The following is a 72,089-nucleotide window of genomic DNA, read 5'->3' as shown; positions in this document are numbered from 1 at the left end:
TGGTGATGGAGGAATGGTAGTGGGGGGACTGGGGATGCTGAGAGAGAGGGAAGCACCGAGGGACATCGGGCAGCGTAATGCGGGGATTCGGAGCCAGACTGCCTGTCTCCACTGTCTGTCAGCTGTGGGACCTGGGCAGTTCCCTCAGCTCAGTTAGCAAATAAACGTAATAGTCACCAGTTATCATTACATGGAAGCGTTAGGACAATTGAATGGATTTACATGTGAAGTGCTTAGAACAATACCTGGCGCCCTGTTAAGTGCAGGGGATGTGCTGGCTATTGTTTTTATAAGACTTGCCTGTACTTCCTCCTGTTCTTATTTTCACTCTTCCTGGCATTGCCTCATTTTTTAAAAAACAATTTCTCAGATGGATATAAGGGAAGGTGCTATGTAGATTATAGGTTCTTACCAACACTGTGTTTTAAGTAGAATAATGTTCAATTTTAGGAAATATCAGGGAAGTAGAAAAAGATTCCGAGGACTAGGAATGAAAGGAAAATACCAGTAGACTGTTTAAAAGGTATAGCTCAGTGGTAGAATGTTAGCTTAGTGTGCACAAGGTCCTGGGTTCAATCCCCAGCACTTCTGGTAAAAATGAATGAATGAATATAAAATAATCAAACAAACAAACCTGATTACCTCCCCCAACCAAAAAAAAAAAAAAAGAAAAAAGGAAATCAAGAAAGCTGTGCAGGCCGAATACCATTTATTCATATGAATTTAATCTAGGTGGGAAATTTAGATCGTTTCTATTTAAGTGGCCACTAAAAACATGATGATTCCAATATAATTTAATTAGTAGTGTTATTTACCTCTTTCATATATGTTTTCTCATCTCTTTGCATCATGCTCCAAATTCCCAAAGGGCAGGGGCGCTTTTTCATATTGGTCTTGCTTCACCTGTAGTATCTAGCAGAGGGCAAACAGACATCCAACAAGTACTTGTTGATTTGTTGATTAGGTTGATGGCTCTAAGTAGATACAGTAAAAGTGCTCCCTCTCATCTTCTTCTCTTAATTCTATCTATCTTATTTCAGTGATGCGTTCATACACACAAGAAATATTTAAGCCCCTTCAGGGCTTCAAGCAATGTGGTAACACCAGGGATTCAATAATGTGCAAGTGCCTTGTGGAGCTCACAGTTGTTTTATTTGTGGGGTGGTGTTAGACATTAGATAAGAACCACACAGTTAAATGCAAGAAGGGAAAAAAAAGATGATGTGGGAGAACATTCTAGGCCGGTTAAGGCTGGGAGCCACTAGACAGCCAGGCAGGAGGGTGGGAAAGGAGGCTGGGGAGTCAGGGAGTGCCCAGACCACGCCAGTCGCCCAGGCCGGGTCAAGGTTGTGTCTTTGTGTGTAGCCTCTGCCATCAGTTGAAAGAGAAGGCAGCTAATTCCTTGGGAAGGTCTACCTGCATAGCTGGTCCCTCTACTCAGAGAAGACTAAGGAACTTTCTACATATTAGTCTATAGGATGACAAGTCAGAACTTCAAAAAAAGAACACAGAGCTTTATTCCCCCTTATTGTTCATATAGTACATGTTTGTTGTAAAGAAAAGAAAATTCAGAAAATTACAGAGAAGGAAAAAAAATCATAATGCTGTCACCAAAGGAATTGGAATCATGTTGTATATTCAGTACAATGCTTTTTTCGTTTGATAATATATCATAAACCATTCTGATGTAATATTTCTGCTCTAGTTACAACTGAAAAAACCCCAAGTGTCTGTCATTCTCCAGATGGCTGACATGGTAGACAAGGATGTCAGCTCTCCCCACACAGCTTCGGAAGATATCTAACACAATCGTCATGAACTGCTAACTCTTCCTGCTGAAGTTCTATTTAAATTGGTCTGTGGTATTACACTCAAGCATTTCGTTTCTCTATCTCTGCTCTCCAGTTTTTGAAAGGGAAGGAAAGACAAGAGGATCTATCATCTGGGCAAAGGTCTCAAATAGTAAACATGAACTTTCACAAAACTCTCCACCCGCATAACCTTAAATGGAAATCAGATTCTCTGGACACTTCTCATTACCATATTTATGCTCCCTTAACTCCATCCAGGGTTCATTTATTTGTCCTACACATTTTTGTAAGGATCTATTCTGTGCTACCATCTAAGCTACACACTGGAGACACACAGATGAATAAGACGCAGTCCCTGTCCTGAAAGAGCTCAAAGACTAATGAAGAGACGGGCTAGAGGCGTAACTGTAACAACACGGAGGAGACAGTGTATCGTGCGCATGCTCTTGTGTGAGCTGCATGAGAACACACCTAACTCAGTCTGATGGCGGCAGTGGACATGTGGTTGGAAAGGATGCTTAGAGGAGTTGACCCTTGAGCTTGAGTAAACTAAGTCAGATTCTTTTGTGCAAGCTCAGAGGTTGGACATGAATACACAGAAAATACTGTAAACTCAGCAGACGAATTAGGAAGTGGTTTTTGTATTAGAAGTATTTTTGTCCTTCCAAGAGCATATTGTGTCTGGGGCCCTTTGATCACCAGAAGGCTGTGATAACCACAGAAAGGTTATCACCTCCAGTTAAACACTAGAAGTTAAATGGGTGACCTGTGTGTAGATGAACACTGTGGATAGCCTCTTTCAAAGTCGCTGAGGAAGGGAAGCAGAGATATTGTTACATTTATGAGCTACCATTGCAGAGCCCTTATTCTTGAGCCAGACCCTGTGCTAAGCATTTGTATCTCATTTAAATCCTCGCAACAACCTTATGAGTTAGGTTCCATCTGTAGCAGGTGGCTCATCCACTCAGAGATTATTACAATACACATTTCATTAAAAAGGAAATTGTGGCTTGCGGGGTTAAATGTCTCTCGTACCATGACAGAGCTGATAAATGAAAAAGAACGGGATTCAAATCTAAGTCTGGCTGAAATGATACTACGCTAAAATGTGGGGTTTCCATTAAACTCACCAAAGTGCACTATCTGGAAAAAGAAGAGGTCCTGGTGACCCCCTTCCCTTGGTTTTCTGGTGGATATTCTGTGCTTGAGATCTCTGTTAATTAAAGATGAATCTAGAGAAGTGCCCCTCCAGTTAATTCAGCTTTTCGCTTAATTGGGGATTAATTAATTTTTGCAATAAGACCTCTCAGACCAACATCTGTCTGTGTAGCAGCAGCGTCAACAACAATATGTTGAATGTCCGTTACACATAGAACATTGTTCTAGGTCTTGGGACTTCACAAGGCATGAGACTCCGTCTGTGGAATCTATGTGGAAAGCTGCTCTAGGAGCTTTCAGTCTGATTAGAGATATAAGTCAGATGCAAAGAAAGGAGAAATGCCTACATGAGACAGATGAGAGGGCAACCAGGGTTCAGGGAGAGAGGGAGATGGTACCAAAGATACAGAACAGGAGGTGCGTCTTGTGCTTTCTGCCCCAACCCCGCAAGTCTATATGATGTCAGCCTCCCATGGCTCCCCATAGAGCTGTGAATGTTCCCAGACAGCCAATTCTATTACAGTTGACCTTGAACAATGTAGGGGTTGATTTGCATGTAATTTACTGTTGGCCCCCTGGTATCCTGGGTTCCTCCACATCTGGAGATTCGACCAACCACAGACCTTGGTACTATATAGTATTTACTACTGAAAAATATCTGTGTCTAAGTGGACCTTGACAGTTCAAACCCATGTTGTTCAAGGGTCAACTGTATTTAAAATGCCATTATTTTTTAGGTTTTAGAAATTCAACAACTTCACATTAAGCAGAGAGGAATTGTAGGCAGAAATGCATTCTACACTTCCTCCCAACACACATGCACACACACTGCACACTTTTTTTTTTAAAGAGTATTATTTTTAATTGTAATGAGTTTATGAGTCTGGTGAATGTAGAATTTTTCCGTTTTCTTTAATATATTCCCCTATGATAGTATCCTAGATTCAGACTCAAAATGTATGATCTTCTTCAAGACTCTTGCCTTGTACTGGCAGGAAGACTCTGAACCCCATTAAGGGGCCAAGGCCTGGCCAATTTCAGCTAAGGGTTATGTCCCAGGGAACTGAATGACAGAGGCCCTGAGAGGAAAGTGTCAGACAGGAGGGTCTGGGGCCAAATCCTGAAGGAGATCAGAAGTCAGACCCTGGAAGCACAGACAGCATCAGGCTTAAGAGTAGGGGAGGCGGGGCTTTGAAAGGGAGAGGAGACCAAGGGACTGTGGGTGGACAGACTGCAATGCAAGAGGGGAGCCCAGCACCCTCCTTGGTCAGCCTGGCTTACGTTCAGGAAGGTCTGGATGAGTGTCAGAAAAGGAAACACCATCGACTTCATTCTGAAAGGAAAGTTTAGCAAAGGGTTTGGGGAAGGCAAGTGATGCTGGTTTGGCATCAGCAGTCGCTCTTCAGGTACCTGAAGGACTGCTGTGTAGAAGAGGAGCTGTGTTTTCTGCAGAGCCCAAAATGGCAGGCATGGGACAGGCAGATGGCAAAGGCTGCACAGGCAGCTGTCAGGAGAGCTAGGCTGTGGCCTTTTGTCTGGGTGCCAAATACCCTGTTACTGCCTCTGCCAGTTGGGCCTGGACCCCAGTCTCCGCAAGGGTTTCTCCAATTCAAGGACCATGTCTTAGTTGTTTTTATATTCTCTGGCTCTTCGTATACTCACTAAAGACCAATTGAAGTCATATCAGATTCCCTGCATCCGAGAGTCTCTCTCTCTCAGCCAGCCGTCCACTCAGAGCAGTGGTATTTCCTTTACCTGTAAAAACCACTGCTTCTCCGCACCCTGTGGGCACCGGTGCCCTCTCCATGGCTCCTGCTAGCCCATAGAATGTCTTTGCAGTCAGAGCCAAGAACTCATGTCCTCTCCCACCACACAATTCCCCCCTACACAACTTTTCACTTTGACAAAAATACAGAGAATTGAAGACACGCTAGATTTTTTTCTTTTTTTGACAGATAGATTCAGTGATGTATTTTTGCAAATGCTTCCTGAGCAATGTCTCTGCTCTGAAGTTGGGACTAAGAGTTTGCTTCTTACACAGAGGATGCAGATTCCCCAGGCGTGAATAGGACAAAGGCAACTTTAATTGTACCTTCCACTGGCCTGAAGGTCCCTAAGTGAGTCCTGTAAGGATAGGTAATTTTGAACTGTTTCAAAATTATTAACACATATGCTTAAAAATTGCTTCCCTTTCTTGTAATATCTTTGTTATCAAAATGGGTAATTAATTGAAAATACATATAAACTCCCACCGTTGCATTAAACAGTAGATTATAATAAAGAATCGGAAAAACAGGAGCTGTATAAAGTCACTTAGCTGGAAGTAATCAAATCAAGTCCAATTTTTTCATCTTCAAATAATTCTAGGCACCTGGCTCCTGATAAAAGGGAATAGTCTTACTAAGAGGTATAATAGCCTCTTAGGGATTTACTTTCCTTTTAACAATGAAGAAACAGGAAAAGGCATCATTTGAGATTTTAATTTGGGTGACTTGTTTGTACTTAAACTGTGTTTAATAAGTGTTCCTTCTCTTTCTACAGCTAGAGTTTGTTGTTTTATTCTGTTGTTACAATAAAACTATAATTTTTAAGCTCATTTGTCAATGTAATTAAAATAAATTTCCATAGGAAAAACTGTCTTTTGCTAAAATGAAAATATAAAAATAATATATTCTCTTACAGAAGATCCATACCATACAGAAAGTCAAAAAGAAAAATTGACAATCATCCTCTCAGAGACAACCACTGTAAACCTGAAAGGCTTTCAGAACTTTTAAATTCATATATTCAGAAATAAATTTTCAACAAAAATAGATTTAAGTCTTGTTCTTATATTTTGATTTTTAAGCTAAACCCTATATGAAGGACATCTCCTTCAGCCCCACTAAAAGATAATTTCTTAATCAAAACCTGGTTTTTATAGCACATGGGGCATTTTTCCAAGATTCAAAGAGCTCTATCATTTTTTATGATAAAATTAATAAAGTATCCCTTTTAAAAATTACATATCACCAAAAATCATACATAATACAAATTTTTAAGTTGCTTGAACTCCTAGAAAATAGTGGTTAAGAATTTGATATAAAAAGAGTGCGCGCGCGCGCACACACACATATTCCTATGTTTCTCTGTAGAAATGCATGTATAGATTTTAATGAAAACTGAGAGACTAATGCCCTTTGAATGAAAATAAATGCAGTATTATATGATGTAACACTTGATCTTTACTGTATAGCATTTATCCCAGCAGTCATGAAATAAGGATTTATGTTGTCATTGTTAATATCACTAGTAGTTAAGTGCACTTTGGAGCTAAATTCCGTGGACTTTAACCCCAGATCTGTCATCAAGCAGTTATGTAATCCTGGGCAAATGACTCTTGTTCCTCAGCTTCATCATCCATAAAACAGGAAAATAATGTCTATCTCACAGGGTTGGTGTGAGGTTTAAATAAATGTATGTAGAACATATGGAACAATGTCTGTCATGTATTAACCCCAAATGTATTTATTAGCTTTTGTCTTACTTGCTTAATGTTTCTCTTTCCACTGAGCTCCACACATGCAGGGACAGTGTCGGTCTCGTTCCACTTTGTATCCTCAGCCTGGTACCTGGTATGTGTTCAATAGTTGTTGACTATTATTATTAATGGTATTCAAGAAACATCCATTGCATGGAGGAAGGGGTACCCATTTACTGCTAAGGTATTTGATAGTGACAGAATAGTGGGAAAAGGCCACCTTTTTGAATGAGACAAACAGATTTCAAAACCTTACTTCCTCATCCTCAACTATTGACTTTCTTAGTGGAGAGGAGGGGACAACAGGCCAAACTCTTCTGAGTTGATTTCTCATCTATAAACTGGAGATAACAATTCCTTCTTGCAACACTGTTACATAAATTTGAGACAATTGCACTAGTTCAGCAATAAATAGTAACTATTTCTTGTACAAATATTACATTATAGTATCCGAGCTATCATGCTTTGCATAACTCAAAGGGGCAGGATTCACAAGAACACTCAACAGAAATGGTGTCCCCTGGAATAGTCCATGCAGGAGCCTCGAGTGTATCCACAGTATACTTTGCAGTTTATAAAAATTACAAAGTAGCCCTTTATAAGAGTCTCTCAGGGTTGGATGTTTCTTGGGATCCAAAAGAACAATTTAGGGTTGACATTAGCTGGGGAGACCTTCTGCGGTGATATTTTCATTTTAAAGCCGTGGAAAATAAGACGTCACTATAAACTTGAGACCTGGCTCAAACCTTTTAAATTCCAAGTTCACTATTCTGTAAAACCCAATAAATACAATGACAGAGAAAGAAGGGAAAAGCAAACTCTGAAAAAACTACTGTCAACATTTGCGCTATCTGCTTATTTACCATTCACTGCACGTCTGCCAGATGCCCCAGAGCTAAGGATATCAACTCCATCCTGTGCCCCATCTCCCTTCTGCATCCCGGGGTAGATTATGTTCCACTGGTGTCCACAGTCAGGATGGCGTTGCAGATAGAGAACCTCCTCTCCAGCCAGATGAACAGGATATTAGGCAATAACAAGTTGCTTCTGAGGAAAAGTGAGTTTCTTGGCATGTTCCTTATCAGCATTACAAAGCCAAAAGCTAAGTTTATCTTCACTTATAGCAGCACACCCTGTGGCCCAAATGCCTTGTTTGTTTACATCTGCTGTTGTTGCTGTGGATGCGTGAATCAGGACCCTGGCCCACAGGTTTTTCCCAGGCCTTTCTGATGGGCATGACCCAAAAGTGTTTGATGAGTAAGTCATAGGTTAATGCAGGAAAGGGCCAAACTAGGGGCTGCCTAGGCTTTGGCCAGGGAGGCTTGGCAGAGCCTGGGCATTGCATTTCAATGGAACAGGAAGGGGAAGTGGTGGCCTATAACCTTGGATTATTTCCAGATGGCCCACCCCAGTCTCCCTCCTGCTTTGGGGAAGTGGTCTAGACCAGAACAGTACCACCCATGGGAGAAATGCAAACCCTAACCAGGTGAAGCAGACCCTCACCCAGTGGGAATAGTTCAGGACCACCACCAGATTCTATTAAAAATTTTAAAAGCACTCAAGTCTCGGGAAAATAAGTGATCTTGGGTTGACTGTCACTAGAATATTGGCTTTCTCTTTGTGGAAGAATCTGTCAATCACATCTGTCTGCACCATTTCCCACAAAGAACAGAAAAAATACTGAGGTTGCAGCAAGAGGAATTTAAATTAGATGTAAAGAAGAACTTCCCATATACTCAATTACACGTTGGAACTATTTTTTTCAGGGAAGAACTGTGTAGGGTTCCTTCCTGAAGAAGAAAAGCTAAAATGATCTTGTAGTTGACCAAAACTCTGCAGGGTTTGGATCCACGCTGACATTTATGCTGTTATCCCTGTAATGAAATGTCGTCGAATAAGTGAAAATGTTTTGTATTAGTATGTCTTTATTTTTATTTACAAGGAATAAATCAGTGGATTAGGTTTTGATCTTGATTCTGTTCTAACATTTATGAGTGCAGCTGCCAGCAATTCACAGGAGTTAATTATCTGGCCGTAGCCAATATTTCAGGAGTTAATCATCTGGTAGAAGAATCATACACATAAATGAGATACGTGTGACAGACTGTGATCACGTTCACAGAGTGCTGCTGTATTTCCGTAGAGATTACTTCAATTTGGGAATTTAGGGGGAAAAAAATCCCTTTTGTGAGCTTGGTCTTGTAGGTTAGACTAGATTGGGGAAAGTGGAGGCAACCGTTCAAGTAAAGATCTGAAAACAGAAAAGCACAGAGTGAATTCAAGAAAACGCGCCCCACGGTCTAGTGTGTCTAGAGCCTAAGTCAAGGTTCAGAAACGGTGCTGGCCGGACCGCCAGGGTGCAGTGCAGCGGTGAAGAGAAGTCGCGGTGGGTAGAGTGTTAGTTCAGGTTCTCCAAGGAACAGGCGCTTAGATGGGCAGACATTCAAAAACTGGGTTGAACATTAAGTTGTTCTTAATGTTTTCTTTAAAAGAAACACCCATGAAGGGTAACAGGAACAGAGCAACAGTAGATAGGGAGAGCCTTCAGGACGGGGTATAAGCACGGCAGCTATAAAAGGAAAGGGGGTGCAGAAGGAGGAGTGGGTAGGAAGCATCTCAGACGGCCACACAGCCCTGAGACAGCTTCAGCCAGGCCAGTGGGGAAACTATTGAGGCAAAGTTGCCCATTCGAAGGGTCCACACCCACATGATGGGCTTGCAGGACATCACAAATGTTGTCACTCATTGGCTGAGAGCAGCCTGAGGGATGTGTACACTCAGTATGAAACTGGTGGTGGGTCCTGAGGGGTAGCAGCTAGGATTGTCAGTCACCTTGGCTCCCGACACAAGAGATCTGAGTGATGAATTTCACGGTTACCACAGTAGGTCAGCGTCACTGATTTGACCCCCAGTTAAAGAGGAACCACGTCTAACAATTCCCCATTAAGGATGATGTTTGTCATTGTGTTTACTAGGTATCCTTTTTTCGTTAAGGAAATTCCCTCTTCTGGCCTGCTAAAAGCTTTTCTTTTCCTTTTTAAAAACCATGATTTTTTTGTTCGCAATATTAATTGAAATGATTATGTGGTTTTTTATCCTCTAAGCTATTAAGATGGTGATTTATGGTTAGAAATTTTCTGATGTAAATTCTACCCTTGTATTCCAGAAATGAACTTAAATTGAGCATGAGGTTATATTTTTTATTTTGTGCTATGTTTGGCTTGCTAATACTGTGTTTAAGATTTTTCTACATATGTTTGTGAGTGAGATTGGACTGTAATTTCTTTTTCTTAAAAAGTCTTTATCTGGTTTTTAAAATCAAGGTACATTGGTCTCATAGAATAATTGGGGAATAATTCTTCATTTTGTATCTCTAGAAAATATTGAATATATTTGTAAAACATCTTTTTTTTTCAACTGATAGAATTCACCTGTAAAACTATCTGAGCCTGACGTTTACTTTGTAGGAAGTTTTAACTCCAGGATCAAATTCTTTAATGATTATCGGAGACCATTCAGGCTTTCCATTTCTTCAGGAACAAATTTGGCAAGTTCATTTTTTCCAGCAAATTTATTTTGACTATTGCCAAATATATTTTCATTAACTTTTCTTCATATTTAATTAAAGAAAAATCATCTATGATATCTTTAGATGTTATCTTTTTTGTACTAATTTTGCATATTTATACCATTTTTCTTTTTTTCTTGATCAGTTTGTCTACTTCGTGATCCTCTATTGTTCTTTGTTTTTATATGTGAATTTCTGCTCTTAAATCTATTATTTCCCTCTTTTTACTGTCTTATAATTTATTCTATCATTTTTTTCTCTAACTTCTTAAGTTAGATGTTTAATTTTTAGCCTTTGCTTTTCTAAGATAGGCTTTAACGTGAAGCTTCCTTGACTTTTCTTTTGCTGTTCTCCCCAATTACTGATACATAGTATCTTAAATATTACTAAATTATAATAATTCATTTTTTGTGATTTTTTTGACTTAGGAGTTATTTAAATATTTTTAAATTATTAAGCATGCTGGGATTTTTTTTTAATTTATCCTTTTGTTAACTTATAACGAACAGAGGAGGCTCTGATCTGTATGATTCTAGTTCTTTAAAATTTATTGACACTTGCTTTACAGTCTGTTATATGATCTATATCTGTACATGTTCCATGTGTAATACAGTTGGTTAATTGCTGAGTGAAGTATTCTATACACGTCCGTGAAAGCAAACATAAGTGTTTTTGCATGAGGATTGCAGATGAATATACAGTCTGATGACAATGAGGGGTCTGATATCTGTAAAATTGGGCCCTTTAAACGTATTGCAGTGTAAGAACAAGCAGTAGTTTGTAATCTCCGGGCCTGAACTTCTCTGGTTAAGAAGACCTTTATTTTTATCATCCATATATATATATATCTGTATTTTCTCAATTAGTGAGTAGTAAAAATAACTACTACTTTGCAATTTTTTAAACTTTAATGAGTGTCCCTCATAATAGAAAAGTTTGGAAACTACTCCTGTGTGCATATGCTTTCTAAAGAGATACTGATTTCTCTAGAACACTTATACAATGCTTCAGAAGTAATTAGCTCAGTTGTGCATGCCATGTGCACCATCAAACGTGCCTCCTGCCCGTTAACTCTAAATCCACTCAAAACTGACCACACAGTCAAAGGTGGGCCCAATGGACAGGTTCCAAGCACATTGAGGGGAGGCCAGTCTACCTGAGTGTCCTGTCAAAACTGCATCTCGGAAACTAAACTCAGATTGCTTTCATTTAAGAGGTCAGAATTGATTCAAACCCACATCTTTAAGAGCCATTAGTTAGGGCAGTTTTTCCATCCTCAGTCTCCATCATTTGTCTTCATGAACTCAAAGCCATTTTGACATCTCCTTGACTCAATCCTACATTATAAATAAAGGTGATACATTCATGCAGAGGAACTATAACAAAGGAGGGACTTTCCTACAAGATCTTTGAGAAAAAAAAAAAGAATATTTGCATAAACCATTTTTAGCCAGAGTCTTTGTTCTATGTTTTTCCTTTCTGAATGCTTTGTTGCACTCCCTTGCAATCCCCCTCCTTGTCTGTGGACCCCAACTAGTCAAGGACCAAAGCCTTGACAATGCTTCACTTTGGAATCTTCCTGGCCCTGCCCTAAGCATCGTGCCTGAATGGTCACACTTACTGACCAGTCTCCCTGCTTCTGTTTTTCTCCACTCCTAAACCCTCAGACACATTGATCTTCCCAGAATATCACTGTGATCTTTTCCCTCAAATTTTCCTGGCAACTACCAAGTAAATGTCACAAGTGTTAGCCTGGAGGTTAAAGCTATTCTATGCCTTTTTCATTGCTGAATCTTGGCTAAGCCAATAAACCTGTCTGACATCTCTGACTTCAATACTGCTGTCCTAGATATTTAACTCACCTTCTGGTTCCTAATTAGACCTCACCCAGGATCTAATTTTACCTATAAATTCTGCTGCCTTTTGCGAAGGGGCACCTCCCTCCCTTGGACCACAGCATCTCTGAGCTTGCATGCTCCACATGCCATTACACACACTGTGCAGCTAGAGGTGATTTTCCTCCCTCCACCTCCCAATGCTGGGTCCTTCAGGGCAGGACTCGGCCCCAGTATGTCCACAGCCTCTGTTAACATTTCTTACAATAGTGAATTTTTAGTAGATATTTAATTGGTTAGTTGAAAACCACAATCCCATGCCATCAGTCTCTCTTCACACTAAATATACCCATGTAGTGTGTCACTCAGTAACCATTTTGAGCATCAATTGTCCTTTAGATATAGAGGTTAGTTCTAAGGATGTTGCAATCAAGAGACACAGTCTGTTCTCTCAAGATCACTTTCTTGGCTGATTTTGCTGTGAATTAGGAAATGGCCATATTCTTTTGACTTGCCCAAACAGCCCAGCATTAGTTTTTGAAATCGAATCTATTTTGAGTAATTTTTTAATTCTCTTTTCTCTTCAGCATTAGACACACAGCTCTTTTTAATGCCACCTTTCCTTACCTGTTAAACAGATACTTACAATCACATGGACTTAAACAAGTTATTTAATGTCTCTGAGCCTCAGTTTCCTAAAATTTGAAATGGGAATAATAATACCTGTGGCCAAAGATTAATGCTATGAGGAAGGTACCCAGATGTCACGTGGGGTCTCTCTGCCCCTTAAAATCAAGATTTTGTGGATTATTATTAATAGATGGTACAATGAATTAAAATACTGATCATTGTGGAAGCCCCAAACCCTCTCCAAGAGCTCTCAAAATTCCCAGAGAGCTTAATTTTCATGCCCACCATGGTACTGATTTTCTTCTAAATGTTTTGTTTCTGCCAAAATATTTTGTTTGAACTTTGCTTTTTTGTGGCTGTTCCTTCATATCTGCTATTTTCCCAACTAAGGAAGCAGGAACTTCACCTGAAACTCCTCCTTCAAAGCAACCTGAATATAGGTCTGTGTTTGTAGTAGAATGTTCATGATTTATGCAATACTAAGGAAATCACACCATTTAATGTTCCTATTGTCCCTAAGAAGCTGGGCTGCCCCTACGAGTTCTTGCTTCCTACTATTGCCTGTGATTAGGTTCTTGTCTTGTCGCAAAAAAGAATTCAGAGACAAGATGCAGAAAATAAAGTAAGGATTTATTAAGGGATAGACAGTATATTCTCAAGGGGAGAGCAGGCAGACTCAGGTGAGCAGCTGCCCTGAGTTTCTTTGGTAAGTTGGTTACATACAGTGTAAAAACGTATGGGCAGAAGATTCACTAGGGAGGGAAGGGTCGTATGCCCTGATTTTCATCCCAACTCCACCGTCCCAAAGGGAGGAGGATTTTTGTCCTTATTTAGTCTGGATCGGAAGTGTCATGGCATCAGTGCATGATGGGTACCTCTAATCTGCAAGGCTAATTTTATTGTAATGAGGGCATAATGAGCAAAATTTACATTCAGACACTAGAGATTCCTGCCTTTTTCCCCACCTTTCTTTGTTGATCTCCAGGCCACTTGTCACTCCAAAATCTGTGATTGCTTATCAGCTCAGAGGTTTCTGCTTCTCTTTGCCTGTCCAGGGACCCCTGTTGTTTAAATGATGTAGGGTTTCCTGCACTTGACCCCATGCCCCTCCTTTTTGCCCAATTCCTGCCATTTGGCCTGTGTCCCCCTTTCTCTGCTCATATCTAGCTCTCTGCCTGCTCTAACACTACAACTTTTCCAGCTCTCTCTATCTTTATTACCTTCCCTCTTTTTCCTTTTCACATGCTCACAGGAAAAAAGAACACTAACTTCCCTGTGTTTTCGTACACAGGGCAGCCTAATTACATATTACTACTGCTTAAGTTCCCACCAACACTGAGTCTATAAGGTCTCACCTTCAGCCTTAGAGAATTTTTAAGAAAAGGCAATTTTTTCCTGGTTTGGATTTGGATGCCAAAGAAGATAACTAAATGCCAAATCAAGTAAGCTTAAAATAATAAGCTTTAAATACCTGTTACCCTAATGTTGTCATTGCTTCTACTGTTATGAGAAATATTAGTATTAAAATCACTACAACTCGAGCTGTTACTCAGACAAAGCCTCATGCCAAGATATCAGGAAAGCTTAGTTCCAATGAAACCTTTCAGAGTTATGCAGGAAAGGCTGTATCTCCCGAAATGCCAAGAGTTCACTAGATCAGACAAGATTGTCAGGGCCAAAGGGAAGTAAAAATCTCACTATTTTTCTTAAGAATTTTCCTGTCCTCCTTGTCATGGGTAATGGGTTGTTTTGGTGGTGGCAGGTTTTCTTTCCTGAATGGGACATGCTAACAGAAGGAAAACCAAATTGCTGGAGTCAAGGGAAGGGCAATTTTAGAAGAACTTTGGCCAAAACAGGAAATAAAGATAGGTGAGCTGGTGGAGTATAGGAACCTTGAAGGGGAAGAGCATAGATGTCTAAAAGGTAACTCCATTAATTTTCTATAGTATGATTTGGATATGAAGCCTCTTTCCTGTCTCATCTCTTTCTCATTAAATTATTATGAAGCTAGGTCTGTTTCAGACATGTGTCAAAGAACAGAACACAGTCTTAGGGAGATCAAAGGGTGAAAACTGGGGTCATATGGGCAGTGGGTGACACTCAGGGGACAGATTTTTCTTATCAGAAGCTAAAGTCGTAAGATTAAATCTTAATTTAATAAAATATTTCTCAAGGAGACTAAAATAATTTAGCCCAAGTCCACCAAGCTCTGGAGAACAAATCCAGAGGAATGGATCATTCTGTGTCCCTTGGATGCTGTTGATTTAATGACTTGCAGGATTATACCACAGAGACAGAGGCAGGATTCCAACTGAGTGGGTCTGATTCCCCAACCCAGCCCCTTCCATCTCACCCCAGCAAGGGCACAGGTAGCAGAGCTGACCTTCTGTAGTGAAAATCTGAGTACTGGGTGCCTATTTGAAAGTAAGTGGAGGACCCTCTCTGGTTTCTCATCTCAGATCTGCTTCTGTTCAAGCCCTTCCATAAGATCCAGGATCCTACCCCAAGAATGCATGAAAGACAAGATTGGAGTTGGGAAAAAAATCTACCTTTAAGGTTCAGTTCATAAAGCAATTTCATACCCAACTCCATCATTGCAATAACCTTGGGAGGTAAATAAGACATATTTCATTCTTGTGCTATAGGCAAGGAGACAGGAAACTAAATCTCAGGAAGGTTATGAATCTTTATTTCTTTCTTTATGAATCTTATCTTTATTTAAGGAATGTAGCATGACGTAATTCCTAAGATCATGTAGTAGCCTCAGGAACTAACTTAAACATAAGACCATGTTTTTAAGTCTATAAACCTCTTACTCCCAAGATGTAGCCTCCACTTGTGTTCTTTTATCCTGATGTCTTAGTTGAATAACCTCTCACAATCAGGGCTGCCATATCAGTCTATACATGTTGTGCACTGCACAACTCTGAGGGATGTATTCATGGTGCATGAATGTGAATGGCACATCCTCGATTTATGATGCACAACATAGAGAACCTTTTGCAATGCAAAATCTGAGATGGCTTTGAGAAAGGAAAGTGTAATCATCATAAAAAAGTCATTCTCATAACATGTACAAGAGTGTATGAAAGCTGTATTGGCCATAGGGCAAAGAGGCATTTCCAACTAGTTTTTACACAGGACCCAATCCCCTTGTAAGAATTCAGCCCTTGACATTAGATAAGTATTGTTTGGGTTATCATATGTCATGGAGAGAGAGTTTGCTTCAACTTATATCAACAGTCCACTATATGCTCTTTCTGATTTATTTGAATACACATTTATTGAGTGCCAGGTAATGAATTAGAGACTCCAGAAATGTGTCACGATCTTTGCCTTTAAGGAGAGTAGAATTTCACTGAGGAGAAAACACATATGATAATTTTTAAAATAACAAACTAAGCAACCAACCTAATGCAAGGTAGCTTTCTCTTCTCTCCTTTCTTTCTCCTTTTGTTTGGTGCTCAGGAGAAGCCATGTGTGGAAGTCAGCCAACTGAGAAGGGGAGATGGCTGAAGAAGGTGGGAGGCTGGAGACATAACTCTAATGGCCTCCATTTATAGAAGGTAGGGCTTCAGTACAAATAGGACTTCCCCAATTTGGAGCAGAACCCCTTACTTCACTGGAGTTGGAAAGCAAGGATAACATTAATTTTATGAACTTTCTAGAAGAATACCCCCCCATGGTATACTGGAGGACTGGAGAGGTAAAATGTGATCTGTGACTAAATTGAGCCTGTAGTTGCGTATGTATCCAATTTTCACAGCATTTAGAAATGTGTGTCATCAGGTCGAGCACTGAATTGAAACTGGGAGCCAGAGTGAAGAAAGAGTGAAATCAACATGTCTAGATTCCACAGTCACCTTTCCCCGTGGTCTGGTTTCTCCATGGAAAAGAGAATAAAAGAGTGGGCTGTAAAAACCACAACTTCAGGCTGAAGGAGGGGTGGGCGGGTGGATGAGGAGCAAAATGGGAAGAGAAGACGCTGCTGGTCATGCTGAGAACTTGTCAGATGCCCTGAAAGAGACACACTTCAGCTTCAGTGGAGGAGATGCCACCAGGCACAGCTTCTCAAGGAGGGATGTGAAGGATCCAGTGACACTTCAGTATCCCTGGAATACTCTGCCACAGCAGGTGGTTTAATATGGACCATCCGGGCTGAATGAAGAACAAGAGAATAGAAGTTAAACTAAGGTGCTTAAAAATTGCAAACATTAAACTGTTAGTAGCAAAGATGAATATTCACGAAAGATCAGGAGAGGACTAAAGGAACTATCTTTCAGATGGATTGTAAGATGCAGGACATTCACTAAGACACAGGAATCCTTGAGAAGAGAACCCTAAAGCAGAGCTTCTCACACTTTTGGTGCTTACCAACCAGGCATGGTGTTAAAATGCAGAAAAATTCAGATGCTGATTCAGTAGGTCTGAGTGGGCCTAGGAGTCTGGATTTCTAACAAGCTTCCTGGTAATGCTTAAGCATTTGTTCTTCAGGACACACTTTGAGAAATTTTGGCAGTACAGGCTTTGTCTTCAGATCTAAAGAGTCTGAAGGACATTTTAGATAAACTTTGAACAGTGGAAAGTCAGAAAAGTAGAAGACATGTTCAACTGGAAAGAGAAATCAGAAAATCAAAACTCACAGAAGGCAGGGTAGGGGTTCTGAATGCCCCATTTGGATGGAATGTGATTTACGGGTGACAAATTTAGTCTCATGGGAAAAAAAAATTACGTGTGTGTGTGTGTGAGACAACTGTCTCATTCTTGGAAAGGAGAGAGGAGAACCAAATATGGCACATCTTAATAACACCTTTCAAAAGGAGAACCAGATTCTGAGATTCTGCTCTTATGATGAACTGCCAGGGTAAACCACAGTTCAACAGCTGCAAATGTGCTTGCCAGTTACAGAGATAAAAATGTTTCTGAAAACAAAATTTCACATACACCCTCCTCTGAGGTTGGCATCGTATCTTCCTGTGTATCTTGGGTGTAGCTTTTACGTGGGCAGAATTTAGATACTAGAAACCAAATGAGGTGATAAACAGAACCAGTTTGCAGAATAGTCAAAATAGCCCAGCAAGAATTGAAACCACACATGCCCAGAATCAGTCATTCACCAACCAAATACTAACAGGCATGAGCCGAAGGACAACGGGTGTTAGCGCAAGGGCTTAAAAAAAAAAAAACCTGATGCACAGTGGTCCGTGTGATGGTGTTCATTTTACCTTTGGCTTGTTCTAGAAACACACCCTACTTCTCCCACCCTACCCTTCCTCAGTGCCTTCACACAATGGTTTCAGCATGAAGAAAATTTATAGTAATGGAGGAGGAGGGTGTCTGGGACTTACAACTCCAACCTGGGCACCCAGATACCTGAGTTCTAGAAGCATAAAGGTTAAGAGCATGACCTTTGGATCTAGATGGGTACAAATTTCAGCTTTGTCATTTATTCAGTGACCTCAGACTAGTTATTTAATTTCGCTGCTCCTTCACCTATAAAATCGAACTATTAATAGAACATACACCCACAGGCTTGTAGGCAATGTTTAACAACTTATGACATGTAAAACACTCAGAATGGTGCACAGCATGGGATTAATGTTTGATGTTTATTATTATTGCAACTAACTCCATCACTAGCTCAGGGACTATGGAAAAGTTATTTAATTATTTCAATTATTAAGAGAGTTTGAACATGATGTCGACTAAGATCCTTTCCCTAACTAAAATTCTATGATTCTGTGGTCACTTTGGCCAATAAATTAGAGCTATCCCAAGGCAGCTGGGCAAATAATTATTTGTTAGGTCTTTCTAGAACATCTGATGAAGCATTCAAGACCTGTGTTGATGGGGCAAGTCTTCCCTTCCAAATTCTGTTCACAGCTCCTCAATGCACCAGACGCTCTAGGTAGCTCTACTCACTAGCCCCGGGACATGCTTTCAGAGTCCCAGCACCATACCACGTACCGCATCTCCCTCGTCTAGACTGCCTTCCCTACTTCTCTCCACACACCCGAATCCTCTCCATTCTTCAAACACTAACCCAGGTTCCACCTTCTTTATAAGATTTGCTGTGATCACTAAGCTCTTATATTGAAGAAGTCCTGTCTTCAATACAGAATTCATTGACCATTACCACAGTCTGTCTGTATTTTTCTGAAAAAAATTTCCATATTTCAGCCTTAACTCCTTAACTAGATAATAATCTCCCTAAGGTCAGGCACAAGGACTTAACGCCTCTTGGTGTTTCACTCAGGCTGAGCATTGTTCCAACACAAAGGTGTTCACTGTAAAACTCGGTGAATTGTTAAAACTTAACAGGGCCATGAGCTTAATATGGTAACTAACTTAATTTGATGATTAACTTAATGCTCATACTCCTCCTGCCAGCATCTCTTCCTGTCCCCCAAGGACATCCAACAAATTGAACTGATCTGCTTCCATCTAGTGGCAATTAAAATGCAGGTGGTTCCTGTGGCCAGAAAACAGCTCTGTGTAGATTGTGCCAGAAAAGACTTTCACTCAGTGGGTGCGAGTATGAAAGAAATCTTTGTGTCTTGTGGATTTCCTGCCCACAGAGATAGGGAGGTCAGCTTAGAGAAGGCTATGGGACCCCATCTACACAATCTAATGGAAGATAGGGCAAGAAAAAGGGAAGGGAAGGGAAGGGAAGGGAAGGGAAAAGGAAAGGAAAGAAAAAAGAAAAGATGCTCCACTGACCCTATGTCCCTATCCAGTTACTCTCCAACTCTCTCATCTCCTTCAAGTCAAGCTTTACAAGGAGCTGATGTACATGTTCTGCCTGTACTTTCTCACCCCCACTGATTGCTCAGCCCCTGCCTGTTGGATGTCTGTGATGACCTCAATGCTGAAAACAATCTGCCCACTAATACCCTTGTTACACCCAGTGGAAACTTGCTGATTCTCCCGGCCATAACTGAAAGAGTTTCCACTTACTTCTTTCCTTAGGATCATGACCCCATACTCTCCTCATTTCACTTCTGCTTCTCTGGGACCCTCTTCTCCTTCTGCTCTTCCTTAGCTAACTTGTTTGATAGTGACCTTCCTCCGGTTCCCACCCTCTTTCCCACACCCTCTTCCATTCTCACACTGGACACTCGCCCTACAGGATCGTACCTGCTCCTGAGATAGTAGTTACCTCCTGTAATGTGAGAACCCCCAAGTCCGTGTCTTCTGCCCCAAAGTAGCCCCTTTGCTGCAGATAGAACCAATGGACAATGGATGAACCACAGACAACACCTAATGCTTAACAGGCACAAAACTGAACCCATGATTGTCACCTCTAAAACATCTCATTCTTTTGTGTTCCCTTCTCAGTAAACGGTACACTATAGATAACCATCCACTAGTTCCCAGATCAGAGTCTTAGCAAATTAATAATCATATTCAGTTGATTCTATGACTAGTTATTGTATGAACTCATCCTCATTGCTATTTCTCTAGACCAGCATCATCAGCTTTAACCTAATAACTTCAAATGCCTCCAAAACAGTTCCTTGCCTCCAGACTCCCTCAACTCCTATGTTTGCACATGTTTACGCAGGGTGGTTCTAATAAGATGCGAATTTCAGCATAGTTCACCTGCTTCCACCCAGTTAGTAATACCCCAAAGACCTCAAGATTAAGTCCACACTTCTTTGCACAGCTTATAAATTACTTTCTAATCGGCCTCTGTTGCTTCGTGTCTCCCCAGTTTTTCTTTTGCAGCTCACGAAACTACCGAGAACTTCTCAGTAACGATCTGTGGTTGGTAGGATGGTGGCTTGAACAAGAAACCGATCTCCCTCAGGGACCATCTTGCTTCATTTCCTCCCACGTTTGAAAAGGAGCCCAGTTGTCTAGCTGGGTAGCTAGTCTGTCACCAAAGGCTCACTTTCGTGGTTCTTTTGATTTATACTTTCCTTCCTAAAATTTCAAAGCAAGTCACTAAACCCTGAAACTGAGAAGTGTTTTGCCAGCTTCATTTCTGCCAGGTGGGCCATGTATTTTCACATGTATGTGTTTCCCCAACTGAAGAAATCTGCAGTTCAAGACCAAACCAAAGAACCTGCCTCTTTAGGGGAAAAGGCAGGTAGAATTCATGCTTCCCACATTTCCCACATTTCTGAAGGTCAATGCTTATCGGAGCAGTAGTCATTTACTCTCCTGTGCTAGGTGCTGAGGGCCTGGGGTCTGGAATTTTACCTTCTTCTTAGGGCCCAGGTTTCATTCATTTTTCAATAAATGCTCATTGAATTGCATGTTCCCTGAATACTATATTTAGCACTGCCCTCATGTTCATCCAGGACAAGAAGAAATATGCCATGATGCTTCCAATCCTCAAAGAAAATTCAGGAGCAATAAGAGAGAGCTGCCTTTACATAAACTGTCCCCTTTTAATAGGACGTTACTTGTTCATTCATTCATTCAGCTCCTCCAGCACTATAAAAAACTGATAGCTTTAAGGAAGGTTAATCAATTTTATCTGGAAACATTATTTGAATGAGACCCCACGTAAATAACTAGTAAGGCGTTAATGTGTCTCGCTATAACAGGAAGTATCTTACGGAGGGTAGAGATCAACATATGTAGAAACTTCTGCCTGATGAAACTCACCTTCTCTGAGACTTCTTGCCTAAAAATAGAAGAGAAAAGAGGCATCAGCAAAAGTAGACAATTTCAATGTTTTAAATTTAGAGAGAAAGGAAATTTCCCACTCTCAAAACTGTTTTTTGAAGTGTATCATGTATTTGTTAGGGGGACCACATCTGTGTCCAGGGGGATTTGAGGTACTGGCTTAACGTTCTAATTCAGACAGGGGTAGATATTCATTCAGAACAGACCTATCAATGCAGATGCTTTTCAGAGGACCATTTCATCCTCTGTGCTGTGCATGAAGGCAGAAGTCTAGTCTGAACTGTCCAGTGATCAGGCTCGACACACCTGTTCATGGGTTTATCCTGTCTCAACCCACCATCTCAGCCCACCTGCAGCTGCCTCCCTAAGAGACCCAGCTGCTAATACTGTAAGAATATGTACCACTGCGTCTCACATCACCTTCTCTGTGCGAATCCACCAGAGAAATTTCACTCAGGTCTCAGGGGTCGGAACGACATGTCTCATCTGATAAACATTGTATTTTTATCTTACAGTCCCAGTGAGTATCATTCCTGGTCATGTGTCCTTCTTTGACTGACGGCAAGGAAACCCAGAGCCAGAACCGAGACCCTCTTCTATCTTGACTTTACCCCTGGCTCTGACTTTTTTTTTTTTGTACCTCGAATTTTGGCCTTCTTTTTCTTATTTTTAAACTAATTTTAATTTGCTATGTTGAATGCATTTTGTAAACTATCTTACATTCTCTTTTTGAAGAAAAAATAAAGGCGGAGTATAAATAATTAGATGAATGAACTGCAGAGTTAGGCTCCGGAGGACATAAAAGCAAAAACAAATGCTTTTTGAGGAGGAAAAAAATTGCTAGGAGGTAATATATTTCAGTGGCTATAACACAGAGCTCCAGATCATCGAACTGGATCATCCAGGTCCCCTTTTGCCAACTGCAGTGTGTGTTTGAATAGCTCCTTATTGTCCCTAAGCCACAATTTCTTCATCTGTGAAAGAGGTATGATAATTATAGCTTCCTCCTTTAGTTGATAAGATAAAATGTATTCAATGTACTTAGGCCAGGGCCTAGAGCATAGGCAGTGCTCAATTATTTTTTAAACTGTTAAAATGTTGCAAATTACTATTTCAAATATTTCCTCCAAAATTTAGCCTGCTGGTGACATGGGCCAAAAGCACTTAAGCAGGGAGAATTCAATCTGAATTAATTTCAGATTCTGTTCATTTTCCAATGAATATATATATGTATATATATATATATTAGGAACAGTGAAATACATAACAACATGTAAGCAAGAATTTGTGCCTACTAAGATTCTTTTTCAAGAAAAGAGAACTAAAGGTCATGTTTTCAGTTTTGTGCCCTGTGTGTTGGTTCGGGGCGGGAGGGGAATTCTTCTGGGGTGGGGAGGGGAATAAAGCCTCACTAATCTGAAAACCAGTGGCTTTAGGAGACATATCTGGATGGGAGTCTGACCTCTGACTTTGGCCACTACAATATGGAATTTTAAAGGTTTGACCTCAGTTTCCGCATTTACAGAAGAGAGTCAGTGAGAATGACTAATCAGAGGATGATGATAAGAATTGTTTCTAGACAAGCCCGTGCACAGGGAGGCGTGTTTTCTGGAGCCCACCAGATTCCTTTCTTGGAAAAAATGGAGCTAAAATCTATATAACAAGACAAGCAGGGCAGGGGCCAGAGTACAGGTTCAGAGGCTCCATCTGAGGGCAGACAGGACAGGCGCCAAGATTGTGGTCATTTCATTGGCTACTATGCTCTAAATATCCACTTGTCCCCTTTTTCCAGCTTTGTCAACCCCCAAAGCCTATAAAATTCTCAGATTGATGAATACTATTTACATGCAGATGTACTGGTTTTGACTTTTATTCTTGACAATGAATTAGCTACACTGCACTAGAAAAGTTCTGGGAGTTTAGCCTGGAAACCTACCCATTATTTCTCACGTCATCTCCATAGGAGAAATACTTTCCATGTTTCAAAGAACTAACTTACCCCCAAAGTTTTTAGAAGGCAAAGTCACTTGAGAGCTGGAAATATCAGAAGATATTTCACAAACAAAGACTATTTCGTATGAGTTTAAAGATACCCTGACTCCCTTACAAAGTCAGTGAACTTTGGGGGCTTCTGTTCTCTTGTTCTTTTTGTTGGCATAACTGTAACTAGCCTAAACTGCCTGTTATCTGTTTCCTGTTCGCCCCACACTGATTCCCACAATAGGGGCATGCAGTTTTCAAGTTATCAGTTTGAGATCTTGTACAGAAATGACTCCAAGGTAAAAAATTTAAAAACAACCCCACTGCTTTTCTCACCACTTCTTATAAAACAGCCCAAGCCGGCACCCTCCCCTCCCTGCACCCCACCACTAAATACACATGACTTCAACTCTCTTTTTTTTACTCTCCTAACGTGTGTTAAAAGATTTGGAATTTGGGACTATCCTCCTTATTAAGGTAACTCACCGCCCCAAAGTCCTTAATGATTATTCAGATAACAGCTGGCTTATCCCAGAGGGTGGTGTTACTCCCTCAACTTCTGCCACCGTCACCCAAGGTAGGAGGAAAGAAAGGATGATTGGGGTCAGGTCTCAATGGAAAGGTTAACCAATAGTGGAAAAAATAATCTCATTCTTCTTTTGCCTTAGTGCAATACTTAAGTAAATATAAAATATTACAAGATGGTGGGATCCAATCCAATCTTAGCAGAAGTTCCAAGAACAGGAACAGAGACATTTTAACTGCTCAGGGCTCTCACTTTACAGTTAAGGAAGTTCTTGCACATCAACAGCAACTCTTCACCCCTGCCTTTGTGTTTCTGGGTTGGTTATAAAGCTAATCTAGTACCCTTATTCTTGAATTTGGAAGGAAAGATCAGATCATAGCAGAAGACAGTTAGGGATTGGTTGATACTATTCCTGCAGTTGTCAGTGAGAATGGGTGGTGGGGCAGCCTTTACAGACCATATTCATGGAACAGAATACGAACTAATTAATTTGATGGAAGTGAAATTAAAATGCCAGTCAACTGACCCCATAGAGGTAACTCAGAGCAGTTGGTTAGCAGTTGTTTTGAGCTCATTTGACGACCCCTGAACTTGAAGCAGAGTTATCTTAAAAGCTGCCTAATGTCCATGAATGTCATCATCTTGAATGTTTCTGCCTGATGACTTTGGCCAAATGTGGCAGCACACACCCCGGGCCTGCCGCAGACTGTGGGCCTGTAACCAGAACGTTGGTCCCACTTGAGGATTTGGACACACTCAAGAGGGAGGGGAGGGGAGGGATGCTGTTCTCTGACGATGCTCCACCTACTGTTCCAGGCAGCAGAGACTAGCTTCTGGAGGCCGCCGTCCTCAGTCCCTCTTCTCCTCCAGCCCAGAGTAGAGGGGAAGCATGACTATGTGGTGCATTTGGTTAAAGCTGTGACCTTGGTGAAGGTCTCACTGGGGAGAAAGTATGAGGATGTCCCCAAGGGACAATGCAACTGCTACATGTCAGGAGCCAGACAGGGCCTGACTCTTGACAAGTTTAGGTATTTGGGAGCAATACCTCGAAAACCTTATGGGACATTAGATTCACCTCCTAGTAGAACTGCACTGAAATCAAAAACATGTAGGCTCTTATAGGACAGAGATTATGCATCCTTTTTTGGTGTGAATTAACTAATAGCAAAAAACCATTACAATGTCTCATTTGTCTGTCAACACCCTAGCAAGGTGCCTTGAAGATAGCAGGCGTTTTAAAAGATTTGTTGGATACAAAGCAAAGTCAGCCAACTTATTTTAATGACAGCATGTACCGGGCTGCTTCACACCTCTCCAGGGACTGAGTCTACAGAACCTAGTGCTTGGCATTCCGCTTTACCTGAAGCTCTCATACTTAATTTCCTGTGGGTTTCTGTATTTTTTTCTGGTCTATATTTTTTTCCACTTTAAAGTTGTATTATTTTCATAGGAAGATAAACTCACATACCTTTTCTTTTTAATCTCCTTGCCAGCCAAATGATAAATACCAGCCCAGAGAATGCAGTCACCATGACTGCCACGGGAATGAAGAGGGGGTTATAGTCTCCCACCTCGATGGCTGTGACATTCCTTTCCAATTCTGAAAGAGAAATCAATAACGCACATAGCGTGAGGCCACAAACATTACTTCCTTAGTGCCATCTCATGATATTAGACCTTCCTCCTTACATCTCCTAATAGTAGCCAATTTGAGGCTGCTTGGTAGATGAGGACACTGGCGTGGGAAAGCCTACGAGGGTGAGTGGAAGCAGAGACTGAACCAGCTGTTAGAGCTCACTGCCTGCAGAGTCTCAACCCTCAGATTTGTGATTCATGGAACTCCTGGGAGATGTACCTAAAATTTTCGGCAAGAGCTGGTTATCATTGTATTTAGCTCCTTGGCCTTTTTCAATGGTTGGGACTCCGAAACACAGAGAAGGGCTATAAAGTCTACTACAACTTCAGGAAAAATAGAAGCCAGTGATCTGAGCCAGATAACTTATCAATCAAAGCAAACTCCGAGTGCTCTTACTCTGGAGCAGCTGTGCAAACATATGCATTTGTTGTTTACATGCCAACCATGATTATCTGCACTAATCCATCTTTCCAATGAGGTCGTCCTACCACTTCCCTCCACTTCCTTTACAAATAAGTGAAAGGATATATCTTTTGTGAATGTCAATTAAGTTCATTTGGGGACCTTTATTGAAAAAATGCTGATATGAAAAAAGCTATCTTCTGATACCAGCAATTGAAGAAACATGCTTTTGCATGTTGGCACAGGGTCTGACTGTCCCTTATTCTTGCTGTTACTTTGATGAACCTTTTCAAGGTGCTTCCACCCCCACCCACCTACCTAAATGTATAATGGAAAGGAGGTGCAAGATCCCAGAGGATCCAAATGAAGGGCACCTATGGGTTACATGAGGATGAGGAAATGGAATTGCCCCATACGCCTGATAAACAATTCTCCCCTGGGGTCTCCATGCCACCTCCTCAACTCCTTACCCTGCTCCCTGGCTCTGGGCCACAGAGAGACCAGATTCTCTGATAGCCTCTACAGATCCTACCATTTAAAGGCTTGTCATTGGTACAGATTGCCACAGGGGCAGACATGGGTAGCTGTTTTTTCCCATGCTAATTGAATGTGCATTAATTTAGCACCTATTGCCAGGCACTGTGTCAGGTGGAGGGCACACACAGATGAGGAAGACACAGTCCTTCTTATGCACAGGTAGATTTGGAAGGCATCAGCTTAGGGCTAACTGAGAAGTGTCCACTACTTTAGAAATTAGATGGTCATTGGTGACTTTTGTAGAGACGTTTTAATAGACTAACAGGGAAGTGAGACTGTAGTGGAATAGAAAAACGGACAAGAAATAAGTCAGTAGAGACAGAGAGTTTAGATTTTCCAGTAGGGGGAGTTGAGAATTGGATGAAAAAATAAATAAATCAGTGTCACTGAAGGAAGAGGCAAGAGCAGCCAGGAATTTTATAGTAAATTAACGTGTACAAATTTATTTTAAGCCCCATATATTTAGCAAAATAAACTTAAAAGTTCAATGCATCTTCCGCCACCATCTGCTCATTCATCAGCTGTCTCTTTAAGTCTTCAGTACATTGGGGCGAACTTACTCACTTTGACATATTGGACTAGGGCTGGACCAGTTCCCTGATGAACTACAAATAGTTTTCTTTTCCCCAATTAACTCAGTTCCATCTAAGCAATTGAAGGTGCACGTGGAGGTAAAGCCAAAGTCAGCCAGGGGGTGATTACAGTCTATGGTCCCCAAATCAGGTGCTGTTAGAGGCTCACACTCAATCACTTCAATGAGAAGGAAAAAAAAATACATCAGTATTTCTGAGCAGAGACGCCCCCATGACCAAAAGTTTTTAGCCAAATTACCTCACTCAACGGTGGAACCATTCCCATGTATATGGATGTTTCTAACTTCTGGAAATTGTTTTCGATAATGCTCTCAGACTTTATTTTAAGAATGATGGAGAGTGATGAGTCAGAGGTGAAGCCACGAGAGCCCAGAAAGCCCTTGGGGGTGGGGGGGACGGGAAGAAGAGGGGAGGGATGGCTGCTCAGGTTGCTGACCAGCCCTGGTAACTCTCCAGTGCTGCCGGAAGTACTGCGATACGTGGCCTTGGCCTCGGGGGCTCCCATGGACTTCTCGGGGAGTGTTGACAGTGTCTACCCTTCCACCTGTTCTAAAGTCTACCCAAGCAGTTTTGATTCCCAATTCTCTGAAGCAAGTCACTCAACTTTTGTAAAGTTCAGCAGGTTGGTCAATGAGTTCTATGATTTCAATAAATGATTTGAATAGTTCTTTTGAGAGTTAAACCACTTAAACAGTGAGTCAAAAGCACAAATGTAGAACATGTAACCAAAACTTCACAAGTTTAGACACCACCTGTTTTTCTTCCTCTAAAGGGATTATCTTCTTGGCAATAAAAAGAAAAAAAAACCCCACCATATTTCAAGTGAGAAAAATAAAATCAAGAGATTGTGTTTTTGTTTTTCACAGAAGTTGCTGTTCTCCTGAGAGTTCGTGAGGGAAGAAAAGTGAAACATGATTTCAAGAATAAACCAAATAAAACAATAAAAAAAAAAGAACTCTAACCCCCTGAGAAGGAAATTGGTTGGTGTTAAGTAGGACACCACATAAAGTAGCTGTTATTGAAGGGCGAGAACAACCAAAATTTAACTGTGGTTCGGTAAGACATTATGCTATAGCAATGAGAAAAATAAAAATAAGATAAAATAAAAATATAGCATAACCACACTGTATTGCTGAAAAAAATATATATATACTGTGAATGGCCTGAGAGATATTTGTTATTTTTGTTTGTGGTTTCTCTTTCTACTTTTAGTAACAATAACCTTTTTGAAGAGCATCACAATATAAAAGTTAGGATAAATTATGCTTCTGAAGGGGATACATGTTTCTTAGCAAGACTCTACTGCATTTTCTCAGTCTGTAAACCCAAGACGTCCATGACAAAGTCTCTAGTCTGAACAGTCACTCACCTTGACAGATTGGTTCTGGAGATGACCAGTTTCCATATGGTCCACAAGTGGTTTCTTCAATCCCAATTATGTCTGTTCCCTCGGAGCAGTTGAAGGTACACTGTGATCTGAAGCTGAAGTTTTCCAAGGGGTGAATACAAGCCATGGTACCCAACTCTGGGGCCTCCAATGGCTCACACTGAGTCACTTGAATAAGAAAAGAAATAGCATTGGGCAGTGTTAAGAGGACCCGATGACTGGGTTTGAATCTTAGCTTTGCCACTTGATAGCCAAGCACCTTTGAGCAAGGTGACATAACCCCTCCAGCTTTAGCTTTTTTATCTATAAAAGAGGGAGAATGATCATTGTATTGACTTCCTAGATTTGAGGTGGGAATTAAATGATTTAATGCAAGTCTAGGACTTAGAGCCTGACTCACAGAAAGCTTTAATTAAACATTAACTAATCTTATTATCTTTGGCATTACCTGGGGAGAGAATTTTAAACCTAGATAGGTGTCATTGGAGTGATCAGCTCAGTTTGAAAATAACCACATCAGAGCCACTGAGTGTACTACGGTGTTGGAAGTAGGAGGTCTGGAGAAAGACTTGGCACCCATAATTAGTCTTTTTTACGGGAGGAGAAGGTAAAGCTTTAGGAAGCATCTTGGCCTCGATTCTGTCTTCCTCCTCTCTACTTCAGTTCCAGAACTTTATTTCTTCTGTTTGGCAGCTCTCTCCAGAAGCTGTGTCTATTTCCCTGCTCTCCTTCGTGGTATGGTACATAAAATTAATACTTGGAAATCAGTCTTCACATTTTAGACCCTGCCATGCCATTTGGGCAAATACTGCAACTCTCTTGTCTTATTCCTTTTCAAATTTGAGCCATCATTTTAACCTTGTTCTTGAAATTTCAATGAAGAATGAACTCAAGAAATTAAAAGAATTTTTCCATTTTCCATATACAGTATAAGCCTAAACTAAAGTAACTTACATTGTCCAATTCAATTCTTACCCACAAACAAGAGCCTAATCTCAATCTTACAGATGCAGTGATAAATAAGATGCTTACTGATCTCAAATTGCTGTCAGTCTAGAAGGGGATACAGACAAGTAAATCGATGGCTTCAACAAATGTGGGCTAAGTAAGAAAGAAATGTGGAGCTACTGGAACACGGAATAGGGATGCTTGGCCTGTCTCGGGGTCCAAAGAAAGCTTCCTGAAAGCAGTGGCCCCTGAACAATGTCTTCAAGATGAGCAGGTGTGTTAGCCACGTGCCAGATCAGAGAGAAAGCCATGATCAAGTCAATGAGATACAAGGCGCATATGGTAAGTATGGAGAACTACAAGCATTTTGATGTTACTAGACGGAAAGAAGAGGCAGGGGATGATGTGAGATGAGATTAGGGAGAAAAATAGGAGCAAAGACAAAATGCTCTTTCCTTTTTTCATTGATTTAAGGAGTACCTACTATATACCAAGCATTACTCTGGGCCTTGAGGTGTTTGGTGTGGGGACAAATGATAAGTAGAAATTAAAGGGTGGATAGTCACATACGTGGGAAGTTTACTTGATTGTTTTTAATTGATCAGACGGCCTATAGGATGAATAATATATTTGAGGGGAGCTAATTGAAAGTTGTGGAGCTTGGCTCAGAAATTACTGCAATAATCTAGGAGGAAAATAATGCTCTCAATGGTGTGGAATTGACAAGTAGGAGACAAATTGAAGAAATAGTATAAGTCATAAAAGTGAGTAGTGTGTTGCTCTGCATAAATGTAGGGGAAGGTGAAAGAGATTTATACCAGAGTACCCATGTAAATGGTGGTACCACATACTAAGATAAGGAATACAAAAGGAGAGTTGACTGGGGACAATTGATTTTTTAGTTTTTAGGGCATCCCAAAGATTCTGCTTAGCATATTTGGTATTGGGAGTTGGAAACGGATTTGTCAGTCCAAAACTCACATCAATTTGTGAATCTACAAAAGTCTATAAGTTTGACCAAAGGGGGCATGTAAAGTCAGAAGAGCAATGGACCAAAGATGGAAGATGATAAATAACAGTAAGTGTACGGACTTGGGTTAGTGCCCATGAAGAAAGCTAAGGAGAAATGATCACAGGTAGAAAGGAAGCCAGGGAAGACTGATATGATGGAAGCCAAGACAAAAAAAGAGTAAAACGTTCAAAAATGAGTGAAATGGACATGCCAATGATATAAGAACTTTTAAAAATTTAGAAGTGGAGTGAGGGTAAAATATTGGGTAGAAGTCATGGTGGAGGAATTGAGTGAAATGTCAGATCTGTTCCAGTTGGTCAATCATTTAAATTGATTTTGGCGTTGTCTTAATCTAGTCATTGCAAATACTGCTTTCTTTCCTTATTACAGTTTTCTATTTTATTCACCAGAAACTTCAAACATAGTTTTGAAACTCAACAGATATCAATCAAAGGACTTGATGTTCCTTTTCAGTAGTGAATTGACTAGGTCAAAGTCTCCTTGTCTTTGAATCTCTGTATTCTTTCCTTTCTGTTTCTACCACCATGACTCTGAATGATTTCAGTAGACTCCTAATGATGCTCTCCATCTTCTGTTTGTTCTCCAGTCCCTCTTCTGCACTGCTTCCAGGATAACTGCCTAAAATGCAGGTGTTAAGATACGAAGTGGCCTCCCATTGGCAAATAAAGGCCAGATTCTTTCATTAGGCTATTTCCAGTCTCCACAAGCTTACTCCAGCCTATCTGACTTCCATCAAACTAAATTATGAGCGTATGTAATTTCCACTAGTTAATTGTAACCCCTTTAAGGGCAGAATCTAGAATAGATTTGTCTTTGTACACCCTGAAATACCCAGGCCAAGTGAAGGTACTGGATTTATGATTCAATTCTCTGGTATATACTGTGTATTATTATGTAAACTTTTCTTTTTGGCCTTGCCCTGTCATCATTTTGAAGATGGCATAAAAAAACAAGATTACCTTCTGGGTAACTCATCCTCCTAACAATAAATGGTATTGTTTCTTTCAGATTCAGAGTGCTGATGAATCCAATAAGCTCACTAGATGATGAATTCCTTAACAGCAGGAATCTATCATGCCTGATTCATGGCTGTGGTCCTTTCCACTTTTATTCCAAGGCAAATATTCTTTGTGGCACTCAGAAAGACTTGTTGATAAGTGAATTGAAACTTCATGCTGACTTGTGAAATCTTTTTGGAGAGGTAACAATATTGTGCAAGCAGAGCCTTCTGGTCAAAACTTCTCATTTCTCAGAATGGCTAGTATCATTTTGTCCCAACCACCTTCCAGAAACAACAGTAACCCTTTACTTAGGAAGAAACAAAGAAACGAAAGAAGCTTACCGAACTGACACTGGGGCCCATAGTACCCCGCATCACAGTTGCAGGTGTAATTGTTGATAATTTCCACACATTGTCCATGGCCGCTGCATGACCAGGTCTCACAAGAAGCTTTCAGGGGGTCAAAAATGAATTATTTTAACATGAACACATTTTAGTACTCAAAGCCATGTCTTTAGACATAGATAACTTTTTAGTTACGAGTATTTTAATAAATGGGAAAACCTTCCCTGTACAATCATAGCATTGTTTGCATAAAAAACCATATGCTAAATTTTTTATTGATGTAATATAGTCATACAGACATAGACTTTTTTTTTTAGAATGAACATTCTAATGCTAATACTCTATAACATTTGGGGGGGGGAACTTAGTGGCGTACTTTGAAACTCTTGAAATTTCTTTGTCTTTAATGTAGGAAGTGGATTAAATGATGACCTGACCCCAGTCATTTCTGTGGTATGCTTGGCAATCTCTTTCTTTATAGAAAGTACTAAATGAAAGTCTGAACTTGCAAAATCAGTAGAGGGTCCAAATTACAAGAGACCAAATGAACTATGTTTCACTGTCAAAATATGACTTGGAAAAATACTGACTGATTTCTTTAGAACTATTTCAATTGTCTCTACAGAAATTTTCATACACCACCAGTGCAATATTTCATTATATAGAATTATATAAGGTTAGGCTAAGAAGGAAACATGTAGCACTGAGCCCCCTTGGCAAGGAAGAAGCAGGTGATGTGACCCTAAGCTCCCGGCTGGACCCATTTCTCTGCTTTCACTGTCTTATTATGAGGGACACTGATTGTCTAGTTCTTCCTCCTTTTTCCATCTGTATTTATCATCTTGATGTAAAGTGATTCAGGATATAGGTTTTGGGTATAGAGACCAGCCTCACACAGCAAGAATGCTCAGGTGTAACGTGATTCAAGCTTATTCTGAGGACTGGACTTATTTCAGAATGTCCTAGGCACTGCCCTGTTCTCCCAGCGTTGCCATGGGGTTGGCCAGATCCTTCCCTTCCCTCCACCCTCCCGAGCAGCGCAGCAGTCTGGCCACTCCCTACCTGTGTAGCAGAGGGCCACCTTCGGCTTGTGGCAGGAGTCATCGTTCCATTTCCCTGAGTCTTTGGTCCTCTTAATGTAGATCTCCACACAGTCCTCCTTACTCTTCTTGTTGTTGGGCTCCCCATCGCCCCAGTTCGCGGCTTCTTCGGTGAGAGATTTGTTGGTTCCCATCCAAGTCCATACCCCTCCTACCTTCCGGATTCCTATCCAGTAGTAGTAACGACTGAAGGGCAGCGTCTTGTTCAGGTACTCGATCTCCCCCTTGTTTTGTATGGCAACTAAATCTGTGTAATGTTCTCGGCAGAACTCTCTAGCCAGTGACCATTTCATAGGTTTTTCAGAATGATGGTAAGTCCAGCAATCGGTGCCATGATGAGTGCAGAAACCTGAAAGACATTGCCATGGACTATGTAGACGCACAGTTACAGCCAAAGAGGACCCAGAACTAATCCAGGCTGGGCCTGCCACTTAGACATGAGGAAGCTGAGATCTCAAGAGTGTATATCACCAGGGGAGCATGCACCAGGTCCTGGGTTCAATCCCCAGTACCTCCATTAAATCAATAAACCTAATTACCTATCCACCTCCCCTCCAAACCACTCCCCCAACCCCCCCCCAAAAAGAGTATAAGTTACCTTCCTAGAGTCATGGAATTAGTCACTGGCAGATTTGAAGTAGATCCTAGACCTTCTGGTCCTAATCACTTTTCACCATGATGCAGAATACTTTTGCTCATAGCTCTATTTTAGACAAATTAGGTGGCTTTCTAGATTTATTCTCATAAAATCATTTTTTCTCAAAATTCTCCTAAGTAAAATTTAGAAATTCATATTTCATTTTCTTAGTGGCTGTCAATCACTTAAAATTAATTTCAGTATAACATCATATAACTGTAAAATTCACTGCCCACTTTTTTATTCTGGATAATTTCCTAAAGGCCAACATTTATGTTGCTAAGGGAGAAGTAAAATAGGGGTAGGGATGATGGCCAACTTTTAAGGAATCTTTTTCATATCAAAATGACAATGTTTTACCATAGGAAGAGCTGCTTCTGGGAAAGCACACATCCCAAGCCTTCTACATCTAACTGTATAATAAAAAAAGAACAATTTACAAAACCAAACGATGTAGGATTGTGATGTTAACTTAGATTATGTTCTGCACACAAAAATACAACTGATGGTATTTAATGCTTTGAGTGCTTCAAATATGAGAACTTTGAAGAAACCGAAACAAACACATAATGACACAATGACCCTTTAGTATATGCCATTCTAAGCATATCCTGTAAGGTAAAAGTTTTCACAGCTATCACCATGCATTGAGTTTTCACTGGATAGAGCAAAAATCATGGAGAAATACCAAAGAAAACATAGATCCAGTTTTTATAGTTTCCTAAGGATTCTGAGCAAGGAATAACAGATTCAAAGAAAGCATAGTTAATCCTGATCAAATTAAACATGTTGAAAATGTACAGAGAACTGGGAAACAGTTATGATTAATGAGTAAAGAATGTCATAAAATAAACATTTGGAACAGAGTTTTGAAAGAGCATTGCACTAGGAAGTAAGTTCTAAGAGAGAAGAAACTGTTTTGTTCACTACAGTATCCCCAGGGCCTAGAAGAGTATTTGGCACATAGTAAGGGCTTGGAACAAATGCTTGTCAAATGAAAAAAGCACTAGGTTCCCAGGTGGGATGAGGCATCATATAAGGTGTAAAGGGCAGAGGGAAGCACCTGTGCATGGCCAGAGCTGGAAGTCCAAGCTGGGAGTAAGAAGACATTAGATTACTTAGGACATGGGAAAGAAAACGCAAAACAACTACTGAAATGTCTTCAAGAATCAGACATAAATCTTTTCACCACATCAGTGGGAGAAGGATCCAGAAATAAAGGGAGCTCACACTTTAATTGTAGAAATGACATTGATGTGCACTGAACTGCTGATAAAAAATAGAAAATGCAGTGCAGAATATTCAGACAGATTGTAAGTTTCCTATTAGCTATTTCTTAATCGACTTTATTCCTTCATAATTAAGATCTTAGTGAATTATCTGGATTCAGACCCTGCAGCGAAGTATAGGGCAAGGCCAGGAGGTTTCTGGGGAAGTATTTAAGGTGACAGGAAGAAAACGGATGTCCAGAGATAGGTAAAATTAACAGCCATCAACCTAATAATTTTACCTGCAACTATGTACACCCAGTGGATATTTACAAAAAAAAAGTAAAAAAAAAAAAGCTTAGCAATATACAAATATCATAACATACCACAGCAGAGCACAATCCAGACCCACAACTTAAAGACATTCCATAAGCCCCTCTGAGCGCTTTGACATTTCCATGGAAATATCTGCAAATAAAATACAAAATTATACTCATATCTATGCGCTAAATCACAATTTTACAGCACCTTCAGGCGGTCCCTACAACTTTCTTTTAAGTTCAAAGTATATGCTTACTAATCCTGTCTGAGGTAAGAGATTACTCAGACACAGGTAAAATTAAATTTGCTTCAAAACTGATGCATAGTTGTTGTGTTTTTCATATTTTAGCCTCAAGTTGCTGATTGTTGCTGTTATGCTTATTTTTGACATTTTTTTGTGCCTACTTTTCTGCTGAGCTGTCAAATGAAACTGTTTGGTATTTAGTATGTATATTTTCACAGAGTTCTTTGGTCCTTAATGAACTATTCATATCTAGATTAAATGTTAAAATCTCACACTTGACTAAGATGGGTCAACATTTCAAATACCTAAAAGAATTAGGTAACCAAATAGACACTAATGAAAAAAAAAAAAGCAGTACATTTTTTTGTTCAACTAAAGAGAAACACATCTTGAGCAATTCAAATGACAAGACCACACATTTTCTTCACACTTTAAAAACATGTTTTCTGAAGTGTGTGTCAATGCTCAGGCCGCCCCAGTGTTTAGTCGTGCTAATTTTAACAAGATAATAGTATTTCCAGAACCTCCCCAGAGATAAGTCAAGGAGAAGAAACCGACACATCTGAGAGGAGAGACTCTAGGAGCACTTTTTAATTTACAGCATTTTCAGTTTTTTTAAACCCAAAATGAAATGTGTTGCTTCTTGTCCTTTGCCTCCTGCTTCTGCACTCCCAAGAAGAGGGTCTATCTGAGCAGCTGGAAACTTTTTAGGCTGAAACGCTTACCATGATTTTGCTCAGTCCTCCTCTAGTTCTCTCGTACGTCAGCCCCTCAGCTCAGCACCTGGGGTCTCTGGGTCCTTGCCCAAGGCTGGGTGAGCAGGGAGACTGCACTGTCACCAGAAAGGCTTACTTTCTTTTATCTCTTTAACCAAGGCTCACATCCTCCTCTTCCCCTGCTCCCTCCCCTTCCCCCACCTCTTCTGCTCCTCTTTCCCCACCCCTTTCCTAGTCTGGCCTTCCACACCTCCCCTGAGAAAAACAGAGCTGCTGACCAAGGGTGTTAATTACTAGATTCTCCCTTCTTTCCCTCCTTTCTTCCTGCCCTGTTTCCTCCCTCCTTCCTTCCTTCTCCTCCTTTTTCTTCTTCTATCTGTCTCCCTCTGTCTCTCTCTCTCTGTCTCTCTCTCTCTGTCTCTCTCTCTATCTCTGACTCCCTCCTTTCCTTTTATAAACAATAGGCTAACTCCAGGCTATTCATGGTAGATGGCCCCTGATAACTGCAAACACCACACAATCAAGAAAGTGTTTTGGATAAATGTACAATGTCTGTTAATGTCTTCAGTAGAGCTACTCAACTGACTGGATGTTCAGCCTTTTCTCCTCTTCTTTCCTTGCTCTCCCCCTAGTGGACGTTCTTGTTAATGGCACCTCCTGAAAAAGGTGAGCTGGGAAGAGACCAAAGTGGCTCTGGCTTTTTGCCCTAGCAGGTTTCGGAGCCTGCAAATGCCTTTATACTTTTGGAGCATAAAGTGTAAAGGAGATAGACTGCACATAAAATTAGGACCCATATAAAGTCCACAAATGACAAATGCTGGAGAGGCTGTGGAGAAAAGGGAACCCTCCTACACTGATGATGGGAATGCAGTTTGGTGCAGCCACTGTGGAAAACAGTATGGAGATTCCTCAAAAGACTAAAAGTAGACTTACCACATGACCCAGGAATCCCACTTCTGGGCATATATCCAGAAGGAACCCTACGTCAAAAATACAGCTGCCCCCCAATGTCCATAGCATCACTGTTTACAATAGCCAAGACATGGAAACAGCCTAAATGTCCATCGACAGATGACTGGATAAAGAAGGAGTGGTATATTTATACAGTGGAATACTATTCAGCCATAAAAATGACAACATAATGCCATTTGCAGCAACATGGATATCCCTGGAGAATGTCATTCTAAGTGAAGTAAGCCAGAAAGAGAAAGAAAAATACCATATGAGATCACTCATATGTGGAATCTAAAAAAAGAAAAAAGAAAAGAAAAAGACAAATGAACATAAATACAAAACAGAAACAGAATCATAGACATAGAATACAAACATGTGGTTGCCAGAGGGGAGGGGAGTGGGAAGGGACAGACTGCGAGTTTGAAATTTATAGATATTGACAGGTATATATATATAGAATAGATAAACAAGATTATACTGTATAACACAGGGAAATATATACAAGATCTTGTGGTAGCTCACAGAGAAAAAGAATGCAACAATGAATATATGTATGGTAATGTATAACAAAAATTGTGCTCTACACTGGAAATCGATGCAACATTATAAACTGACTATAACTCAATAAAATAAAATTAAAAAAAAATTAGGACCCGTATGATGGAGGGCAATGGAAAGGAAGAGTCACTGACATAACCAGATTTGCGTTTTTAAACGACACTACATAGCAACAATGGCTATGGAGCTCAACGCTCGTATTTGTTACCTATTTAATTCTCATAAAGCTTAAATACTACTACTCCCCAGTAAATGTCGTTATTATTCTCATTTTTTAAAGTCTCAGAGAGATTAAGAAAGTTGCATTAGTCACAGAGCTAATAAAAGACACAGTGGGGGTTTTGAACCCAGGCCAGTCGGTTCTGAAAACTGTGCCCCTGCGTAGTAAGCCGCACGTCTGGAGGGAGCTTGGAAGACATGTTGAAGTGGGGAGCAACCTGGAACCAAGATCTGGAAGTGCCAGTGCTCCCATGACACCCCAAAAGAAATGTCTAGGCTTTATATTTCTAAGTCCTCTCCTTCAATTATCTCCCCACCCTTGTCCAATCAGGCTTTCAACCACACCCATTCCCTGAGACTGCTCTTGCCAGGGTCCTCCACTTTAACAACGCCAAAAGCCAATTACCCGTCCCCATCTTATTTGACCAGTCGGCTCCTGGTTTTCCTCCTCTTCCACTGACTGTTCCCTCTCTGTTTCATTTGTTGTCATTCCTTCATCTCTCCAACCACCAAACCTTATTTATCCTCGTGGACTTGATGATCCAATTCGGTCTCTTAAAATTGAATATCACCGAAATGCTGCTGACTCTCTAAATGCTGATGAAATTTCTATTTCCAGCCAGGCCATCCCCCTGCCCTGTTTGGGAATGTTCCTCATTCCCAAACAAATGCCTACCCAAGAGCTCCATTTAGTTCTTTAATAAGCCTCTCAAATTTTACATGCCCTGAATTGAACTTCTGAATTTCCTTCAAACCTGATAAGGTCTTCCTCTAACCTTTCCTGTCTCAGTAAATTATAACTCCATCTTTATGATTATTTAAGCCAAAGTCCTTGGAGTTGACTGGGACTTCTCTCTTCTTCTCATAACTCATATCCAATATGTAAACAAATTTCTTTTTTCTTTACCATCAAAATAGTTTCAGCATTCGATCACTTCTATTGTGCATCATCTGTCACCTGTATCCCTGTTGCCATAGTCTCCCATCTGGACTCCATGTTTCTACTCCTTTTCTTTATGGCCTGTTTTCAACAAAGCAATTTAAGTGATTCAGTTAAGCTGAGTATCGTTCAGGGACCCAGGCAGAAACAAAATTGACCCCGGATGGGTGAGTTCTTCACCCACTAAAGAGCCTTCAGTGGAGGGACCACTTACAATAGATTAGCAACAAAGTTAAGAGAACAAAGCAGAGAAAATGAGGTACCCAGAGACAGGCAAGACAGGAAGCTGTTGCATCCCCAGGACTGAAGATTCAAGAGGAGAAGATAATGTATCAGAACCCAGTAAAAACTGGGATCCTAGAGGAGAAGTCACCCACCAGGAGCTGTAGTGGAGAAGGATGCAGCTGCTTCCAGAAACAGCACCAAAGCAGGGAAAGAGTGGGTAAGAAATACCCTGACCACACTCTCTTCTCACTCTCTAATCTCCTTTAGAGGCCTCTGATTCATCAAACTAATTGGAAACCAGCCCGTCAGTGACAGGGTGATACGGTCTGCAGGGGTCAGCCTCCGAGGACACCAAGCAGAGAAGCGTGAGAATGGATGCCAGGTGAGAGTGGGAGGGGAAGATATCAAGCAGAAAAGAACCCAAGTCAGACCACATCACTCTTCTGTTCAAGACCCTACAACAGCTTCTCACCCCACTCAGAATAAAATCTAAAGTCCCTGTGTTGGCCTGCTAGGTCTTAGGTGATCAGGCCCCCAGCTCCTTAGTCGTTTTTGGCCTCTGAGATTTCCATTCTTTTTGTAAGCTTAGCTAGTCATTTAAAACAAGCTGTTGTAATTCATCTAGCAATTTTAAATATTACACCGGTAGGGGTTTTCGGAAGATTAATCCTCTATATTTCCAGAAGCAAAAGGTCCAACGTTTAATAAATGCCAGTTAAATGGATGGATAAATGGATAAACAAACCTCTTTTTGGTCATAAATTATAAATGTCCTTTTTTTTTTTAAAGGAAAGACTTTACTTTTTTTAAAGTCTTTTTTCTGGATATCTTTGTTATTCTATTAGTTTGCTGGACATTTCTGTTCTTCTTTAAGAAGTATAGAAAAATCCAGGGCTTTCTTCAAAAAGCTGGTTTAGGTTTCTTGGCACCCAGCCTAAACTATGTCAGATCCCAGAGTTGCATCATGTCTACATGGTCCCTTGCCAGAGGGAAGGAGCAACCACAGGTCCCATCCAAAGGTTTTGTTTGTTTGTTTTGGTATGGTGGGGGAGGCTATTTAGTGAATATTGTCAAATATACATGCAATCTTTTCACTTTTCTATACATTTGAAAATCTTCCCTTAGAGCAAGGTAGATTTCTGGAAGATGTGGACCACCTCAACTTAGCCCCTCACTAAATTCCTCTCCCTGAGTTCTTCAGTGCTGTTTTTGGCTTTTGTCAAAGATTTTTTTCATATGGATGCTTTTGAATCATATGGATGGATCCTGTGTTTCTTGAAATTTTTTTTTCTTGAGAATACAGTGAGAAATTTGCTTTAAACTTAGCGCACATTGATTTATCCTATGGAATATGACTTAGCCATAAAAAGGAATGAAGTACTGATGCGTGCTATAACATGGATGAATCTTGAAAACATTATGTTCAGTGAAAGAAGCCAGACATAAAAGGCCAGATATTGTGTGATTCCATTTATATGACGTATCTAGACTAAATCAGTCCATAGAGACAGAAAGCAAAGTGGAGGTTGCCAGGTGCTGGGAGGAGGGGAGAGTGAGGACTGACTGCTTAACGGGTGCAGGATTTTCTCTTGGTGCAATTGTTTTCAGCTAGACGGAGGTGATGTTGCATAACACTGTGAATGTACTAAACACCACTCTGAATTGTACACTTTAAAATGGTTGCTTTTATGTTATATAAATTTCTTCTAAATTTAAAGAAAAAGTGCACATTCAGCCTAAAGAGAAGATTTCGAGTGGGAAAGGTCACAGGAACGTGGTAGCAGACAGCTGAAGGGTGGTCAGGGCGACAGGCATTATTAGGCTTTTCTATGGTCCCAAAAAACAACCACAAAATCAGAGAGATGGAAACCAATACTGGGGGACCACTGGCCCACCATGAGATAACTGAGGGAAAGGTCATTGGATGCCATTGAAAGCAGCAGCCCTAGGTCCGTAAAAAGGACTGACGCACAGCCCTTCCCGAGCCTACACGCCTATTACAGAGGACCTCAAGGTTGACTTCTTCACTGCTGCGAGCCAAGGCTGCATTCACTGCTATTACCAACATCAGTTTATCACGGGGATAAGAAAGACAGTCTCATGCAACAGCCTGAAGGCCTTGCTCCAGACCAGAGTTAGACCTAAATGTACATCTTGCTCCACCACCCTTTCAAGACCCAATCCACCACAGCTACCTGTTTTCCCTACACTTGGAAGATAAGCCCCTCTGATCGACTTTTGTCTCCCAGGCAATTCATCCAAGTTGCTGACTCCTGACCTGTGTTTGCTCTCCTCCCAAACTCTTCCTTGCTATCCTCTGGAGTTCCTGCTTCACAATCAACAAATTCCCGTCTATCCTCCAGCTCCTCCCTATACGTTCCTCTACCTCCTGGCTTTCACAGGATCCTGGCCTCCCCAGAATATCACTTTCCCTGCAGATCTCTCAAAGTGATAAAGTTTATTTCCTCACACTCCACACACCTCAGGATTGGAAGGCAGAGTTGGCGTCCTCCTTTATAATGAGTGCCTCTTACCAATCTACAGTCTTTTGGCCTCTTACAAAAATGAAAAGAAGAAATAAAATAATCCTGCTTCTTTGAAGCTCATGACCTTGAGGTATACTATCTTCTCACTGTTTGCGTTGCAGTGACTTCCCAGCCTCTCGTGCACTTGTGACTATGGCACCTGGCTCCTCGTCTTCTTCCTTTAAGCACCTCCTGTAATCCGATTGATTTCATCCAGGTGCACAGCCCAGCCCACAGCCTGGATTCCCAGTTCTCCAAAAGCATTCTCCTCCACCCAGCTTGAGCTAACTTCTCTCCTAGGAATAGCCTCTACCTTGACATCACCCCAAACTGTATCAACTCTAAAATCACATGATCAGACATCCCACTCTTTAATCACAGTCTCTTATTCTCGTAGGTTTATTGCTCATTGCATTGCTTCTTAATCCTACCTCATTGAACCTCTAAGCCGTTAACTAGTTCCTTTATTTCTAACCATCAGCTTTCTCCTTCTTTATTTCCATTTTATTCTGTTGCCTAACGTATCTTGTTCTGTAACCGGACTTAAAATTTTTGCCATCTGAGACAGCTCATTCCATTTGTGAAAAGCTGCTCTGCTCCCGAGGATGAGCGCAAATCTGCATTCATCCATCCACTTATTTATTTGTTCATTCAATAAATATTTTTGAGCATCTATTATGTGTCTGGAATATGCCAGGTTCTAGGAATACAGCAAGAAACAAGGTACTTTAGAATTGAGTGAGGAAGACAGATCTTAAACAGGTACACAAATGATTATTTAATAACAATTACAGGAAGGAAGGAAAATGTGAGCTGTAAGAGCATTAAAGAGGTGATTTGGTCTCAGGAGTCAGTTGTGGTGAGGGGAAATTTAAGCAGAGAACCTGAAAGATGATTTGAAGTCAAGCAGGCAAAGAATGGGGGGTTGCTAGATAGGAAGGGCGGGTAACTGCAGGCAAAAGAAAGTGTGTTCAAAGGCACCGAAATGGGCAGAAACAGCTCTCCGATGTGGCTGGAGTGCAATGCCTGCAGGGGCATGGTGTGAAATGAGGTTGGGAGACGAGCAAGGACAAGTTTTTTATAGCTTCTGGGCTGTGTAAATGATTTGGAACCACAGGACATCTCAACAGCCAACTGAGGGCCTGGAGATGAGTGAGTTTGTGGAGGTTTATCATGCAGTGCAGGGTTGATGATAAGGACCCGTTCTGAGAGCTATCAGTGGGAACGGAACACAGCTGATAAGAGTTATTAAGAGAACTGTTGATAGGATTTGGTACCTTTGGGAGATCAAGGAGAAGAAAAAAATCTTTGGCCAAAACTAGTTGATTGATTGATTGGTTGTCAAAGACAGGAGGCCTGTCTTACTGCTACATGCTCCTTTGTAGCCAAATGATTTTATAAACCAGCAGCATGGCTGTACAGAGGCAAATGAGAGAAATATTTTAATTTCTCTTGGCTTAGAACCTTTTGGGAGAGGGAAGCTAAAATTTTGAGGTAAAATCTGTACTTATTATTTCTGACTGAAAGAGGCCCAGAGGCTCTTGCTGGTTACATAGATTTTTATTTTCTTTCATTAAGAAGCTCTCTTTTAATCTTCTAATCTGCTGACACCAAGTTCCACTTCTGACTTCTGTGCTACACTTGCCCATGTCCATTTGACTTGGGCACCTGTTTTCCTTCTGAATACGTATGATTTGTTCAGTTTATTCTCTTTTTTTTTAGACCCAGGAAAGCTAACATTCCTACTTTCTCTATATTTCAAGCTGATGTCTCAACTGTGTGCTCATTTCAGTCCTATATAAAAACAGCCCTAATTAGCAGGGGATATCCTTGTTTTTCATGTTTTCTTTAATTTTCCTTTAAATAATACTTAAAGACTAATTATAAAATCAAAGTGAAACCAACTTTAGCCTATGTCAGTGGTATTGCCACAACTTTTTCAGTCTGGATAACCAAGCCAAATATTAATGTTTTCTTAGGAATTTCAGATATTCTGATTCTTTGATAACAGATCCTTGAGGTGGCTTTTTAGCTTGGTACACAAGCTTGTGTGTTGACACTCTTCTAGAGAGGAGAAGACGTATTTTGGAGGGGAGAACTACTCTGGCTCTCGTCCTGGAGAATAACTGAGTCTAGAGAGTAAATCAAGGTGAATGAGTTGACTTGAGCAGAGCCTCAAACTAAGATGGCATGATACAAAGGCTCCAGGGTGGGTTCTTTGCTCCACTGACCTTACCAATTTTTTAGATTATTAATATTTTTTAGACAACTGTACAGTATTGATGCAAGAACCTACATCTATACCTCCTCATACCCCCTGGGATGGTGATAGTCAAAAAGAAAGACAGTAACAAGTACTGGACAGAACATGGAGAAATCAGAGCCTTCATACATTGCTGGTGGGATGGTAAAATGGTACCACCCTTTTGGAAAACAGTCTGGCAGTTCCTCAAAAAATGAAAGATGGAGTTACCATATGGCCCAACAATTCCAACTCTAAGTGTAATGCCCAAGAGAACTGAAAGCATATGTCTACTCGAAAACTTGTGCATCAGTGTTCATGGCAGCATTATTCACAATAGATAAAAAGTCGAAACAATCCAGATGTCCATCAGTGGATGAATAGAAAATGTGGCATATCCATACCATAGAGTATTATCCCACCATTAAAAGGATGAAGTGCTAGTACATGCTACAGAGGAGATGAGCCTTGAAAACAGAATGCCAAGTGAAAGAAGCCAGACACGAAAGACCACAAGTTGCATGAGTCTATTTATGTGAAATGTCCAGAACAGGTAGATTTATAGAGGAAAAAGTGGGTTAGTAGTTACCAGGGGCTGGGGAAGATGGAGAGTGACTACTAATGGGTTCTGGGTTTCTTTCAGGGGGTGACAGAAATGTTCTAAAGTTAGATAGTTAGATGGTCACACAGTCTTGTGACTATACCAAAAACTGTTGGATTGTCCGCTTAAAGATCGTGAATTTTGTGATATGTGGGTTTTATCTAAGTAAAGTAGAATTCTTAAGAAAGAGCCTGCACACAGAGCTAAATAGAAGCACGTTTATTATCAACCTTTATAGCGCCATGTCAAATACAAGAGGTATGACATAAGCTTAAATAAATAATAAAACACCGTAAAGTATTTTAAATCATAATCTTAAATACCTTTATAAAACCCTAACACAGACTGTATTTGCAGTTCACACAGCTATTTCCAGTGCTGTGCATGCAGATATTTACAACTTTTGAACAATTTCAGAGAAGAGGATCACTCATTCCATCTGCAGGCCTTTTGGGTCTAGCTTCTTTCACTGAGTATTATGTTTACTTTTGTTTTTGCCTTTGCCAGTCTGCAGCCAACACTACCCTGAAACTCTGCTTTTTTTTTTTTTTTTAACACATCCTACGTTAATGAAAGGGTGGAGGAGTTTGGACTCCCATATCATCCTTCAAGTTTGGAGCAGTTCTGGCAATCTCCTTGCTAGTGATCAACTGGAGATTCCTTAGGAATTTTAAACTCCCAAATAAATAAATATAGATACTTGCTCATACAGGCTTGGCTCTCTTTAAGAACACCCTAACAAGCAGAATAAGACAATTAGGGAATCATTATTAGACATCTTCACTTTTAAAAAATCCCCTGGACAGATCCTTTATACGGCAAGTTCATATCACAGGTTCAAAATCATATGTAATATACAAGAATTATATGTTGACACATGACATCTGACAAACATCTTTGTAGGAATGCCAAGAACATTTACATTCTATGAGTGTTTTTCCAAAAAAAGACACTCACAAAACTGTACCTTCATTTGTTTGCATTTATGCTTTTATCAAATCAGAACATACGGCCTCATGGAAGTTTCTTGTCATGGAAACCACATCACTCTGAAAAAATACCTGACAGTGTACAAATGAGTGCCATTAGGGCTTGGCTCTCCTAATACTACTCACTTTAAAAAAAAAAAAAGGAATTGCAGTCAAACATTCAGCACTTTATACTAGTTAACATCACACATGGCTGGGGGAAATGTATTTGTCTTTTTGAAATAAATTTTACTCTAGGCATCACATTAAAATGTGTTAATACACAAAGGTCTAGGCTAAGTAGCTTTTGCCCCACCGTAATCCTAGCATTTATACATTTTTAAGTCCCTACAACACTTGTACTGAGTTAAGACTTACTGAATTTATACATTATTCAATACAAGTAAAAAGAGCACAACCTCTGAGAACAATTTAAAGTCACCGAATCCCATGGGGATGAAAGTGACTAAGACTGTACTTGCTAATCCTCACATAGAGGACTCAGTAGAATTTCCACCATTAACATCCTTCCCATGCACTCACCCTGTGGCATTTAAAATCCGTCCCTTTTCCCCCCAAGACAGTTAATAGAATGTATTTAGCCATGTGTCTCCTCTAAACTCTTGACAATTCGTAACTCATACCATGGCAGCAGCTACATATTCAGCAACTGAAGCACCATGAGGGACAAAAGAAACAGTGCCACAAAATATTGTATTTCACCACCGAGATTTCACAGTGAGCAAAGGGATAGTTAGAAAAGGAATTCTGAGATTCCAGAGCCTTAGTCTCTCCGCTTTTGCGTGGGAAAGAATATTCCTTCCTTCCAGTAGCCAGCACTGGAAAAGGGAACACTGAGTCTTTTTGGTGGCAGGCTGGCCTTGCCCACTGGATTTGGGTCCATTGAAGTCCTCGTGGGTCCACGGTCCCAGCCGTAGAGGCAGCCAGCAGGTGCAGGAGGTGAGAAGGGCCAGAGATCCAAGGAGAGCTCTCTGTGTCTACTATCTTCAAGGTGTCACTCTAGATCCCTAATTTTCCTGTGTTCCTGCAATTATAAGAGTGCATGCCGTCAGGACATTTAACATTTTGCATGCTAACAGCAACAACAGAATTCACCTTCTAGCACTGACAACTGTGTACACTCTCACAAGGCTAGTCCATACATGAATACCAAAATCCTACCTAGGACAGTAAAACTATTCCATATGATACTATAATGGTGGGTACATGTCAGATACATTTGTCAAAACCCATTCAATATACAAAACCAAGAGTGAACTCTAATATAAACCGTGGACTTTAGTTAATAATAATGTATCAATATTGGTCCATCAACTGTAACAAAATCCCACACTAATGGAAGGTGTTAATAATTGAGGAAATTGGAGGATGGGGTTAAGGGGCTGTGTTGGAACTCTCTACTTTCTGCTGAATTTTTCTGTAAACTTAAAATTAAACACACAAAAAGTCTATTAACTTAAAAAAAAATCGATTCAGATGGGATCTGACTGTTCCAAATTCTCACAAAGACAAGCCAAGTGGTTAAGAATACGGATTCTAGAACCAGACTGCCTGGCTGTGAATCCCGGCTATACCATTTACTAGTTTTGAGATTTCAGGCAAGTTACTCAACTTTTCTGTGCCTCATTTTCTTCATCTGTATAATAATAAATATAATAGCCCCTGTCTCATAGAATCCTATCTTAGAACAGTTCCTAGAACATAGTAAGTTCCATGCAAGGGTTAGTGGTCACCGTTATTATTAACTTTCATAAACGAAATGGCCCAGTAAAGGCCAGATCCTGGTTTCTTTCCTCTCCTTCTACAGAGAAATGGAACAGCTTTCCATAAAATACCATGAAGGTAGTGATTTCTCCCCCTAGAATCTGACAGATTTGGAAGATTCGAGGAACGACAGAACATGTACCTTCTTTCAAAACTGTATATGACCTTCAAGTCTTACCTGATTCCTTTGGACTTAAATTAACTCAGAAGGCATTTGGTAGGATCCTTCTGATTGAAGGCTGTGACTGCTGCTGTGGAATACATAAAAACATGAAATAAATCACTGTTGCCAAACATGAAAAGAGACAAATGTGCAGAACGTGCAGTGGCATGCTATATACAAAAATGCAACTTACCTGGAAGGGACAAATTTTTTTGCTGCAAGAAAAGGAAAACCATTAATATGGACTAAATGACTTTTAAGGACATATTACAGCTAGAAAGCAACATGACTCTATTCAGCAGGGGTTGTAAACTCAGTGCCTTCAGGGCCCCCATAATAATCAGAACACAAACACAACTTGGTGGCAACTGAGCAGGGGAAGCAAACTGCACCGTCATCCAAAGGGCCCAGCAGCTTCCTCATGCAAGCAGGGAGCAGATAGCTATACTTTCAGCTTGCCAGGCTCGTCTTCCAATGTGTCTTGAGAAGCCCCAAATCTAGATACAATGTAAAATTTCCCACTTTGTAAACGTCAGAACTTAATTCAAAAAATTTTGAAGATACTCTAGGCCAAACCAACCAGGAGTGTAGCTAGATGTGTTTGCATGTTCCCCATGAGATACTCCCAAATTTAAGCCTCTATACCAAATAAAATTTTTGGAAACATTTATTCATTTTTCCTGGAAATACTCATTATGGCAGCCTCATGGGACAACTCTGAGGGGCACCATAGAATTCAATGTGCATAGCACCCCCTAGAGGTGGCCAACGTTAGCACAACTAACATGCCTATTCCTAAAACTCTTCCCACTTTGAGTTGTATTATAAACGCTTTCCGTAAGACTTCTGCTTAATTATACTGCAGTTTATTAGCGTTTATCTAGTGACTAGATTCTAATTACTCATTAAATCTTCAAGAGACAATGTAACTCATCGATGAGAAAAAAATTTTTTTTTCCAAAACCTTCTTAGAGTACATTCATAAATGCCCTCACCTTTCTTCCGAAGGCGTTTCAGAAGCCAGAGGAGAAAGGATGCTGATGTCATGAGGGAGATTCCAGCAGCAGAAAGTCCAGCTGCCAAGGGAACTTTGGATTCAGCAGGGGCTAAGAAAACAGAACGGGGGAGAACTGTCATGGAAAGGAATTAAATTTTAAGTCTTCCTGTTCTGTCCCTTTGCCCTTTTCTTTGTGCATTTATTACAATGTACAAAGCAGAAGAGCCATCTAGTTCAATATGTGAGGAAGAGAGATGGTACTAAGGCCTTTGAGATCTGCCCCAAAACACCTTTGCGTGTTTATCTTCCAACACTGCCAGGCAGAACTCTAATGTGCCATCTTTCACAACACACCTTGGTTAATCAATCAAACAATCAATCAGTCTCTCTTTCCTCTCTCTCTCATTTTCCTTTTCAACCTACTTTTCCCTCTAGCTCTCCTTTTCCTGATGAACAGAATTCTGTTGGCATGTTACTTGTTTTCTCTCTATCCCCGTAAAATTAAATGTCCATCCATTCAGTGTTAACCTGAGCAACCTTCCTGACCTTTCTGGTTTGGACATAATGGATACTTCATTATTGTAGCCGGATAGCTTCCTTTCTTAGCTCCCTTTCTTCTCTCTGGCCCCCCAGACAACCACCATCAGTCAATGCTTCACCTTCACAGGTAGGCAGCATCCCAGACCAGTGTCCTGTGGCATCACATGTCAGAGCTGCAGAGCCATTCAGCGTCCATCCTTCAGGACATGCAAACGTACACATGGTGCCAAACACAGGCTCCCCACTGCAGCTCCTGTTGATCTTTCCGGGAACATCCAAACTTGAACACTGTACCGCTGCAAATGATAGGATATGGGTAGAGGTTAAGAAAAATCTATTGGAAAACTTCTAAAACTGTCAGAAAAGTCATCAATAAATGTAACTGATAAGCACTGCTTTGCTTTCAGCATGTAGGAAATTAGGATCAAGTCCCTTGGGGCAATCCTGGGTCAGAAACATTTGAGATATTTGACCCATCCTCCTTAAAGTCTGAATTCAGCCCTACCTTGGCAGGAGGGGACCTCCTGTGTCCATTGTCCCTGAGATGTGCACTCAAGCTGAGCTGATCCACGTAATGCAAAGCCTTCCTCACAGCTGAAGGCACAGGAGGACTTGTAGGTGAACTCGCCAGTGGGGGAATGGGTACACGTCACCGAGCCATTCCTGGGCTGGGGGACAGCATCGCATTTCATGGCTGGAAGACATGAGTGTGTTCATTAGAACTTGGTGTCAGGCAGCAACAGATTTCCTAAGGTAAGCAAGTCCCTAGCTCTTCGATAGTGCTCACCGGAGAACTTGCAGCTGGATTTGCTTTGGAAACTTCCAGAAGCCCTAGGAAAACAACTCATGGAGCCTCTCTCTCTGGGCTGGGCAAGGCTTTGCACTGGAAAGCTGAGATACTAAAATGATGGTTGGGAAATAATGTAACGGAATTAGAGAGTACTTGGCATCTGTTGTGCGAGCCCAGTTCACTTTGGACAAAGCTACTCTCAGAGAATTCAAGACTCTTCATTAGCCCCAGGACAGGTGGGAGGATGGCTGTGTTTTCTCTGAATTCCAATCCCTTCATTGACAATGGTGCTAATTAGAGGACAGCCTTTTACAGGACCAGTGGTTCCTGAGCTCAGTTGTGACATGTGAAATAAGTTAGGGTCAAGAGGAAGATTTTTCTATAGCCAAGGAGCAACTTATTGCTCCTGGATGCCTACAGATGAGGCCAAAAAGACAGGAAGACATGAAGACAGCCACATAAAATTTGTCTGCTTTGCTGTTTGGTTTTGGTCTTGTGGCTTTTTGCCACTGGAAATCATTCTGTGCTGTATTTGGCTACAAAAATGCCAGTGCCTGATAGTGAAACCTGCTTGTTTTCAGTATCCTTGCTCTTGATTTATTAAGTTAAATTAAATTAAATTTAAGAGCTTATGTAAGTATTAAGGGTGTCTCTACAGCTGACACCACACCTGAAACATTTTCATCACTGCTAGTTATAAGCAATTTCAGAAGAAAGGGTATATATAACAAGAGTTTTAGAATCAAGTCATGGTCTCATAATCCTACTTTTTAAATTTTCTAATCTGATTTCTAATCTTTAGATGAAGATTTCTGCCTCTTCCAGGCCGATGTCTGTAAAGTTCTATTAGCACAGTACAGTTAAGAAACCAGCAAAGCATCCACTCTTCTTACATACAATCTTTTCCCTGGATAAGCATTGGTTCTTTTATATGCATCTCAAAAATATAAGATGCTTGTTGTCCATCACCTCAGATCACTCTAGTTAAAGGAGGCGTCTGGTATCATTTTAAGTGCCCAAACTTGAAGACTGCTGCTCTTTGAGAAAGGAAGAGGGTAAAGGAGACTGTCAGGCTCACCTTCACACACTGGAACTTGCTGTGTCCATTGCCCCTGAGCAGTGCATTCAACCTGGGCTGGTCCCTGCAACATGAAGCCTTCCGCGCAGGTGAAGTGGCAGGATGACTTGAAGGCGAATTCTCCAGCAGACGTGTGGCTACAGCTCACGGAGCCGTTCTGAGGATCGTCCAGGGCATCACAGGTCACAGCTGTAACACATGTGCCACTTTATGTTAGCGACTCTGGCTTGCCCATTTTGAGTACAGGCTGAGAGAGAGAACGTTTACGGCAAATCTTGATGTGGAACGACTCTACCTTTACACGTTGGCTGCTTGTTGTCCCAGTCCCCAGATGAGGTGCACTGCAGAGTCTGGGGTCCAGCTAGTTCAAACCCCTCCTTACACTCAAATGCACAGGTGGTGTTCCAGCGGAGGCTTTCGTGGCTCTGGGGACATTTCACGACTCCATTGACAGGGTTTGTCAAAGCATCACACTCAACCACTGGGAATTCAAAAGAACACCGTGAATTTTACAGAAGAATGATGTATTCACTTCCTATCGAACTGGAGTTTATAACAATAAGGAAACCGCCTTCAGAGGGCAGATCCCGATGTCCTATGTTAATTCTTGGGGACATGCCCACTCACAATAAAGTTTTTATGCTTTTTTCTTGATATTTTCATCTTCTCTGACTGATTTTTATTTTGACTCTGCTAAGTAGTCTCTGGTGTATTTTATTAGATATTTCATCAGGTCTCTGATCTATTTTAAATAAGGCAAAAACAAAGAAAAATAACAGATTCTAGGTCAGAATTTATGACTAGTTGTGATTAAAAAAAAAAAACTATCCTGACATACACAGAATACTCATCTATTTTAGCCCAGCACGACCTAGAGGAAAGAATTTGTTTTTTGTCTTTGACCTAGAAAGATACGACTGAGAGAGAAAAAACGACATATTGAGGCTGCTTATCATGATCTTAAGTTAATCCAATTGCATGGGCAAAGTTAAACAGAGAAAAAGAGAAATTCATTAAGCTTTTGAGGGTGTGGTTCCACTGTCTTATGAGTTTCCTTACAAATTACCAGAGCCTCAGAAACACTCACACCAATACAGGATAAAAACGTCTCTCAAACCAAGCTGGTGCCATATTGGCCATATATGTTGGCCAAGAGAACAAGTTTAATTACAGACAACAACAAACAAGAACTTTCCCTGAACTGCTGAAAATGTTCTAAGTTGGGTAAAACACTAAGGCACAGAAGGATGAATTGGAGAACGTTCTATGCATTCAGAGAGAGATTTACCATTGCAGGCTGGAAGAGGAGCGCTCCACTCTCCAGAGGAAGTGCACTGCGAGGTCTCCGTGCTGCCTGGGACGTAGCCCTCTTGACAGCTCACAGAGCAGGAAGAATTGTAGCTGAAGCTCCCCAAGGGGTGGTTGCAAACCAGGCTGCCGTGTTCAGGGGCTTTCTGTGCCTGACAGGTCACAACTGTAAAGGGAAACCAAATCAGTTCTGCTCCTCTCCCACCTGGTATATCAGGTGGGACGAACACTGGAAACCCTAACTATTGTTCATTGACCGCCAGGCGCTTTGAAAATGTTGTGTCTGCATTTGTTCACATCATCCCAACCGTGAGCCTATGAAGTTGGTACTGTTACTGTCCTCATTTTACAGTGAGAAAGCTGGGACCCAGAGAGTTTAACTGCATTGTCAGTGCGCCATAACTGATAAGTGATGAATCTGGGATTCAAACCCAGGAGGGTCTGACTTCATTGCCTCAGCTCTCAACCGTCATCTGACACCGTATGCCCAAAGGAAGGGAAGACACGCAGACCTGACTCCAAAGCCAGCCAAGACTTGAAATAGGGCTGCCGTCTCTAGTTGAGAAAGTGAGACAAAGACTTACCCTCCTCACACTTGAGTCCCCTGAAGCCAGGGTAGCACTGGCAAGTGTAGCTGTTGACGGTCTCTATACATTCACCGTGGCCACTGCAGGATGAGTGGGTACAGGCGGCTGTAGAAAAGACAGTCCATGATGATGATTGTTATTATACTTACAATGAGTTCCTTTGAAATTAGGATCAACAGTGTGCAACAGACATGTCACCAGCGCTACAGAGTGCCAGAAATTTAACTGCAGTGCTTTACCAATGCCAAAGCTGAGTTTTAGGCTCAACCATTTTAAACCTGGATGTTCATTACAGATGTCAGGGGTCTGGCTGTAACTGGCACCAAAAATAGAAGATTCACTTTATCACAAACCCTAAAGGGAGTTCCCCTACTGCAAATAGACAAGTGACTCAAAAGTGTATTATATGTGTGTATACACACAGTGTGTAAGTATAGACCTATATATATATATGCATATATGAATACAAAAATACATACATTCTTGCTTAACATTCACACAAAGAAGCAAAAAGGGATACTTTATCAAACAGACTGTTTTAAAACCAGATCTTTTAGAACAGAAGATGGCCACAGTAGGGACCAGTTTCTGCATTCTGGCCACAATTTGTCAGGACGCTCACGGGCTGAATCTGCCTCCCTTGGCTGCCTCACCTCCCACCTCCCTCCCTACCTGTGTAGCACAAGGCGAGCTTCTTTTTGCTGCATCTCTCATCATTCCACTTGCCCGTGTCTTTGTCTCTCTTGATGTAGATCTCCACACAGTCCTCGTCGCTTTGCTTGTTGTTTGGTTCACCTGGAGCCCAGTTCTCAGCCTCTTCGGTCAGAGGTTTCTGGGTCCCAATCCAGGTCCACGTATTGTTGATCTTTCTGATTCCAATCCAATAGTAATTTGGTGAATACCTGAACATGGCATTCAGGTATTTGATCTCTTCCTGGTTTTGAATTGCGACCAGATGTGTGAACCTTTGCTGGCAATAAGCACTGGCCTCATCAAAAGTCATGTATTCCGTGGAAGCGTTGTAAGACCAGGCTTCACTCTCTTTAAATGGGAGAAGCACTAATGGGGGAAACACATGAAAGGAATGGGGAAGTTTAGTCCTGGACTTTCTATTATCTTATTTTTGGCCTTGGGGATAACTCAGACTTTTTGTTTACCTTTTCCAAAGCAGGAAGGAGTCTGGATGGAGAAACTACCACTTACTCTGTATCTTTTTTGTGACTGACCCTCCATTTGGTGCTTTACCAGCACTCACCCGCCGTAACCTAACAGGATAGCCACTTAACAGTAGAATACTAATCAGAATGACCAAGCTTCATTAAGCATTTAATATGCACCACCAAGCACTGCCTGAGGCAAAGACTTCACATGAACCATGAGACTGAATCCTGATAATGCCTCTGGGAAACAGGTTATTTACGATCAAAACTCTCTACAGAAGGAAGCTGAGACACAAGGAGGTAAATTACCCTTAGCCCAGGGCCTGACACATTGTGAAGCAAGGCCGAGAGTGATGCTAAACCACCTAGGGTGCACAGGGAGTCCCGCCTAAGGAAGGCTTATGTCCGTAGGGCGGAGGATAAGGAACCCTGGTCTGATGAATGACATTCACTTACCGAACATGAGAGCAGGGAGAAACTGTGAAGCAATCATGCCTTCAAGAGTTTTTTGGATCCAAAGATTAGACTTGAAATGCTTTTCTGGGGGGAGAAAGAACAAAATCAATTACAGAATGAGCTCCTTGGTAGTCACTTACATCATTCTATAATGAGGTGTAGAGTGGCATGATAAGACTCTTAGGCAAAGGATTGGAATCCTCTGCCACAATCTTTGTTCACGCCAAAGTTTACCAAATGAGTAAGTTAAAAAGTTAAGATTTTTATCATTTAAGTCAAAAAGAAAAGCCAGGTTTTATCTAGTCTGAATACAGTAAGAGCTTGCACAGACCTTTTATCAGGTTTTTTGCCTATCAGTTCACGGTGATAGTCTCCGTTTCACACCCAAGGCTGCTCTTGTAAAGACTTCTCGGCACTTACTGTTTTGTGAAGCTGTCGTTTCAGTGTCAGATTCCTCCCGTCTTGTGGCTGCTTCAGTCTTGTGCCGCTGTTGCAGTTCTGATGAGGAGTCAGCCAAGAACCGTGGCACACTGCTCCCGCCAGGACTCCTTTATAGGAAGGCTGCTTCCTGTGAGTAATCAGAGGATATGCCCAAATGCAATAATAGGAATTCCCCATCAGCGTCCAGGAATATCCATAACGCCAAAAATGACAATGATGTGAGAAATCCTACCCCTCGAAACAAATTCTTCTTTTTTTGTGTGCCTTTTTATTTAATGTGAATTCTGTTACTATGACACAAATGCATGGTTTTTAATTCAAATAATATAAAATCTATGTCTTTTAAAAGTGTTAGAACTGGGCCTGTTAGCAGTCCCTCTCCTGAAACTGGGGTAGTAATCAGAACTTCGTCAACCTAAGCAAACTAAGAACAGTTTTGTCATCTCTGGACTACTGCCCTCAATTTTCTCATCCCATACCAGTCAATGATGGACCATTCCTCATTTTTCCTCTTTCTCACCTACCAACCAACTCAGCCCATTTTAAGGTACGCTGTCTCGCAGAGGAGTGAACCATGAGGTGAATGTTAATCCTCAGATTCTGCACATAGTTATGGCTAAATTACTAGAAATAACATCTCCCACTTAAACATTTGAAATAATGCCTTGTTTCTTTTTTTTAATTGAATTATAGTCAGTTACAATGTGTCAATTTCTGGTATATGGCACAATGGTCTAGTCATGCATATACATACATATATTTGTTTTCATATTCTTTTTCATTAAAGGTTATTACAAGATATTAAATATAGTTCCCTGTGCTGTACAGGAGAAATTTGGGTTTTTAAATCTGTTTTTTTAATATAGTGACTAAATATAAGAAAAGTCAGAAACAGACTTCGATATTCCTGTCTGGAAAATATTTATGATTTTTTCAGTGAGAAAATAAAGATGAAAACTATATATTCTCCCATTTAATTGACCCAAAGTTTGTTCAGAACTTTTAAAATATAAATGTGCAAAAATTTTTTAAGTCAAAATGTTAACAGTGGATCTCTGGACAGCAGGAGTTAGGGGTTAATTTTATAATCTTCATGATTATTTTCAGCATCTTCCAGTTTTTGCAAGGGCCCTCTGTTGCTTTTATAGTAAAAAGAACACAGTTTAAAGAATTCTGTATCCAAATGCAACTGAAGGGGATATATATATGGTGTATGTATATGTGTAATTGATTCCTACTCTTTATATTGTCATTTCTTTTGGGGGATTATATTCAGTCACCATTCTCCAGCTCTGTATTTTGTCTAATTCAAATAATAGGGACAGTAAATGGAATTTTTAAATTTCCATATTCTGTAGAGATCAAGTGAAGCTAATATTCCAAAACTACAGCTTTTTTGAAATACAACCTCTAATGATATTCTGTCAGCAGACATGAAGCAGTAGAGGCAGGGGTGGGGGTAATAGGTTTATTTTTCTTATTTGTTAGCCCTGGCTCTTTCTATGTTACCCAGAAATCGTCAAGACCTAAGCCAATCAGGAAAAGAGAAGAAAAAATTCCAATGAATGCAACTGATTCTTTTTTAGAATAAGTAAATAACCCAATTAGCTAGTTTAATTTAACTCCTATCAAAATGCCCAACTTTTAACAGAGAATTTATACCATCCACCTTCCCATTCTCTTGTATTGTCTAGATACTGACATCATTTCAATTTTTTTATCCAGCTTTACCTGTGTAAGTGTGGTTGTTGCCACTCAATAAATGTAGAAGAGTAATCAGTCACAAGTGTTTGTTAGATTTTAGAGGAGGATGTGAAGCTGGGTTAATACATAATCTGTATACATTTTGTTTTTTAGTAAGTTGTGAACACACTATTTGCCATTTTAAAAAAAAAGTGTACTGCAGGCAAATCTTAAAATCTGTCTGACACAATAATAAAGTACTTAATAATTATTTTGAAAATGGAAACTAGTCATAAATAGTCCTAGATAACTATGTTCATTATTATAATTTTTCATAACAAAACTAAGTTTGTAGGTTGTCTCTTTCCCTTCTTATTAGTTTACAGATATCTAAAAATAGCCCCAATGGTGGTATAGTCCCTATGTCATTTACAGATACACAGCCTGGACCCCCCCCCAGTTATAACCTCTACCATTATAGTGAGCATTCACTATCTGCCCCACCCTGTTCTAAGTTTTTGCATATTCATCTATATGATTATTTAATTCTTACAACAGCCTATGAAATAGGTACTCTTATTACTCCTGTTATACAGATGAGGAAATTGAGGAACCAAGGATTTTATACCTGTCTCATCCAAAAACACAAAGCTAAGGAGTTGAAACCAAGGTAGTCAGTCTCCAATTTCCTTAACTGCTCTCCCAACTCGTGGTCTCTCTTGTGCCCCGAGACGAGCCTCCCTGTTCTTCCCTGAGTCTCCAATCCTCCCCTTGCCCTCTTTGTCCCGAGAGCAATGTGATCATCCCAGCTCTCCACCGAGAAGGCTGTGTTCTGGATTCTGAGACATGAAGGCAGGAAGGGAACAGGGGGGCAGCAAGCAGCTGACAGAGGATGCCGTGAAAATGGACCATGGGTTCTCAGCAGATGGGGGAAAAGTGGACAAAGAAGCAAGGCAGGCTGAGCCACACCTAGGAAAAATTTTAAATCTCTATGTCACACTTCCCAGAGATCCTGATTCAAAAGCAAATTCTCCCTACGGCTAACGGGCAAAATGACTATTTTTAAATTTACACAGAGAGAACTTCAGGGACAAACCCAATACCAGAAAAGAGTAGAAGAGATTTGTGAGTAAAGGGAATGTATTATTAATATTATTACTGCTGTTATTATTGTTGTTGTTACTACTAGAGGTATGATATTCCAAACCCACTCAGCCTGATAGTTATCTGCATTCTCCCAGAATATTTTCCACATCCCTGCCCCCTGAGATTGGGACCGCAGTCAGGTACCTAGGAGCTGAGGGGCTTCCTTCAGGCTCCAGGGTTGCTGAAGGGCCACAGACAGACCCACTTCGCCTCTCATAGAGACACCTCAGCGCTGTGAGGGGCAGGAGTGGGCTGACGGCTGGACTTAAGGTTCTCCAGCTGCTCTTTCTTGTCAGGATCTGGTGAGGCGCATTCACTCGTTGGGGATGGAATAATGAGTTGGAAAGGAAATTGGGTGAAAGTTGAATAGCTGGGGGTTGAATGTTATCTCCCTTTCCCCAGATAAGCCTAACTTCCCGAAGTAGCAGGCTGATGAGAGATGACTCAAGGCCCTGTGGAATCTCCCAAGTTTTGAAGATGTAGCCGGCTGTCCCTGGACTGTTCCGTGATCAACCCTGGTCTCACAGGGACTCCCTTTACAATCCCCATCTTGGGGGAGGCAGAGAGAAAAGAAAAGATGATGGAAAGACAGGCACACCCTGGACTCCACCAACAGGGCTGTTTCGTCTCTGAGGCACCACCTTTGCCTGCTTCATCCTTCCTTTTCCTGGAAGTGCCCTGGCCTCCCCTCCACATCCTGTAGTGGGGCACCAAGGACTTTAATTTTGCACTTCTGTGCCCAGGCTAACTCATGCTCACCTACAGGGGGAAGGGACATCCCTGAGGGAGGGAGGGAGGACCAGAGAGAAGATGTTACAGTTTTACTCACTGCCATCCTGTTCATCTTCACTAGCTAGGGACAAATAGAAGCTGTGGGCAGGAGATAATTGGGTTTCATGGAAGGTAGCACTGGCCATAACCACGTGTGGCAAGACTATCTGTCAAGGTGTGAATTTGGCTTTGGTTCCTCACTGCTAAAGGGAGCTGTGAAGTCTGCGCAGTAGTCTTCCTGAGGCTTTTGGTTCCCAGGTATAAAATCCTTGGTTCCTCAATTTCCTCATCTGTATAACAGACAGTATTACCGGGTGCTTTTTTTTTTTCAATTGAAGTATTGTCAGTTTACAATGTTGTGTCAATTTCTGGTGTCCAGCATAATGTTTCAGTCATACATATACTACATATATTCATATTCATATTCTTTTTCATTTTAGGTTACTACAAGATATTGAATATGGTTCCCTGTGCTATACAGTAGAAACTTATTTATGTATCTTATGTGCAGCAGTTAGGATCTGCAAATGTCTGGTAATCTCCCCCCAAATTTGACTCTGCTAACATCTAAAGTACTTCCATAGAGTCCAAGGTAGGGGAAGGAAATCCCAATAAAGAGTCAATCCTATTTGCAGAATATAAATATGATATTTCTTGCACATCCAAAATTATAGAATAAAATTAATAATGGCATACCAGTATGGTATAGGATGGCATTTCTTGCTTGACAGAAACATAAGCACATTTGATAGAACATTAGTCTGGTTGCCTCTAAATTCCCTCCCCAGGAAGGCGTGTTCACTCATTTGGGATTTGTAGCCATCTCAGAATACCTGGGTCAGGTTGGCACCCTGGGCTCGCTCTGGTCGGCGCCCCCAACACCCAGGGAGAAGAGGGGCAGGAATTGTTCTCAGTCTTCTGTCATATGAAGAAGACTCACTTGAACAGCTCATTTAAATTGTGTATCTTCGGGTCCAACACTCAGAGACTCTGACTCAGTAGGTCTGGGGTTGAGACCAGGAATCTACTTTAAATGAATATCTCAGGTGATTTTGATAAAAATGCCAAAATCCTAGCATGCTTTGAGATATGGTCCAGGGCCACTTAATTTGGGGAAGAATATTAAGAAAATTCCCATGGCTGGTGCTCAGCTATCAGTAGAATTTTGACCAAAATGCCACTGCCATTAATCCTGACACCCTCTCTACTGGAAGATCAGAGGCCTGGTTTGTATCAGTGCGGGGCAGATACAAAAAAATATTTAGGATGAGTTAGTGTTTTGAATTCTCATACATAGCAAGTGAATAATTTTTAACCAAAGAATAACTCTGAAGAAGTAACATAAGTATGTATATATTGTAACTCTCTTTTCTCCTCTGATCCAAGAGGATTCTTCAATTTCACTAATTTCCCTTTTTTAACTTCCTCCATGTCTCTGAGACAGCCATCCTGTGTTTCCTGGCTCCCTGACTGGCAGCGCCTTATCTGAAAACTTCCATTTTCTGTTTTGGTATCTAAGAACTAACTAGTGGGAATATTGTCAAAATGGGCCAACTCCTGAATTCCCAAAGCGGAAGAAGTAAATATAAGCAGACTGGTCGACTGACAGGGCCCTTCCTGCATGTAGCCAGACAGTTTGCCGACGGTTGTTCACCGGGTGGGTGGGGGGCAGAGTGGGGAATACCCCTGGGTTTTAGAAAGAGTGTCTTTGCTTGTTTTCCTTGGCCTCTGTGCTGCCTGTTTTTAAAGTCAGAGGTCTCCTAAAGGACTATTATTAGCTTTGTTCTCAGTGCTTTACATTGAGAAAAAAATCTGGCCTCTGCTGTTTCTCCTGTATATAGTTTGAATTTTTGAACATGTGAATGTACTATCAAAAAAACCCAAAAAGATCTACTGTTTTACACTAATCAATTCTACACTAAAAGCAAGCTTCCTTGACTTCTTAAGACTCCGATTTCCCATCTAAGAACTAAACGGTGCTTGACTACTCACCCTGCCAGCTGTAACATATTATGACATAGTGTGCAAATATAGGAAGAACCTAAGTTAAATCCAAGTGTTCGTTATTTTTCCTTGCTGTGATGTTTTTGGCTAATTTAATAGTGATTTTTAGCTATTTAATAGTGATACCACACATAAAGTGCCTACTGTGCGCCAAGCACTTTACATACAGGATTTCATACACGTTTCACAAAATGAAAAGCAGATCTTATGAATTCCATTTTACAGGGGTGAGACACCTTTAGCATTTCCCTGCCAAAATAGGAGCTTAGTCCCAGAGATGCAAGCCAGCAGCTAGGTGAATCGCTAGCCCACGTTAGCGCTGGTGCGCTAAGGCCAGTTCTGTGGTGATGGGCTTTCTGACTGGGCGCTTATTATATTTCCTCTATTAGAAGTCAGATTAATTCCCTGAATCCAGGGATGTTCCAGACTTTTAAATGTACAGAGGATATTTAAATATACAAAGTATAGCACACACTGTATACATTGTCCCATCCATATCCCCTTGCACTCATCTTTCCTGAATAACCCAGCTCTATTAGTTTTTGTATCACACTTGCTCCTTCACTCTGTGAATTGATACTCCACACACACACACTTCATTTTGTCCATTCTACTACTTGGATACAAATTATGATTATTAATCTAGCGACTATCATTAATTGGCTACTTGACACAGGCAGCAATACTAAGAATTTAAAATATACTATGTCATTTGATCATTATAACATCATAGAAATTATCTCCATTTTCCCATTTATCCCATTATCGCCTATCTCCACCTTGTAGATGAGGACACTGAGGCTTAGAGAGTTTAAATAACTTGCCTAAGATCTCATTTCCTGTAAGGGGTAGAACTAGAACTCAAATTCAGGCCTGCCTGACTTCAAAGTCTATGTTCTTGGCTACCACACTGCCTCTGCTATAACTAACTGTATGATCGAACAATCACTTCCATTTCAATCCACTGCGTGGAATCACCAGCATGCCCCACCCTGTCGGACACAGCCCTAGACACCAGCTCCAAGATCACCACCCAGGACTGGAAGAAGAAGAAAGTTGCGGAGGAGGCAGAGAATGAAGGAGCACACTTGCTGGTGGGAATGCTGATTAGAAAAATGGGGGCTTGGATGTAGATGAGGAAAAGGAAGAGGAAGAAGGTGATGAGGAAGAGGAGGAGGATGAAAGTGATGGTGAGGAAGAGGCTGAGGCAGCTACAGGCAAACAGGCAGTTGATGATGAGGATGATCATGATGACACCATGAACAGAAGATGGATGAGGAAGACTAGACAGCAGAAAAGAAAAAAATTAAACTAAAGCTAGAAGAAATAAAAGGAAATGAATAAAATAAAAGTCACGATGACCTATTCGCCGTTCACTTCCGGTGTCGGAGTCTAAATGTGGTCATCTTTGAGCAGAGAGTCCTGCAGGCCAGGCCACCTTGTCAGCACTGCCCACTGATAATATTTGCTGTCCACCCCCAACCAAGATAGCAACATGAATTTGAAACAGGGGAGGGAAAAAGAACCAAAATTTCTTATTTCCCACTTTTCTTCTTCTTCTCCTCCTTCTCCTTTTTCTTCTTTTTTGAATTGAAGTGTAATTGGCCGCCCAAGATTATGTTCATTTCATGTGTACAGCATAATGATCCAACAATCAAATATGTTATGAAATGATCACAAGTCCAGTAGCTATGTGTCACATACAAGACTATTACAGTATTATTGACCATATTCATTGTATTGTATATTACATCCTTGTGACTTATTCATTTTATAACTGGAACTTCATATCTCTTAATCCTCTTCACCTATTTCACCCAACCCACTACCTCTCTTTCCTCTGGCAACTACCAGTTTGCTCTCAATATCTATCTGTAAGTCTGTTTCTTAAGTTTTGTTTTGTTTGTTCATTTGTTTTGATTTTTTTTGATTCCACATATAAGTGAAATCATACAGTGTTTGTCTTTCTCTGACTTGTTTCACTTAGCATAATACCCTCTAGGAACATCCATGTTGTCACAAATGGCAAAATTTCATTCTTTCTTACGGTTGAGTAATACTCCATTGTATATACAGTCATCTATTGATGGATATTTAGGTTGCTTCTGTGTCTTGGCTATTATAAATAATGCTGCAGTGAACATAGGGGTGCATATATATTTTTTGAATTATTGGTTTCTTTGGGTAACTACTCAGAAGTGAAATTGCTGGAACATATAGTAGTCCAATTTTTAGTTTTTTGAGGAACTTCTATACTGTTTTCTGTAGTAGCTGCATCAATTTATATTCCTACCAACAGTGCAGAAGCATTTCCTTTTTTCTGCTTCCTCACCAACATTTGCTATTTGTTATCGTTTTTGATGATAGCCATTATGACAGATGTGAGGTGATATTTCATTGTGGCTTTGATTTGCATGTCCCTGATGATTAGTGATGTTGAGCATTTTTCGTGTGTCTGTTGGCCATCTGTATGTCTTCTTTGGAAAAATATCTATCGGGTCGTCTGCCCATTTTTAATTGAATTTTTTAAATATTGAGTTGTATGATTTCTTTATATAATTTGGTTATTAACCCCCTAATATCATTTGCAAACATTTTCTTCTATTCAGTAGGTTGCCTTTTCATTTTGTTGATGGTTTCTTTCATTGTGCAAAAGCTTTAAAGTTTAGTTAGGTACCATTTGTTTATTTTCCTTTTGTTTCCCTTGCCTGAGACATAGCCAAAAAAAAAATACTGAGAAGACCAATATCAAAGAGCATACTGCCTATGTTTTTGTCTAGGAATCTTAAGGTTTTGGTCTTATAGTTAAGTGTTTTCCATTTTGAGTTTATTTTCGTATATGGGTTGGGGAAATGGCCTAGTTTGATTTTTTTGCAGATAGCTATTCAGTTTCCCCAAAATCATTTATTAAAGAGACTGTCTTTTCCCCATTGTATATCCTTGCCTCCTTTTGTTACAGATTAATTGACCATATGAGCATGGGTTTATTTCTGGATCTTCAATACTGTTCCATTGATCTATGTCTGTTTTTGTGCTTGTTTTTTTTTCCCTTGAAAGTGACTTAAAAATGATAATGTGTTTGTAAATTTGATTTACATTCTATATTTTTGTACATATTCTTAAGGATCAACCATCTCTAATGCTCTTAGATGACCAAACCAGCCTTCAGAGTGTCTTCTGCCCTACTTCTGACTTAACTTATGGTGTGACCACATTTGTTATAATTCTCAGAGCAGAAAAAAAAAAAACTTGTTTAAAAAAAATCAAAAACAACAATAAAAAATCATATGCTGAGTATTCTTGTAAATTTTAAAACCTTTAAGAGTATAAACTTTTGTGTTTATACTTAGCTGCATGATAAGTAGTTTATAGAAGATGATTAAAAAGGCCAAAAATAAAAGCTTTCTTTCTTCCCCCTAGGTTTGATTTATGAAGTGGCTATTTATTTCCCCTTTCTACATGTGATGTATGTGAGAAACAAGGTTATCCAACAAAAAATTAGAATTCTACTTTGCTGAGTTGTTCTTAAAAGAGAGAGAGAGAGAGAGAAAAGGAGATGGAAGGGCCAATTCACTGTATGAAGTTAATTTCCAGTACATGATGTTTGCTATAATCCAGTTTTACTTACTGTCCAGTTGCTAGTTTCCAAATTTTTACTGAAAAATGGGGGGTAATTTTAGAAATTATAGTGATGCCTTCTCATAGTGTATTTTATTGGTTGTTGCACCCCGGGGCCCCAACTCTGCCTGGCTTTTAGTTAAAAAAAAAATAAGATATTTGTTGGATGAATAAATGAATGAAGTCAGTTGAAACGTAAAACATTTGTTAATGTGTCCTAATCTTGGATTTCAGAAAGGTTGACGTCCTAGAAAGAAAGTGTGCACACTGTTCTTTCTACTTTAATTTTTCCCCATGTAAAGACAGAAAAGCAGCACATACTTCAGTGCTAGCACAAAAGTAGGAAACCAGTCTTTGACTACCCAGAAAGAAGAGTCCTGTTCTGGAACCCGCTCTGAGTCAGCCAGGCTGGCGGGGCCTCTGTGTGTCTTGTCTCCGGACAGCGGCCATCTCTGTGTGACACAGGAGCCAGGGAGATCAGCCGCATCTCCTTCATCGTGCTTGTCAGTGTTCAGATTGACAAGTTAATGTTTATGTGGGCAAAGTTATTTCACCCACAGCTATGAAATGATAAATCTGACAGTAAGAAGTTTACATGCCTTGTCCGGAAAAGCGAGTCGGGAGAAGATTTGGGGCTGGCTTCCGAAATGGAATTTCCTTGCTCTCTGGGTGTTGTCTTCCTTGGCCTTTGATGGTTAGAGGTTCCTTTTGTTGTTAACAATGTTGACTTTGGAGCAAAAACAGAGTTCAAAAAACCCAGGGGTCTTTCTCCAGGGAATGTTACAGGAATACAGAGGGCAGTTTCACAAAGCCAGCAAGGCCTCATCTCTGCTTCTAACAGGCAGGAAGAGAGGAAGACATGAACAATACATGTTAAAGAAGCTCTGCTTTATCTCATGAAAAGATGCCTCCAGTCAGTCTGGCTAAAGGTAATTGGCATGGGAGCGCCCTTATGATTCTCACAAGTGGAATGTTTACCTTAATTAAGACGGCCTTATCCGACTTGAGGGAAGTGAAACACTTTCTCAGATATGAATGGACCATAATCCCCAGTAATAAAACACAAATAAGACAATTGTCTAAAATGTCAGAAATGAGTCAGTTTCCCCCCTTGACATATACATTCTTTTGCATTTTCTTTGTCTAATAGATAATTTTTTTAAATATAATTTTGTTTTATGTTATTCTGCTGTTACATAGGGCGTAACGTTTTCACAAGGCTTTTTTGGGGCTATAGTCAATAATTAGTAACACTCAATCACGGTCCCTTTCTCTGTATATAATAATCAGTAGACACACTGGACACCCTCTCACATGTGCACAAATCTGCACGGAAAAGTACTAACGTTTTAGACTTGGACTTGCGTACTTATTTCCCCTTTCTGGTGAATTGGGAAATGGTATGCATTTTAATTGGCCAAAAGCAATGCTTATATTCTGGCAGCAACACACAACTTCTGTTACATGGTAAAGTGAATACAAGACTACAAAGGCAGGAGGTGTAAGTGAATTGTTATTGGGAAGGGAAGTAATCAACTTTAGCAGCAGCAGATGAAGAGCAGAGAAGGAGACTCCCTGTTGTCACAGATACACAAGACCTCCATCGTATATGATGCAGGAGTCATTTCAGTTTGTGACCCCAAGCCCCGAAATGTCTCGTGCTTTTCCATTCAATCTAATACTTCTGGATTCCTAACAAAAGGAATATATTAGGAACATGGAAAAGTTGCTTACTGAGTGAAAGGACACCCCCAAAAAGTAACGGAGGGAATGTAGAAATTAAAAAGTTCTGTAGAAACAGAAGAAGACTCACAGACAGTAAACAAACTTATGGTTACCAGGAGGTGAAGGGATAAATTGGGAGTTTGATATTTGCAGATACTACTATATATAAAACAAACAAGTTTCTACTCTTTAGCACAGGGAACTATATTCAGTATCTTGTAGTAACCTGTAACAAAAAAGAATATGAAAATTATATGTATGTATATGTCTGACTGAAATGTTGTGCTGCTCACCAGAAATGGACACAACATTGTAAAAGGACTATACATCAACACAAAATAAAAAATAAATAAAAAAGAAGTTATGTAGAACACTGTTTACACTGTAATTAACTACATTTTCATATCTTCACAGTAATATAAAATGCAATCGCTTGCAGAACTGGCTCAGATTACTTAAATACCAGATACATTTTCAGTCCTCAGAAGCTTTGGAAGTTATGTTTATAAGAAATGAAGCTATTAATACTTCTCACAGCAGTAAGTGCACACCAGGAAGGCCAAGACAAACACAAGGCAAGGCGTTTTCCCAAAGCTGCAGTGTGAAGAGACTGTAAACAAACGACCCTGTACACTTGTATGGGTTTCTTTGCTACAGGAAATCCAAATGGAGTAAGGACTGGAGGTGAATAAAAAGGCTTCTTGAGCAGAAGAAGGATGACGACCTGCATGCACTTGGTTTTCTGCCCCTTCTGCCGCATCTCTTTCTTCTCCTGCGCTGTCTGATGTCCATGAAGTTGTCTCTAAGCAATCTCATGATGAGGGCGCTGTCTCTGCATGTGTTTTCATTAAGTCTATCCAGGGCCTCGTCAAAAGCTGTTTTAGCCAGTGTGCAGGCAAGTTTGGGGTTATTGAGGATCTCATAGCAAAATACAGAAAAGAGCCAGCCCCAGGCGGGTTGGGTGTGTGGGTTGCAGCTCTTTCTTGCTTCTATCAAGCTCTTTGGGAAATAGCTATCGTTTGTCTCCCATCGTCACTGCATACAACTTCAGCAAGGCACCAGAAGTAATCTCCCTTGATTTTCAGATGGGAGATCTTACTGTCTGGATTAGTTATACTGGCTATTAAATACGATCCAACAATTCCAGGACCGTGGTGCTGATGGACCTCAGTTCAAACTCCACAGAGTCTTTAATCAGAGGCAACTTCTTGTAGGGAGGTGTAGGTTTTGTGCAGATTTCGAGATGACCCTCCAGGTTGACCTGCGGCCCCTGATCATGTTCGTGTCGGCCACCAAAAGCAGGTTGTGCTCCTCCTTGGACAGGTTAGTGCCCTGCTCCATCGCGGCCTTCTTGCAGGTGACCGTGTTGTCATAGGGCTCTACCTGCCAGGCCAGCTTCTCCTTCTCCATCAGTTCTGTCTCCTCCATGGGGCAGGGGAGAGAAGAGCAGGAACGAGCGTCATCCCAGATCTGGAGGAAACTGTGGAGGGCTTTCACATCTCCACCGGGCGAGTCCCACCACTTTGATCTGCTTTTGGCTTTAGCCAGAGGACCCTACTATCTCAGCCCACCCCTGTGCCTGCCTGGGGGCCAGCCACCTTGCTGCATTTATAGATAATTGACTAAAGTTGCCACTTTGCCAAATTACTGGGAAGCAGCATGGAATAAAGGAACAACCTGTCTGACTTACTTCACTTTGTATGATCATCTTTAGGTCCACCTATGTTGCTGCAAATGGCATTAATTTCATTCTTCTTTAAGGCTGAGTAGTAATGTAAATATATATATCACCACAACTTTTTATCCAGTCATCCATTGATGGACATTTAGGTTGCTTCCATGTTTTAGCTGTTGTAAATAGAGCTGTTATGAACATTGGGGTGGATGTATCTTTTCAAATTATACCTTTATTTGGATATATGCCAAATATAGATAACTGGATCATATGGCAACTCTATTTTTAGTTTTTTAGGGAATCTCCATACTGTTTTCCATAGTGGCTGCACCAATTTACATTCCTACCAACAGTGCAGGAGGGTGCCCTTTTCTCCACACCCTCTCCAGCATTTCTCACTTGTGGACTTTTGAATGATGGCCATTCTGACTGTCGTGAGGTGATACCTCATTGTAGTTCTGATTTGTATTTCTCTAATAATTAGCAATGTTGAGCATCTTTTCATGTGCCTGTTGGCCATCTGGATGTCTTATTTGGAGAAATGTCCATTCAGGTCTTCTGCTCATTTTTTGATTGGGTTGTTTGGTTTTTTTGTTACTGAGTTGTATGAGCTGCTTATATGTTTTGGAAATTAATCTCTTGTTGGTTACACCATTTGCAAATATTTTCTCCATGTCCATAGGTTCCTTACATTTTGTTCATGTTTCCTTTGCTGTGCAAAAGCTTATAAGTTTGGTTAGGTCCCTTTGTTTATTTTTGTTTTTATTTCTATGGATTTGGGAGATTGACCTAAGAAAACATTGCTACAATTTATGTCAGAGAATGTTTTGCCTGCATTCTCTTCTAGGAGTTTTATGGAGTCAAATATTATATTTGAGTCTTTAATCCATTTTGAGTTTATTTTTGTGTATGGTGTGAGGGAGTGTTCTAACTTCACTGATTTACATGCAGCCGTCCAGCTTTCCCAACACCACTTATTGAAGAGACTGTCTTTTCTTCATTTCTTGCCTTTATCAAAGTTTAATTGATTGTAGGTGTGTGGATTTATTTCTGGGCTCTCTATTCTATTGCATTGTCCGTATGTCTGTTTTTGTGCCAATACCACATTGTTTTGATTACTGTAGCTCTGTAGTATTGTCTGAAGTCCGGGAGGATTACGCCTCCAGCTTTGTTGTTTTTCCTCAGGATTGCTTTGCCATTCTGGGTCTTTTGTGTTTCCATATAAATTTTAGGATCATTTGTTCTAGTTCTGTGAAAAATATCATGGATAATTTGATAGGGATTGCATTAACTCTGAGATTGCTTTGGGTAGTATGGCAATTTTAACTATATTAATTTTTCCAGTCCAACAGCATGAGATATCTTTCCACAGGCATGTTAATTTTAGACTTAGATGTTCAGAGATAATTAGCCAAAGCTGCCTATGCCAGATGGCAACTAAGAATTTGCCTGGCCTTTAGAACAGTAATAAAACAATTGTTAGCAATGTCTCAGTCCTTAAAAAGAGCCTATCAGGCTGGGCAGGTGGGAAGTTTCCAGGTTAGTGTTATAAAGCCCATTCCTCCAGAAACAGATCCTGGATTGAGTGAAGGGAAATAAATAGGAAATGCTGCCCATGTCAAAGCAATAAGGCTCTGTAGAGGTTCTGGAGAGGATAGATTACATTCTGCAACGTGAAGTAGAGCAGACGCTTGGTCTCCGTATGAAATGGAAATTTTTCCAGAGTTCCCAATTGTATAACTGCCACCACAGCAGTGGTTTACAAAATAAATTCCATGCAACACTACTTTCTAGAGATGTTAAAAGAATATCATAAATAAATTTGAAAGCACTGCATAATATAGTCCCCTTCTTGAAGAATCTTAACGCCTGTTAGCATGTTAAAGACTGAGAAGTAGAAATATGTTTCGCATCTGCTTAACTTGATGTTTGTCCAGTCTACTTAATTATGGATACTTTTTCCCCCTATAATACCATATAGTATGAAAATAATATATGCACAAGGTTATTCGTTATTGCATAATTTTGACACTAAAATATTGGGAACAATCTAAATTTAAATGCACAGCATTTACCTTTTCTGTATTAACTATGAATACATAATTAAGACTTACAGAGCCCTAAAGAAAATGACTCTCTTACTAGCTGGGGGATATTCTAACCAACGTATATTTGCCTTTCTGTGTGCTATGTATAGAATTCAAATTTCAATCTCAGAAAAATTACAAGTTACCATATGTATCCATTCAATACCCGAAGCTGCAAATATTGTTTTTGTAAGCCAAGGGCTCACTGTATAGGGAAGTGTTTCTATAAGCATTGGTTCTCTAATGAAAATAGTCCTATTGATAAAAATAAGGAAAACATTTTGTGCAAGAAGAAGGTTTTCTCTCCCTCCTACCTACATAAGTGGAAATGTAAGCTGTTTTCCTATCATCTTTTACATCTGTCTTACAAACTTTAGGTCCTGGCTTGGACATTGATTTTCCCTTTTGCACGTAATCATGTAAAAGTTCAAGGTAGGGGTAACTTGTATTGCGATTTGTTTTGCTGAGTGATTGATCCCAAAAGGCTTTGCTTTTGTGAAGTTCAGCATGACAGAGTGTGAATTTTTCATAGCTCATCATTTTTAAGACTGCTTTAATTTGTTTACATGTTCTAAGAATATGAAGCAGAGCCTTCCTGTCCTAGAACAGACTGGTTATGCATAACCAGTCTCTCTAAAAATGTTGTAAATGTAAAAATTCCTAGTCTGTGCTGTTTCTGAAGATTTAGCAGAACTAAAGAGAGTCCTGACAATGCAAAATAAATGATAAAGATTATGGGATGTGGGAGGAAGAAGGAGAATAAAGACTGTCTGAGGACAAATTATTTGAAAGGGGGTCTCTACAAAAGCTTGACAGCATATACTTTAGGTGAGGCTGAGGAGAACGTTCACTTCCTACTTTGCTGGTGTGGATGTGAAACAGCACCACTCTTATGGAAAGGAATTTAGCAATAACTAGCAAAATTACACATGGATTTATTCTTTAACCAAACAATCCAATTTCTAGAGATTGGGGGTGAAGATTCACTCCAGCAATATAAAAATATATATGCACAAGGTTATTCATTATGATCTAATTTTAATAGCAAAATATTGGGAACAATCTAAATGGACAAAATAGGAGACATTGAATAATCTATGGTACATCTATACAATGGAGTACAATTCCATTATATTGTTAATTTAAAAAAAATCAATTGTCATTATTAAGGGCTGTATTACCATTGGGTAAAGATCACTGGGGAACAAGACATTCGCATAGTTTCAAGTTAGCACCTTACATGTAATTTACACGTTACAAACGGGATAAGATGCCTTTACAATGGAGAAATCTGACAGGTACCACCTTAATCTAGTGACCAATTCAATGATCACCAGTAATGTATCAGATTGAATCATGTGTCTCTTAACATGATACAAATACCATGTTCAGGAAGGATATGAATCATCAGTGTGGTGTTCTGTGCTGAGCAGCAATCAAGGTAAAAAACAATTTTGTTACTTACTTTCCAGCATTGTTGGTTTGAATCCATTCTGAAGATCTTAGATTCTGTATTTTCTTGTCAGCTCAGTAATTCATTTAAGAAGATGGTTTTTGTATTTTATTCAGTATCTTGGTTGCTTTAACATGGAAGGTATTTCAAGGTTTCTAACTCATCAAATGGCTGGGAGTGGGAAACGGCATGGTTTCTTTTGAAAATAACTCTACGCTTAATTGTGTGTGTCACTTAGATTCATAGAGCCCTCCCTGAGAATGTGGCAAGGGCTATAAAAATGTTTATACCCTTTTATTCGATAATATGGCTCTTGAGAATTTATTCTAAGGAAATAATTTAATAGTAACAAAACGCTTAGCACATGCTGTGACAATTTGACTTGGGCAACCAAATACTGGAAACATCCACCTGGGGAATCATTTACGCTGTAAACACTAAAATTCTCATTAAGAAGATTACGGTGACACGGAAGATGGTTCTGTTGCTAAATTTGAAAAGTTGAACATTAAATTTTCTTACATACCAATTGCAACTTCTCGGAAAATGTATGCACAGAAGGATAAGATGATACACAAAACAGATATGCTAGATTGGTGGCATTATGGTTGCTTGTTCTACTTTCTTTTTAACATTTTGATATATCATTTTGGTTTTAATATGCAAAAGAATTTGCCACTCATCTTTGCCCCTTCAAGAAGAAAAAAGATGTGTTCGATTATTCTGGTCTTACTGAAGTTTTGGCAGTTTGCTGACGTGTGAAATGGGCATACTAACTCCACTTTCAATGAGATCATATTTAAAAATTAGCCCAGTAATTGGCATATGGAAAATAATAAATAGCCATTGAGGTTTTGTCTCATATTTGAGCATGGTGGGGTGAAGGTGGGAGGGGTCAGTGACCCCCTAGAGGCCCAGTGAGGAGGTGGCAGCATCAATCCCTGAGAGAGAAGATCTGGGGGAGGATGGTGGTTCCAGGCAGACAGCAAGGTGAGAATTCGGGGGCAGATACTACTTAAGAAGCAACTGTTTATGAACCCCTTCCCTCAAAAGGTTTCCCCTTCCGCAGTGAGGCAGGAAAGGGAGCCAGGTTTGCGTTTAGCTGTTTACCATGCTGTTTAATCTGACTTCAGTCTTTCGTGTCAGCTCGAGCTGGAATGTAGACCTGACTTTAAGTCCCTGTTCAGCCACTTACAAAGTGACCCTGGGCAAGACACTTGTATTCCCTCTGAACCTCAGTTTCTTCATTTGTAAAATGGGAATATTAATCCACACCCCACTTGTCTTTCAAGTGTTTTGTAAAGTCTCAAACCTAAACATAGCCAAGTTGCTATTTTCATCATGTTGGTAAGGCTACTTCAAGATATGACAGGGGAAGTGCTTGGTTTAAATCCACTGGCACGTTCCAGGTTCAGAGAGTATGGAATTAAAAGACTTTATCCTCAAAAATGACTTCCATCCTACTTTTTGATCGTCATTCTCCATCACCAAACCCTCAGGAAATGGCAAACTTTGCATGATTAAAAATAAATCTTGTTTAGTGTTTGACACCCACATATTCAAGCCATGTATTGAAAACTGGTTACATTTGTGTTGCCTGTATAGAAATCAGGGAGAT

At 40.4% G+C, this 72,089-nt stretch overlaps 2 protein-coding genes and 1 pseudogene across 3 annotated transcripts; all 3 read right to left on the bottom strand.

The window, feature by feature from the left end:
- Positions 1-15,223: 15,223 nt before the first annotated feature.
- SELL (selectin L) lies at positions 15,224-35,922 on the bottom strand. Of its 2 annotated transcripts, XM_072945883.1 has the most exons (9): positions 35,782-35,922; positions 34,878-34,959; positions 32,609-32,995; positions 31,544-31,651; positions 28,203-28,388; positions 26,805-26,990; positions 25,134-25,265; positions 21,139-21,157; positions 15,224-16,680 (listed from the first exon to the last, which is right to left on the bottom strand). In XM_072945883.1, the coding sequence occupies exons 1-9, from the start codon at positions 35,782-35,784 to the stop codon at positions 16,662-16,664; spliced, it is 1,122 nt and encodes a 373-aa protein (XP_072801984.1). In that variant the 5' UTR covers positions 35,785-35,922; the 3' UTR covers positions 15,224-16,661. The 2 variants fall into 2 exon arrangements, with proteins under 2 accessions (XP_072801984.1, XP_015100584.1); XM_015245098.3 differs by lacking the exon at positions 26,805-26,990.
- An 8,325-nt stretch (positions 35,923-44,247) lies between these two features.
- Positions 44,248-54,385, bottom strand: SELE (selectin E). Its single transcript, XM_072946156.1, has 13 exons — positions 54,289-54,385; positions 53,869-53,952; positions 52,925-53,311; positions 52,250-52,357; positions 51,646-51,831; positions 50,653-50,838; positions 50,358-50,546; positions 48,995-49,183; positions 48,609-48,785; positions 47,948-48,058; positions 47,146-47,167; positions 46,968-47,040; positions 44,248-46,049 (listed from the first exon to the last, which is right to left on the bottom strand). The coding sequence occupies exons 2-12, from the start codon at positions 53,903-53,905 to the stop codon at positions 46,983-46,985; spliced, it is 1,650 nt and encodes a 549-aa protein (XP_072802257.1). The 5' UTR covers positions 53,906-53,952; positions 54,289-54,385; the 3' UTR covers positions 44,248-46,049; positions 46,968-46,982.
- An 11,392-nt stretch (positions 54,386-65,777) lies between these two features.
- LOC102541147 (14-3-3 protein theta pseudogene) lies at positions 65,778-66,684 on the bottom strand (annotated as a pseudogene).
- Between the last annotated feature and the right edge of the window lie 5,405 nt (positions 66,685-72,089).

This window comes from Vicugna pacos, chromosome 21 (genome assembly GCF_048564905.1).
Source record: "Vicugna pacos chromosome 21, VicPac4, whole genome shotgun sequence".
In the NCBI taxonomy this organism is placed as follows: domain Eukaryota; kingdom Metazoa; phylum Chordata; class Mammalia; order Artiodactyla; family Camelidae; genus Vicugna; species Vicugna pacos.
This window is presented reverse-complemented; position numbering and strand designations above follow the sequence as displayed.

Bases quoted from the DNA above. Each gene is read 5' to 3' on its own strand.
- SELL (XM_072945883.1), bottom strand. The intron at 32,996-34,877 runs GTATGTTATGAT...AATGTCTTTCAG, and splicing joins CTGGATTGTGCTCTGCTGTG to GTTTCTGCACTCATCATGGC. The intron at 28,389-31,543 runs GTAAGCTTCTTT...TTCTTATTCAAG, and splicing joins TGGGCCCCAGTGTCAGTTCG to TGACTCAGTGTGAGCCATTG.
- SELE (XM_072946156.1), bottom strand. From the start codon at position 53,905: ATGATTGCTTCACAGTTTCTCCCTGCTCTCATGTTCG. The intron at 52,358-52,924 runs GTAGGGAGGGAG...TCTTTTCTACAG, and splicing joins GCTCGCCTTGTGCTACACAG to CCGCCTGTACCCACTCATCC. The intron at 49,184-50,357 runs GTGAGCCTGACA...CATGTCTTCCAG, and splicing joins GCAAGTTCCAGTGTGTGAAG to CCATGAAATGCGATGCTGTC.